Below are 72089 nucleotides of genomic sequence, written 5' to 3'. Positions count from 1 at the left end.
TCTGTGTCCATAATTCTCAGGGTGGTCAAATAAATGGCAGCGTCCTTGGGGAGACACATCAACTGCGTTAGGTGCAATATGTGGGAGCTCCTGGAGACAACGCGCCTCCCGAAAGTCCACATCTGCACCAAATGTCTGGAGTTGCAGCGTTTGAGGGCCCGGGTTAGGCAATTAGAGCTGCGTCTGGAAGATTTATTTTTAGTCAGGAAGAATGAGGCGATAATGGATAGGAACCACGGTCACGTGGAGATCCCAGAGCCTGGGGGAGGGAATGGGTGGGTTACTGTTAGGAAGGGGAAAAAGAAGAGGAATCATGGTCCAAAGACTTCCCCAGAGGTAGTCTCCCAAGATATCAGGGGTAAGGCGACAACTGGGGTAGAAAGGGCAAGAGAGGAAGACCAGAATGCCTCAGAGGGAAGGAAGGGGGCTGGTTGTGAGATAGTGTTGGGGAACGGGAGGGTTAAAGGAATTGATAGGCAGTTCTGTGGGCAAAAGCGTGACTCCAGGGTGGTAGTCTGCCTCGCTGGAGCAGGGGTACAGGATGTGTCGGAGAGGGTAGAGGGGATTTTGAAGGGCCAAGGGACCCAGGCTGACGTAATTATACACATAGGAGAGAAGGACGTAGGAAGGAAGAGCAGGGGGGATATATGTAGGCAGTTCAGGGAGTTGGGGGCCAGGCTGAAGTGCAGGGCCTCCAGGGTGGCATTCTCTGGGCTGCTGCCAGTGCCCAGTAATAGCAGGGCTAAAAATAATGAGATCCTGCAGTTGAATGCGTGGCTGAGGGATTGGTGCAGGATAGAGGGTTTTACTTCTGTAGACCATTGGGAAGTCTTTGTGAGGGAAGGACACCTGTACAAGTGGGATGGGGACCATTTAAATGGCAAGGGCACAAATATTTTAGCTGGGAGGTTAGCTGGAGTGTTTCGGCAGGGTTTAAACTAATATGGAGGGGGGGTGGGGAGGAGACAGACAGCTCAGGCACTGGGAGTGGGAGTGAGTTGGAGGTCAGGGTAAGTCTAGATGATAGGAAAATCTCCCAGGAGAAGGAGGATCTGAGTGGGCCTGTAGGTCTTCAGTGCATCTGTTTTAATGCGAGGAATGTCACGGGTAAAACGGATGAACTTAAGGCCTTAATGTTCGCGAGGAATTTAGATGTGGTGGCAGTGACGGAGACGTGGTTAAAGGAAGGGCAGGACTGGCAGCTGAATATTCCTGGGTATAAGTGTTTTAGGCGTGATAGGGGAGGGTTGAAAAGAGGTGGGGGAGTGGCGCTGTTAGTTAGGGAGCACATCACAGCGGTGCAGAGGGAGGATAATATAGAGGGGTTAGGAATTGAGTCTCTGTGGGTGGACTTGAGGATTAGGAAGGGAGCGATTACTATACTAGGGGTGTACTACAGACCGCCTGACAGCCCGCGGGCAGTGGAAGAGGCTGGGCAACACCACAGCTCAGTGACTATCACTGTTTGCTGTGCAGACACATGGATTTGGGCCAGTGTCTGTGGGAGTTTGCACATTCTCCCCGTGCTTGCGTGGGTTTTCTCCGGGTGCTCCGGTTTCCTCCCACACCCCAAAGATGTGCTATTAGGCTGATTGGCAGTAATAAATTGTCCCTAAATTAGTTTTCCCTCAATGTGGAATGCCATAAGCATAGATAAGGGTCATGGATGGAGGGGAGACTGGTAATGTTAAAATGGTGGCGCGGGCTCATTGGGCCGAAGGGCCTGTTTCCCGGGCTGTTTTTGTTCTTCGTTCTTTGATTAATGCCTAGAACTTGCAAATAGGAACATAAAGTTCAGGAACAGGAGTAGGCCATTCAACTGCTCTGCTATTCAATAAGATCATGACTGTTATGGCCGTGATCTCAATTACACTTTCCTGCTTCTCCCTATAGTGCTTGATTCCTTTGCCTGTCAAAAATCTTGAACAAGATTCAATACTGGGGTAAGCTTGAATAAATTCAATGACTTCACTGCTTTTTGAGGAACAGGATTCCACAGACCAGTGACACGATGAGAGAAAGAAAATCTCCTCACCTCCATCTTGAAAGGTAAACATTAAACTCTTAAACTGTATCCCCCAGCTTTAGTCTATATCACAAGGGGAACATAAGAACATAAGAAATAGGAGCAGGAGTAGGCCATCTAGCCCCTCGAGACTGCCCCGCCATTCAATAAGATCATGGCTGATCTGAAGTGGATCAGTTCCACTTTCCCGCTTTCTCCCCATAAACCTTAATTCCCTTGTCTGTCAAAAACCTATCTACCCGTGACTTAAATATATTTAGCGAGGTAGCCTCCACCACTTCAACAGGCAGAGAATTCCAGAGATGCACCACCCTTTGTGTGAAGAAGTTCCTCCTCAACTCCGTTCTAAACTGCACCCCCTTATCTTGAGGCTGTGCCCTCTAGTCCTGCTATCCTTTCTAAGCAGGAAGAATCTCTCTACCTCTACCCTATCTAGCCCCTTCATTATCTTGTATGTCTCTATAAGATCCCCCCTCAGCCTTCTAAACTCTAACGAGTACAGACCCAGTCTATTCAATCTCTTCTCATAAGCTAACCCCCTCATCTCCAGTATCAGCCTAGTGAACCTCCTCTGCACTCCCTCCAAGGCCAATATATCCTTTTGCAAATGTGGCTACCAAAACTGCACACAGTACTCCAGTTGCAGCCTCACCAGTACCCTGTACAGTTGTAGCTAGACCTTCTTGCTTTTATATTCTATCCCCCTCGCTATAAAGGCCAGCATCCCATTCGCCTTCTTGATCACCTGCTGCAGCTACAGACTGGGTTTTTGCGACTCATGCACAAGGACCCCCAGGTCCCTCTGCACCGTAGCATGCTGCAGCTTTTCGCCCTTTAGATAATAATCCCTCCTACTATTATTTCTACCAAAGTGGATAACCTCACACTTGCTAACACTGTACTCCATCTGCCAGGTCCTCGCCCACTCATTGAGCCTACCCAGATCTCTCTGCAGACTTTCCGTGCCTTCCACGCAATTTGCTTTTCCACTCATCTTCATGTCATCAGCAAATTTCATTACCCTGCACTCAGCCTCCTCCTCCAGATCGTCTATGTAAATAGTAAACAGTTGAGGCCCCAGCACCGATCCCTGCGGCACTCCACTAGTCACCAACTGCCAACCAGAATAACACCCATTGATACCAACTCTCTGCGTCCTATTAGACAGCCAATCCTCTATCCACGCTAACACCTTACCCTCAACTCCATGCACCCTAACCTTTTGCAGCAACCTTTTGTGAGGCACCTTATCAAACGCCTTCTGGAAATCTAAAAACACCGCATCCACTGGATCCCCACTGTCTACCGCACTAGTCACATCCTCATAGAAATCCAATAAATTCGTCAAACACGACTTTCCCTTCACGAATCCATGCTGCGTCTCCTTGATCAAACCATTCTTTTCTAGGTGTCTCGCTATTTCTTCTTTGGTGACGGATTCTAGCATTTTCCAACTACGGACATTAAACTAACCAGCCTATAATTCCCTGCCTTTTGTCTGCTACCTTTTTTAAATAGCGGCGTAACATTAGCCGTTTTCCAATCTTCTGGCACTTGCCCGGAGTGCAGCAAATTTTGATAAATAATTACTAAGGCATCCGCTATCACCTCTGCCATTTCTTTCGGAACCCTGGGATGTATTCCATCCAGTCCTGGGGACTTGTCTACCTTCAGTCCCATTAGTCTATCAAGCACTACCTCTCTAGTGACAGTAATTGCATTAAGGCCCTCATCTCCTACTATCCTTCTGTCCTTAATATTTGGCAAGCTATTTGTGTGCTCCTCCGTGAAGACCGACATAAAAAACTTAATTAAAGCCTCAGCCATTTCCTTGTTACCCACCACTAAATCTCCCTTCTTGTCCTCCAAGGGTCCAAAATTCACTCTAGCCAGTCTCCTCTTCTTTATATGTTTGTAAAAACTTTTACTATCATTTTTTTTGTGGGGTAAATTGAGATGGCCAGTACTGTCTTCAACTACAGACAATACAAAACTCGTGAGGCAGATATCTCTGTACAAAGATGTAACATTTATTCAAAACAAAAACATAACAAGCAGCTGGTCAATGTTCACCAAAAAAGTTAAGAATCTCTGAAATAAGGCGACAGAACCTCTCTGATAAATCTGACATATGCAGTCAAAAACAAATCATTAATAGTTTTTCTTCTCAATTATTCCTGCTTTACATTAGCTTAAATTCAAATCATCTTCATTACACACAAACCAATAATAATAACTGTCATGTATCCCAGTCAATTGACATTTACCTTCCCACATTATGGTATTCTATTTGTCCATTAAATCCAGACGCTACCATCTATTCTGGCTAAAACTAACTTTCCATTGCTACGTTACCTCAAAGGTCTTCCAGAAAGGTCAGTTGAATGTTCCCGTAGGTTTGTTTTTAAGTCATTGTTAAATCAGATAACCATGCATTCCTATGTCCGAATGCATTGCCAGTTGATCTGAACAATGAAAAGCCAATTCATAAATGTTTCACTTTCTGCTCTTCTATAAGGCACTGCCTGATGTCAATCTGATTACTCTAAGGCTTTTCAAAATAAACTCTTTACCTAAACCATCATGCCTCACAGTAACTTGCCTTGACTAGCTTAATTTATAACTCATCTAGTATACTTAAAATGCATTTAAATTATCAATATATGTTTTAAAATTATGATTACTTGTTTAATTCTCTTACTGCATCCACATATGTGTAAACTATTTGTCTCGTTAGCTTATCAATTTTGTTTCAAGAATCATTAAACTATTTATTAGTAGTCCTGTCAGTCCCTTATGTATTCTGTTTAAAACATTAATAACTGATTAGAAATTTCCTTCTTCAGGTATCCGCTGTATCGAGCCCCTTCAGTATCTTATATGTTGAAATAAGAGCACCTTTTATTCTTCGAAACTCCAATGGACACAGGCGTAACCTTTTCAATCTTTCCTCATATGATAAGCCTCTCATCCCAGGAATGAGTTAAGTTAACCTTCTCTGAATTACTGCTAATACAATTATATCGCTTTTCAAATAAGGAGACCAAAATGGTACACAGAATATAGATGTGCACCAGAATTCTACTACCCCGCCTGCCACAGAAATCAGAGTGGATGATAAATCTCCATTTTCCTTGGGCAGGGCTTTCCAGGCCTGGGTCAAGTGAGGCTGTAAAATCCTGCATATTATCTCCTTAAGCCTTGCACAGCTGCAGTAAAATCTCCCTATTTTTATATTCTATTCCTCCTGCAATAAACATCAATATTCCATTTGCCACCTTAATCACTTGCTCGACATTTATTTTATTCTTTTAAGATTTATGTACCAGGACTCCCAGATCCCTCTGCGTTACTGAATTCTGCAATCTCTCTCTCTATTTAAATTAATAGCATATTGCTATTAATCTTCGTGCCAAAGTGGAGATGTTCACATTTTCCCACTCTAGACAGAGTGGTCACGTGATGATGCAACTACTTAAAGGGTCGCATGACGGGAGTGCGGGAGTTTTCCCCAGAGCATGAACAGAGTACCTGTACAGCTGCTCAGACTAGCAAATAAATTATTGTTGTTCTAAGTCCTTGATCACCAGTTATTAGAACCCTGTATTTCTACATGGTTCCAGGAGTTGGCAAGTACTTCACTGCATCAACCCACTCATATCCAAAGAAAACATTGCAGACAGTTGGACAAAGTTTGAAAAGAAGCAATGTATCTACTGTTGTACTAGATTATTGGATGAAGCAAAAAATATACCAGCTTACTGCTTACTAAACTTAACGGTTCCCAAAACCAGCAAGAAATTTGAATTGCTTCTTCTTGAAATGGAAGAGGAGAAAGAGGACCTCAAAATAATCTAAAAACATTTAAAAATGTTTGCCTTCCAGTGAGGAATATATTACTTGACAGGCAGCTGTTTAACTCTACAAACCAAAGATTAGATGAATCGAGACAATTCTCAGTGGCAACATTGAACATTTTAGCACCAAAATGTGCATTTGGCACCTTACTGGTGAGTTAGTCAAAGATTGAATAGTCTGTGAAATCCACAATGATTGTGTCTATAAGCAGCTACTGCGAGAGAAAGATTTAACATTACAAACAGCCAATAGCATCTGCATGTTAAACAGAAAATCTGAAAAAGGCAACACGGAGTTCAAGTGGGAAGCAGAAGTTTTGGCAGTACAATGTACACACTACACCAACTGCAGCGGATATCACCCTCAAACAGAACAGCATGTTTCTCATATGGTAAATGCTGCATTATAGGGCAGCACAGTGACACAGTGGTTAGTACTGCTGCCTCACAGCGTCAGGGACCTGGTTCGATTCCCAGCTTAGGTATGGAGTTTGTATGTTCTCTCTGTGTGTGCGTGGGTTTTCTCTGGTGCTCTGATTTCCTCAAACACTCCAAAGATGTGCAGGTTAGGTCAATTAGCCATGCTAAATTGACCCTTAATGCCCCAAGATGTGTAGGTTAGGGAAATTAATAAGGTAAGTACTTGGCATCACGGGCAACAGGTCTGGATGAGATTTCCCCCTAGTGTTAGGGGGATTACATGCGGTTACAAGGATAAGGCTTGGGTGAGATTGTTGTCGGTGCAGGCTCAATGGGTCGAATGGCCTCCTTCTGCACTGCAGGATTCTATGGTTCTATATATGGCAAGTGGAATCATTTTGCAAAGTGCTGCAGATCGAAGCCACAGCAGCCTTCCTTTGCCACCAGCCACATTGTAGCCAAGCAGTCCTCCAGTTAGGAGCATTGGCCAGGTAAACAAACTGAAGCTCAGCCAAAGAACGCAAACCACAAAGCCTTTAACAACACTCTACTGTGAGAGACAGCAATGTAACAGAAAAGGGTGAGATCTTCACCACCCTGAACATGATTTACAAAATCTGGAGCAGAGTGTAACATATTGCTCAGCCAAATGCTACAGGTGCTAGTCCCGTATGCTGCATCGGATCCCAATACCCCAGATGCCTATGACAGACAAACCATCAGAATTAAAGATGTGGCCAGTCTTTGCTGCACACAGGGCAGCTTCAACTTTCATATAGTTAACCAGAACGTAAGGACACAGTTAGGTCTTTGGGACAGCATTACACTGGGGTTCAACACCGGGCCTCAGAAATGATAAAGTACAAAGACCTTTTCAACAGTGTCATTGGTAAGCTACCAATAGTATACCACATGAGAGTGGATGACTTGGTACTGAGTGCTTCAAGAAGAGTACCAATAGCCATGAAACAGGAAGTAAACCTCTATGACTCTATGACTCAATGACTCATTACCCCTGTCCCTCCGGAGGGCCTCGATTGCCTCCCGGCAGCTCCCTGCAAGTGGGGAGCTGTTGTAAACTTCACTGGAGTGAAACACTCTTGGTGGGGGGGAGATACGAGCGGGCCTGGAGATTTCACTCCCGGGGTCCACAAATCAGGTGCATTGGATAATGACACTGGGTGTCATAACTCCCATAAATATGGCCACAGGCTGGGTTTCAGAGTGGAACATGTGACAGTAGACATGCCTAATGCTAAGCTTTCCTGGTTGTGAAATATGGGTTCTGGCAGATCCCAGGAGATGATAAATCCCTAAACTAACTACATTCATGTCTCCAGTGGGCAGGTATAATTTTCTTTGATTCCCTTGGAATCTCCACTGGCAGCAAGGTCTTCCAACAGCAACATTGAAGTCATTGTTGGTGACATCCTGGTTTGGGGTGATACTATGTAAAAACATAAAGTAGGAGGTCGATTCTCCCAGCCCATTGCACCGTTACTGTAGTGCAGCAAGCCGGGAAACTCAAGCAGCGGCTGTGTAGCGGCCCACTGACAACCACGGCCTCCGTGAGTCTCTGGCATCTATATTTCTGGTGCCATCAGCTCCACACCAGAAGTCAATGCAGAGCCTCAAAATTTATGTAAATGTTCATTGGACTGTATTTTAAACCTGATTCGTGGACCCGGGAGTGAAATCTCCACGCCCGCTCGTATCTCCCCCCCACCAAGAGTGTTTCACTCCAGTGGAGTTTACAACAGCTCCCCACTTGCAGGGAGCTGCCGGTCTGATTGTGGTGGAGTGAAGGGAGGCAATTGAGGCCCTCCAGAGGGACAAGGGTAATGAGTCATAGAGTCATAGAGGTTTACAGCATGGAAACATGCCCTTCAGCCCAACTTGTCCATGCTGCCCTTTTATTTTTAAAATCCCTAAACTAATCCCAATTGCCTGCATTTAGCCCATATCCCTCTACCCAAGCAACTATTTAAATGCTTTTTAAAAGACAAAATTCTACCTGCCCTACTACTACCTCTGGCAGCTTGTTCCAGACAGTCACCACCCTCTGTGTGAAGAAATTGCCCCTCTGTACACTTCTGTATCTCTCCCCTCTCACCTTAAACCTATGCCCTCTAGTTTTAGACTCCCTACCTTTGGGAAAAGATTTTGACTATCTAGCTGATCTGTGCCTCTCATTATTTTTTGGACCTCTATAAGATCAACCCTCAGCCTCCTACTCTTCAGAGAAAAAAGCCCCAGTCTATCCAGCCTCTCCTTATGACTTAATCCATCAAGTCCCGGTAGCATCCTAGTAAATCTTTTCTGCACTCTTTCTAGTTTGATAATAGCCTTTCTATAATAGGGTGACCAGAATTGCACACAATATTCCAAGTGTGGCCTTACCAATGTCGTGTACAACTTCAACAAGACATTCCACCTCCTGTATTCAATGTTCTGACCAATGAAACCAAGCATGCAGAATACCTTCTTCACCACTCTGTCCACCTGTGACCCCAATTTCAAGGAGCTATGAGCATGTACACCTAGATCGCTTTGTTCTGTAACTCTCCCCAATGCCTGACAGGAGTAATGGGGGGGTGCCTTTGTCATTGCCAGCCTGGCCCCCAGCACTGCCCAATGGGAAAAGTGGCAATGCCAAGAGGGCACCTTGGCACTGCCCACCAGGCATTGGGCATTGCTAAGGAAAGAGAGTCTGTTGAGGCCAGGGCCTAATGTGAGGATTGGGTCTGTGGGGGGAGATCAGTGGGGGTGGGGGGTCCCACTTCCACTTTGTATAGGGATTTTGAGCAGAGGGAGGGAGACCAGCATTGGGGTGAAGGGGTGGGGGGAGGGGGGAGGGGGGGGGCAGTGAGGTGGGGGGGGAGTTGGGGGGGAGCCTGCCGGGGGGGGGGGGGGGGGGGCACGGTGGCGGGGGGGGGAATGGGTCAGGACTGTGGGACGGGGTCAGGGCTGCAGGTGTCGGAGAGACAGTGATGTGAGGTCATGGGGTTGGCCAGCGATCGGGAGGCCTACAGTACAGGGCTTCTGCGTATGCGCCAATCTCCACTATGACAGATTGGTACATGCGCAGTGGCCTGCTCAGCACTATGCTGCTGGCCTCTCTAGCGGGAATAGGTGCTGTCCCTGAAATTTTATCAGGATTCACACTAGGGCACTCTGTGATGTGCAAAATGTTGGAAATTGGAGTCTCAGCACTGATTCCTTTGGAACATCACTAACTACAGATCTCCATTCTGAAAAACACTCTTCCACTGCTATTCTCTATTCTCTATCACCAAGTCAGTTCTATATCCATCTAGCCAGCCCACCCGAATCCCAAGTGATTTTATGTTTTGTACCAGTCTGCCATGTGGGACCTTGTCAAATGCTTCACTGAGTCCATATAAACTACATCCACAACCGTTACATCCTCAATTACCTTTGTCGCTTCTTCAAAAGATTCAAATAAATTGGTGAATGAAGAAAATGATCCTTCCAAAAAAATTCTAAGTGCCGAATTCACGTAAAAACTGGAGTAAATCCCGTTGATTTGTTCAGCAGAATTTTCAAAATGGATCTCCCACACTCTGTGCATCCCAGACTGCCCTGGCGTGAATCATGCTGAAAATCAGTGGGCAGGGTCTATTCCTGCCAGACAGGCTGGTGGCATAGCGCTGAGCGGGCTGCTGCGCAACAACCAATCTGTCATAGCAGACACCAGCACAGCGCTGCTCAGTGGCCCCGCACTGCGCTGGCCTCCCAATTGCTGGCCGGCTCAATTGCTGGCTAGCCTCGCAATGCTGGCCCTCCAACATCACCACCCCCCACCCCATGCCTCAATTGCTGGCCTCCTGGACATGCCCAACATCCACACCACAACCAACTCCCCCCCAGTCCGCCACCACTCCTGGCCTGCTATGACCCCCCACCAGCCCCCACCCCCCCCCCCCCCCCCCCCCCCCCCCCCGCCCTCACTCCTGGCAGTCCAGATCTTCCAATCTCCCACCATCCCGATGAATCCCCCCACACCCGCCCACCCCTGGCAGGCTGACTCTGATAGGCTTCTAATGGCTCCTACTCTCCCAAGTGAGATAGGAAGGAGCTATTCACACTTCCAGGGAAGTCATTTTCAATGAGGTTCTATTTATCCTTGTGGAAATGCACCTTGAGCTTTAAATGTCTTTGCATGATTGGATACGTCTACAATCAATCCACTTGGAGCATTCCAGAAGCTTGACAAACATTGTAGTTGTAAAACATCAGATGACCTATTTTTCAGGCTCCTTGTGCCCACTTAAAAGAAAGATTATCTTATTTAGATAGGGTGGAATTTTGGCACCCTCCTGCAGTGAGGGTTGGGCCATAAAATTTAGTGAAGCATTCAAAAGATCATTGCCCTCAGGTGCATCGGGAAGTCCTGCTTGTGAGAGGGGCCCATAATCTACGATATCACGAGTGACACCTCACATGGTTGAAGAGGTCTTAGGTGTGTCTGAGGATGCAATGATGTGGGCTGTGTGGTAAAACGGTTGATTAAGTCGAAGTTATGGTACTGGTTATTGAGAAATCAGTTTGGGAGATGGAATCTTACCAGGCCATAACCATAGCACGCATGTCTTTTTAACATAGTACTCATTCAGTGCCTGCTTTCATCTTATCTCCCAACATACTTATGTGAAAGGAGCTGCTGCAAGAGCACTGCTAATCTATTTTAGTTACATTTAACAGATGTAAATGACCAATAAGAAAACAGTCTATGTTGGAGTTAATGGGACACAGCAGCCAGTGGCCCAGGGACTGAGATATTGGGCTAATTTGCTTCAACTGGGTTGACAAATAATCTGAAATAAAATCCAGAAATGAGACAGCACTTGTCAACTCCAGTGCTCCCCAGCATCACACATGCCAGTCTCCAGCCAATTTGATTCACTCCACGTGATATCAAGAAATGGTTGGAGATGCTGGATACTGTAAAGGCAATGGGCCCTGATAACATTCCAGCAAATGTACAGAAGACTTGTGCTCCAGAACTTGCTGCTCCCCTAGCCAAGCTCTTCCAGTACAGTTACAACACTGGCATCTACCCAACAACTGTGGAAAATTGCCCAGGTATGTCCTGTACACAAAAATCAGGACAAATCTAACCCAGCCAATTACTGCCCAATCAGTCTACTCTTGGTCATCAGTAAACTGATGGAAGGGGTCATCAACAGTGCCATCAAGCAGCACCTGCTCAGCAATAACCTGCTCAGTGACACCCAGTTTGGGTTTTGCCAGGATCACTCAGCTCCCGACCTTATTACAGCCTTGGCTCAAACATGGACAAAAGCTGAATTCCAGAGGCGAGGTGGGAGTGATGGCCCTTGACATCAAGGCCGCATTCAACCAAGTATGGCATCAAGGAGCCATAGCGAAACTGGAATCAGTGGGTATCAGGGGACAAACTTTCCGCTGATTTGAGTCAGACCTGGTACATAGAAAGATGGTTGTGGTTGTGGAGGGTCAGTCATCTCAGCTACACAACAGCTCTGCAGGAGTCCCTTAGGGACTCCTAAGCTCAACAATCTTCAGCTGCTTCATCAATGATCTTCCTTCGTCATAAGATCAGAAGTGGGAATGTTTGCCAATGATTGCATAATGTTCAGCACCATTAGTGACTCCTCATATACTGAAGCAGTCCGTGTTCAAATGCAACAGGATCTGGACAATATCTAGGCTTGGGCTGACAAGAGGCAAGTAACATTCGCGCCACACAAATTCCAGGCAATGACCATCACCAATAAGAGACACTCTAACCACCACCCCTTGACATTCAATGGTGTAACAGTCACTGAATCTCCACTGTCAACATCTTTAGGGTTGCCAGAAACTCAACTGGACTTGCCATGTAAACACAGTGGCTCCAAGAGCAGGTCAGAGGCTAGGAATACTGCAGTGAGTAACTCACCTCCTGACTCCCCAGAGCCCATCCACCATCTACAAGGTACAAGTCAGGAGTGTGACGGAATACTCTCCACTGGGTGCAGCACCAACAGCACTCAAGAAGCTTGACACCATCCAGGACAAAGCAGCCTACTTGATTGGCACCACATCTACAAACATTCAATTCCTCCACCACTGATGCTTAGTAACAGCAGTGTGTACTATCTACAAATTGCACTGCAGCAATTCATCAAAGCTCCTTAGTCAGTACCTTTCAAACCCACAGCCACTCCCATCTACAAAGACAAGGGCAGCAGGTAAATGGGAACACCACCACCAGCAAGTTCCCCTCAAGCCAATCACCATCCTGACTCGGAATTATATTGCTGTTCCTTCGCAGTAGCTGGGTCAAAATCCTGGAATTCTCTCCCTAACGATATTGTGGGTAACCCACAGAACATGGACTGCAGCAATTCAAGAAGACAGCTCACCACCATGTTCTCAAGGGCAACTAGGGATGGGCAATAAATGCTGGCCAGTCAATGATGTCCATGCCCCACAAACACAACTTCCTGAAATCTACTGATAAAATTCCTCATGACAGGGTACAGAATGAGGATTGAAGTGGATAGTGTCACAGTTGAACAAATAGATACCTTTGTCTATTTAGGACAATTGATATCAGAAGATAGTAGATGCGATGGTAAAGATAGAAGAAGGATAAAGATGGCCAGGGGTAGTTTTGCGAAGATGAAGATGTGTTATCAACAAGAAAACTCAAGCTTGAAACAAGGAAAAAAATCATAAGGTGTTACATTCTGTCCACTTTCCCATCTGCCTCAGGAACCTGAACAGTAAATAAATATCTGGGGAAGAAAACTGAGGCCTTTGAATATGGATTTGTGTTTAAAATTCCACATGGAGACCATAAGACAAATCAAGTCCTTGACATTGCAAGAACACCAGTAATTCTAAACATTAGACTCAAAAAGGAAAATATCAGCACTCTGACCATTTGTTCAGAGGTAAAGGTTACAGACATTTCTTCTAGTGGACACAGTGGAGGGAGGGCAGAAAGATGGGTCAAGCTAGGCACTGCACTCAGGACAGAATTTTTCTGAGGAAGGTCCTCACTGGCAGGAATCACAGAAGGTCCCCACCAACAGGGACCAGACGTAATGGCCTTGTTGATGGGCATGATGTGGGTATGCCGGCGTTGGACTGGCGTAAACACAGTAAAAAGTCTGACAACACCAGGTTTTAGTCCAACCGATTTATTTGATAGTAAACGCACAAGCTTTCGGGGTTAGTCCCTTTGTCAGGTGATTCATTCACCTGACGAAGGGACTAACCCCAAAAGCTTGTGCGTTTACTATCAAATAAATCGGTTGGACTAAAACCTGGTGTTGTCAGACTTTTTACTTGTTGGTGGGACCAGAGACCATTGAAACATTGGGTGATCAGGGACAGGGCCGGGTAATGCTATAAATTACCACTACTGACCTCGCTGGAAGAATGGGCTAGAAAAAAGGACGTTTCCTCGCCCATTGGACACTTTGAAATTTTTTGATTAAGTTCCACCTCTCAGCTTCAGCTTGGCCCAGTTTTCACCAAACTCCAAACACTCTTCTTCAGCTAAGCAGCACTCCAGTGCAAGCAAACAGTACTGAGGTTAGCTCCTTTCTATAGGAATCAAAAATAATGCTTTTGATCTGGATTCAGTTAACAAAAAAACTGAGATAAATTATTGATTTTCAGGCCGGCAAAATATTACTACTGGGATGTCACAGGATCAGAGTTGGGATCTCAGTTATTTCCAATTGATACTTCTGATTTTGATTTGATTTAATTTATGATTGTCATATGTATTGGGATTCAGTTAGAAGTATTGTTTCTTGTTCACTAAGCAGACAAAGCATACTGTTTATAGAGAAGGAAAAGAGAGTGCAGAATGTAGTGTTATAGTCAAAGCTAGGGAGTAGAGAAAGATCGACTAACTGCAAGGCAGGACCATTCAGAAGTCTGATGGCAGTAGGGAAGAAGCTGTTATTGAGGCGGTTGGTACGTAGCCTCAGACTTTTGTATCTTTTCCCAACCGGAGAAAGTGGAAGAGAGAATGTCTGGAGTGTGTGGGGTACTTAATTATGCTGGCTGCTTTGCCGAGGCAGCAGGAAGTGTGGACAGAGGCAATGAATGGGAGGCTGGTTTGCATGATGGATTGGGCTACATTCACAACCTTTTGTAGTCCCTTGCGGCTTTGGGCAGAAAAGGAGCCATAGCAAATTGTGATACAGCGAGAAAGAATGTTTTCTATGGTGCATATGTAAAAGTTGGTAATATTAAAGTTGGGCAGCACGGTGGCACAACAGTTAGCACTGCTGCCTCACAGCAGTGACCGGGGTTCAATTCTCAGCTTGGGTCAGATTCTGTGTGGAGCCTGTAGGCTCTCCCTTGTCTGGTTTTCTTCGGATGTTCCAGTTTCCCCCACAGTCCAAAGATGTACAGGTTAGGTGCGTTGGCTATGCTAAATTCACACTCGGTGTACCTGAACAGGTGCTGGAGTGTGGCAACTAAGGGATTTTCACAGTACCTTCATTGCAGTGTGAATGTTAGCCTACTTGTGACACTAATAAATAAACTTTATTAATGACATTGATGAAGGGTCAACTGTTGCAGGCAAATTTGCTGATAGTGCAAAGAAAAGTAAGGAAGCAGATGGAATATGATGCGGCAAAATGTGAGATTATCCATTTTGGTGGGAAGAACATGAAATAAAATATTGAAATAGAGAGAGCCTTCAGAAAGCTGCAGGACAGAGGGATCTGGGTTTCTGCAAGCATGAAGCTGAGTAAAATAAAGATATTGCTACAGCCAGTAACTGAATAGCAACTGGGATGTTGCCCTTTATTGTAAGGGGATTAGAGAGGATATACTGCTCAGAAACAGGCCACGTGGCACTTAATCTCCACTCAAGTCTCCTCCCATCAATTCTCATCGAAATCAACAACTGTAATCCTCTATCCTGTTCCCTCACAAATGCTGGACTGCTCCCTTTCAATGTATCTACACTGCTTACCTCAGCTCCCTGTGAATTGAGTTCCCTGTTATCCCATTGGGTAAACAAGTTTATTCTGAATTCCCAAAGGATTTCTCGATGACGGTTATCTTGATGGGTCTGGTTCAGTTCTTCCCCACAGGAGGAAACATTCTCTCAGTATTCCCTCCCTCAAAACCTTTCCGAATTTTCAAGAGTTCAGTGACGTCACACTCTTGGCCTTTATTTCAAGAGGAGAGAGTCAGCCTGTCAACCCTTTCCCACTATGTAAACCCACATTTTTCTGATATCATCCCTGTATATCTCCTCTTCACTTTCTCCGGTCAATCTATATCCATTTTGTAATACAGTGAGTAGAATTACACACTGTACTATGAGTGTACTGGAAGCAAGGTCTGATCTGGGCGGAGATGAACTTCCCTATTCTTTTATTCTCCCTCAACAAACACTTTCTAATGCTTGGTTTGTTTTTATTACTGTTTTGCCCCCTGTGGCACAACATCTATTGATTGGTGTTTTACTCAGAAGACTCTTTGTTCCTCCATCCTATCTAGACTCACACACATTCCAAGTAATGTGACCTCCGTAATCTTCCTGCCACAATGTACATAGAAACATTGATTCACAGAATCCCTACAGTCCAGAAAGAGGCCATTCAGCCCATCAAGCCTGTACCAACAACAATCACACCCAGACCCTATCGGCATATCTCCACATTATTTATCCTGCCAATTTCCCTGACACTAAGTGACAATTTAGCATGACCAGTCCACCTAACCTGCGTACCTTTGGACTGAAAGGAAACAGCAGCAACCAGAGGAATTCCACACAGACACAGGGAGAACGTACAGTTTCGGCACAGACAGTGACCTGAGGTTGGATTGAAACTGGTTCCTGGCACTGTGAGGCAGCAGTGCTAACTACTTAAGCTTCCTCAAATTGATCCACATTTGCTAATTATTTGTTCATTCTGCAAGTTTATTAATGTCCTCCTGTAATTCGCTTCAACAGTGATGAGTTACAACCTCCCATCCAACCTTGATCCCGCTCATCACCAACAGACCATCCAGGATTCTATATCAGACTATCCGGGATTCTACACCACAGACTATCCGGAATTCTGTATCACAGACTATCTGGGATGCTGTATAAGACTATCCAGGATTCTGTATCACAGGCTATCCAGGATTCTGTATCTCAGAATATCCGGGATTCTGTATCTCAGACTATCCAGAATTCTGTATCTCAGAATATCCAGGATTCTGTATCACAGACTATCTGGGTTTCTTATCTCAGACTATCACGAATTCTATATCACAGACTATCTGGGGTTCTGCTTATCAGAATAACCGGGATTCTGTATCTCAGATGATCCGGGATTCTGTACCTCAGACTATCCTGAGTTCTGTATCAGCTTCTCTGGAATTTTGCATCCCAGTCTATCTGGGATTCTGTATCAGACTATCCGGCATTCTGGGTCACAGACTATCTGGGACTGTGTATCTCAGACTATCCGGGTTTCTGTATCTCAAACTATCTGGGATTCTGTATCAGACTGTCTGTCATTCTGGATCACAGATTATCCAGGATGTTGTAAAACAGATTATCTGGGATTCTGTATCACAGACTCTGCAGAATTCCATAACACAGTTTATCCAGGATTCTGAATCAGACCATCCGGATTCTGTTTTTCAGACTATCTGAGATTCTATATCACAAACTATCAGGTTTCTGTATCTCAGACTATGCAGAATTCTGTATCAGAGTATCTGAGATTCTGTATCACAGGCTATCTGGGATTCTCTATCAGACTCTCCAGAATTCTGAATCACATACTAACCGGGATTCTGTATCTCAAACTATCCAGGATTCTATTTCAGTATATTCAACATACTGGGTCACAGACTATCCGGGATTCTGAATCACAGACTATCCGGGATTCGGTAATACACTACCCAGGATTCTGCATCAGACAATCCAGCATTCCGGATCACAAACTATCCAGGATTGTTTATCACAGACTATTCGGGAATCTATATTACATACTATCTGAGATTCTGTATCGGACTATCCGGGATTCTGCATCTCAGACTTTCCGGATTCTATTTCACAGACATCCGGGATTCTGAATCACAGATTTTCCAGGTTTCTGTATCACACACTATCCGGGATTCTGTATCAGATTATCCAGGAATTTGTATCACTTACTATCCCTGATTCTGTATCACAGTCTATCCAGGATCCTGTGTCACACACTATTCAGGATTCTGCATCTCAAACTATCCGGGATTCTGTATCACGGATTATCCAGGATTCTGTATGACAGATTATCCAGGATTCTGTATGGCAGATTGTCTGGGATTCTGTGTCGCAGACTATCCGGGATTCTGTATGGCAGATTGTCCGGGATTCTTTTGTTGAAAAGTTCTCACTGTCAAAACAACTGAGTTTTATCACAAACTTCACATTATCAAATTATGGTCTCTGCAATTACTGCCGTTTTCACAATTACAATGTATTTCTCCTTTCAATGAAGCAGAGTAACACTGTGTGACCATCACTGTCACTCCATCTCCTGAATTTACTGCCAACTGGTTTTTTTTAATCAGAGGTTGTAATCCTCGCTCTGGGATTCTGGGATCAGCAAATTCATCACTCGATTTTCTGATGCATCAGGATAACACTGCGGCGCTTTGACTCAATCCTCCCAGAGAGGCAAAGCTCCTTCATTAACAGTTCTTTGTTTGAGGTTTCTTGTGGGGAAGGCTGATTTTATTCTGGAATATTCCCATCATTGGCATAATGCCACAATCATTCATGTCACTCGAGTCCACGTGTGTCCTCTTGGCCAGTGCTTCCCCCTCACTCCTGGATTGGCCAGGTATCAGCAGATATTATATACTGATCTCCAGGGTATTGTTGTTCTATTTCGCCCAGGAGAAACATCGCACAATCGCAGATTACTTAAATGTTCTTTCAGATCTGAAGTTGTAGGGAACGCTGGCATGACTGATTGCCAATCAGGTAATGGGCAGCACATTTACTTTTCAATTGATCACAGTGGTGCAAAGGTGGATTAACTTATTGCCTATATACTAGCAAGACTGTAGTGAAGTGAGTATTCACATCAATCATAATACATAATGATTATGACCAACAAAATATAAACCATTCACAGTGGGAGCAGATTCCCTTCACTGTGTAAATGGTTGCTGTTATCGATGAGGGCGGTAGTGTTTGTCACGTAATTCTTTCTCACTCAGTGTCGTGTTAGATCAGTTTTATTTTCTACAGTAAATATAAAAATACAGGGTTGGGGAAGATCCCCACTGTAATCAGTGACAGCTACAGTAATATAACAGAAAGTTAGAGGGAGGAACAGAGAGCCACACGGTTCCTGGTGACTTCCTCTGCTCCACAGCACCTTTATACAGAGCGACTGGGAACCAGAGTTGACCCAGAGTGATGACAAGGCACAACCAGCACAGAATCAGCACAGCTTACAGCTGCCAGCTTAAGGTTAATTATATTGTTAACTATCTCTCCCACCGCACTCCCCTCATTCTTCCCAGCAAGCAGTGTGAGGATGGCAGTGATCCAAGATATCATTCCCAGGCCCAGTTTGTGAATCGTGTGTCTTTACCACAGACGCCACAAGAAGGCCATGACTCCTGAGTAACACATTCATTGTCCCCCTTCTCATGTGTGGGGTTGGCTGCAGGGATCCACTCTTCACCCTGTCCAGGGTGTGTACCAAAGAAAGAGGCAATCAGTGGAGAAACTGGTGCATACACAGTGGAGGGGCTGGTGCGCACATGGTGGTGGATCTGGTGCGTACACGGTGGAGGGGTCGGTGTGTACACGGTGGAGGGGCTGGTGCGTACACGGTGGAGGGGCTGGTGCGTACACGGTGGAGGGGCTGGTGCGTACACGGTGGAGGGGTCGTTGTGTACACAGTGGAGGGGCTGGTGCGTACACAGTGGAGGGGCTGGTGCGTACACAGTGGAGGGGCTGGTGCGTACACAGTGGAGGGGCTGGTGCGTACACAGTGGAGGGGTCATTGTATACATAGTGGAGGGGTCATTGTGTACATAGTGGAGGGGTCATTGTGTACATAGTGGAGGGGCTGGCGGGTACACAGTGGAGGGGCTGGTATGTACACAGTGGAGGGGCTGGTGTGTACACAGTGGAAGGGCTGGTGTGTACACAGTGGAGGGGCTGGGTGAGGGGGACATATCAAGAGGGTTGCTAGGTGTTAGGGGCTATGATGGGGAGTGGGGGAGGGGAGGGGTTAGAGGTCTATCATTGGTCAGTGAAATCAGCCAAATTAACTTGAGGAGAGGTTGTTGATGCATCACGTGGGCACTCTGCAGTGGCACAGAACGACAATATCCTTCGGAATAACCTAAGGCTGGAGATGCCAGTGAAACCCAGAACCTTATCCCCAGCTGATCCGTCTCTCTGTCTTGGAGGCTTCAAGAGGAGAAGTTATAACGAACAGCCAGTTTTCAGTGCACTGTTTCCCTGGGAATTCCAGGCATGGCCTTGGAACGTGGTTCGTTTAGTCATGTGGCATTCTCAGGACAGGCATCAAATGCCCAGAAATAGCCCAGTGACACTGTGGCCTCATCCTGATAGGACAGGTTGTTAGAGAAACTGGGTGGGTGGCAGAGGAAGGCCCTGTACGGAGCGGGGAGGGAGCCCCAATGTGGGGAGTGGGGGAGGGAGGAGGTCTGGGAGGGCAGAGAGGGGATCCTGAGTCTGGGCTCTAGAATGAACTGCCTCGTATTTGACACTCTGATGATGACCGGTCTTGTGGAAAGTTGCGCTGTGAATGCAGAGAGGAAATTGCCTTCTGACTGGATCTAATACGGAGTGTCTGCCTTCAGATTTCTGTACAGGCAGCAGGTAAAGATCATTCCAAAAATCTGCAAAGAAGAGAATATCACATCAACATTACCAACACGTCAACAACACCATCATATCGACAATGTCAGGCCAGAACCAAGGAGAACTCTCACACTGAGACCCTGGAGAGCTCCCACATGGAGCTCCGCATTGAGACCGAGGAGAGCTCCCACATGGAGCTCCGCACTGAGAACGAGGACAGCTCACACACTGAACTCCACACTGAGACCGAGGAGAGCTCACACATGGAGCTCCACATTGAGACTGAGCAGCTCCACACTGAGACCAAGGAGACCTCACACACAGCGCTCCACACCGAGACTGAGAAGGGAATATGGCGAGATTCACACTGAAACCAATGAGTTTTCTCATACGGAGCTCCACACTGAGACCGAGGAGGGAACACACTGAGAACAAGGAGGGAACGCACGGAGACCGAGGACAGCTCACACATAGAGCTCCATAGTGAAACTGATGAGAGAACACACTGAGACCAAGGAGAGCTCATGCACAGAGCTTCACACTGAGACCAAGGGGACCTAGTGGGATAGCTTGGTATTGGTTTTGGACAAAGCTCAGCACAACATCCAGGGCTGAAGGGCCTGTACTGTGCTGTACTGTTCTATGTTCATTCATTCACATCCAGTTTTTCTCTGTCTTACTGCTCCCCTGCAGTTCAAGTGAAACACTATTTAAAAGTCTGAAACTGAGATACTGACATGCTTGTAGAAGATTTTGCTGTTTGAGTTGCTTGTTGTACCATTGTGCATCAGGTGTTAGAGTTCTTTCTGGTTGGTGTGATTGGATTCCGGGAAGAAGACTGGATCTCCCTCCAAGGCACGTTAATGATAATAGCCACATGAGTGAATTATTTTTCAAACGTGTGGAATCTAAGAGGGTGGTGGAGGCAGGATGCCTCACATCTTTTAAAAAATACCTGGATGAATATTTGACATGCCATAACATTCAAGGCTATGGGCCAAATGCTGGGAAGTGGGATTAGGTGGGTGGCCGGGGGGAGATGTGTGTGACAGTGATTCTCCATCCTCTCAGTCTCACATTGGATGTCATTTGTGCCAGATGACCTATTTCCAGATTCCTGTAATGACTCTCTCTAGTTGGCTGATTGAAGCTGTGCAGTAGCAGCAGTGATATCTCTAATTTCTTGCTTAGCGTTGACACAGAATGTAACAGATATTGATTAGCCAGTAATTTGGGGAGTCGGGGGCAGTGTTTGTGAGCTGAATATGAGACAGGCATTCAATTGTCTAGTGCACACTATGTTGGTGTAGCACAATTTAACAATGGCCAATAGTTTTTAAATATTTTAAATATTTTTAAGGGTTTTTGATAAGAGAGGGGATTAAGGGTTATGGGGAGAGGGCGGGAATGTGGAACTGAGCCACGACCGATCAGCCATGATCTTATTGAATGGCGGGGCAGGCTCGAAGGGCTAGATGGCCTACTCCTGCTCCTATTTCTTATGTTCTTATGTTATGGACCTCACACACAGTGCTTCACACCGAGACTGAGAAGGGAACACAGTCAGCTCCACATTGACCCCGAGGAGGGAGCACACCGAGGCCGAGGAGGGAGCACACCGAGGCCGAGGAGGGAGCACACCAAGGCCGAGGAGCTCCTCACTGAGGCACTCTATCAGCTATTTTGAAATTCCTGCTGCCTTGGCTTTTTTTTCATTGAGTTCTCAGATGAAGAACTGTTCAGTTACGTGCCATCTTCCAGACTGACAGGGATTATCAGAGCCACAGGACATCAATAGAGCCTAATCTTCCTGACTATTTCAGTTCTAATTTGTTTCTGGTGTGGCTGAATGAGGAGGGAGTTTAGCAGCTGGCGAGGGGGCTGGAGGCACAGAAGTCAGACTGATCCTGAAGTGAGGGGGTGAAGCTAGGAGATAATATATATAAACAGGATTCTGGGTGGTCAGTCAGTTACTCATTCAGCACACACCCAGATCTGGCCCCAACCCAAGTCTTTGAGAATTGTTTTCGTACCTGGACACAGGCGATCCCTATTCCCACTGCTCCAATAATCCTCAGATGGGCCATGATGAAACCCTCCAGCTTGGTGATGCAGCCCCCCTGTAAAAAAAATAACAGCTCCATCATTTTCTGCTTCCCAGTTATCCTGCATCGCACAACAAGTGCTCTGATAGAGGGAGTACAGAAATTTATCTGAGTGCTTCCAGGGATTTACAGGAGCTAAAGGAACCAGAGATTAAAGTCTAATAAATAGAGGAATGGCAGGACAGTTTGGACCCGTGGAGTGTGCATCCTGTTCTATGTGTGAACTCCAGGATATTTCTCTTTTTTGGAATCACATATACAGCGAGGGGCCTCAGTTGCAGCACACTGAGCTCTGGTTGCGCAGTTGCTAGTAAGAGTTTACTGGATAACATGTTTATAAATGTGACCACCTCACAGCTTAAGGATTTAGAAGACAGATGGGGAATGGGTACCCGTCAGGCAGTCAGGAAAGACTAGGCCAGTACTGCAGGAGTCCACCAAATGTACCTCTCTTCTCTAACCAGTATTCCATTCTCAATGCCTCTGGCAAGGCAGCCAAAGCCAAATCCAAAGAGGAAGATTGGAAAGGCGATCCCAATAGGAAATTCAATAGTGACAGATGTTTATGTCCATGCAAAGACATGAATCCAGAATGATCCTTAGGTTAACACCGTTACTGAGTGGCTAAAGAGCACCCTAATGTGAATAGCCAGGGGTCATAGTCCACATAGGTACCAATGACACAGTTAGAAAAAGGGATAAGGTCCTGCAGATAGAATTTAGGGAGCTAGACAACGATTTCCTGATTACTTCCAGGACTACATGCTAGTGAGTTTAGGAACAGGAGGATAGAACAGGTGAATGTGAGGTTAAGAGGTAGTGCAGGAGATGTAGATTCCTGGGATATTGGCACTAGTTGCTTGGGAGATGATGCTTGTACAGGAGAGATGTGTTACAGCCAAATAGAGCCACAATTGTGTTCCAGCTGGGGTGGTTTGCTCATGCTGTTGGGGTGGGTTTAAACTAACTGGGCAGGGGATGAGAACCAAGAGGCAGTACCAGAGAGGAATACTGAGAACTGGGGGACGGAGAGATAATATTTTGCACCCTAGTATTCGGTGCAATCAGAGTAAGATAAAAAATGGTGAAGCGTATATGAGGGTTACTGTGTCTTTATATGACTATGTGGTTACAGGTGGTCACATAAATACATGATGCTATGGCAATATCAGAGACTTGACTAAACAACGTTAGGACTGCACCTAAATATTCCTGGATACAAGGTGTTCAGGAAAGATTGGGAAGGAAACAAAAAGGGGGGTGGGGAGCATTGATTAAGGTGAATATTACAATGTTGGAGTCAGAAGATGTCCTAGAGGGTTCAAAGGCAGAATCTATTTGTGTAGAACTAGGACCAAGTTACACAATTGCATTGCTCAGAGTAGTCTACAGACAGACAGCTAATCAGAAGGATCTAGAGGAAGAAATCTGCAAGGAAACTGAATATAGACAGGGATAGTAGTAGTATGAGGGGCAGAAAGGGGAAGAATTTCGAGTGTGTGTTCAGGAGAACTTTATACAACAGTATGTAACTGGTTAACGAGATACAGCTAGACCTGCTTCTTGGAAAAGAGGTCGGCCAAGGAGATCAGTAAGAGAAGATTTAGGGGACAGTGGTTTAGGTTAGCTTGGAAAGAGACAACCAAAAGGAAGAATAATTATTTAGGAAAGGAAAAACATTAGTGGGGTGAGAACGGAGCTGGCCCAGAGAAATTGGAATCAAAGATCAGCAGGTAAAACTGCTCATTAAGCAATCTTTTGGATGTGGTCAAAGTACATTTCTGTGCAGAGATTAGGTAAGAAGATCAAACCACAGCTCCCTGTGAGAGAGGCAGAGAGCAAAATAAAGGGTTGGAGGGTGAATCTGATAGGTTTCAGTGGAATGAGGCTGAAAATAGGAAGTTCAGAGAAGTGAAATGACTTGTGAGTAAAGAAAAAAGAGGATGGCAAGTAGACTGGCATATGAGAAAATCCAAATGATTTCCATAAGCAAATCAGTAATAAAAGAAAGAAGCTGTTTGATTGCTATCCCTTCCACAAACATTCACTCTCTCCACCACCGTACATAGCAGCAGCCATGTCTGCCATCTACAAAATTCACTACAGGAACTCACCAAGATTCCTTAGGCAGTGCCTTCCAAACCTACAATCACTGCCATCTAGAAGGACAAGGGTGGCAGACACATGGGAACACCATCACCTGGAGGTTCCCCTCCAAGTCACTCAGCATCCTGACTTGGAAATATATCGCCGTTCCTTCACTATTGCTGGGTCAAAATCCTGGAATCTCCTCCCTAACAGCAATGTGGGTATACCTACACCAGGGGAACTGCAGCGATTCAAAAAGGGAGCTCACCAGCAGCTTCTCCAGGGTAATAAGGGATGGGCAATCAATACTGCCTAGCCAACAACACCCCCATTCCAACAATAAATTTTAAAAAATTAAATAAATGATGGACTTTGAAGGGGATTTACTCATGGAGACAGGGGACATGGCCAAGGTATGAAACAAAAGCGCTGCAGCAGTTTTTACCAAGGAAGAGGATGTCACGGTGAAAGAGGAGATAGTTCAGATATTAGAAGGGTTTAAAATTGATAAGGAGGAGGTATTAGACATTGATGGTCAGACCCCTCTGCTGCATGCCCGGAGGGTCAGGGCCTCTCGGACAGTCGGGGCCTCTCTCTCTCACTCACCTCCACTTTGTAGATGTTGGATGGATGCTCCCTCTTGCCGCAGCCAACGGTGACAGTTTTGCAGCAGCTGTCAGGTACGATTCTGTCTCCAGAATGTCCGCCCTTCACCCACCGGCTCTCCTGCCAGTCCTTCGAGTTGTTACTCCCACAGCAATGGAACTGAGGATGTAAAGAGAGAAAGAAAGAGAGAGGAGGGAGAGGGGAGGTTAGTCAAGAGCTCCCGGAGTTCTTTCGCAGTAAGATTGAGACAATTAACTGCTCTGTCCTCTGCCTCCCTCTGCTCTCATAAAAAAATAAGAACATAAGAAATAGGAGCAGGAGTAGGCCATCTAGCCCCTTGAGCCTGCCCCGCCATTCAATAAGATCATGGCTGATCTGAAGTGGATCAGTTCCACTTTCCTGCTTTCTCCCTATAACCCTTAATTCCCTTGACTATCAGAAATCTATCTACCCGTGACTTAAATATATTTAGCCAGGTAGCCTCCACTACTTCAACGGGCAGAGAATTCCAGAGATTCACCACCCTTTGAGTGAAGAAGTTCCTCCTCAACTCCAATCCAAACTGCACCCCCCTTATCTTGAGGCTGTGCCCTCTAGTCCTGCTGTCCTTTCTGAGCAGGAAGAATCTCTCCACCTCTACCCTATCCATCCCTTTCATTATCTTATACATCTCTATAAGATCCCCCCTCATCCTTCTAAACTCCAACGAGTACAGACCCAGTCTATTTAATCTCTCTTCATAAGTTAACCCCCTCATCTCCGGTATAAGCCTGGTGAACCTCCTCTGCACTTCCTCCAAGGCCAATATATCCTTTCGCAAATACAGGGACCAAAACTGCACACAGTACTCCAGCTGCGGCCTCACCAGTGCCCTGTACAGCCGCAGCAAGACCTCCCTACTTTTATATTCAATCCCCCTCATTATAAAGGCCAGCATCCCATTCGCCTTCCTGACCACCTGCTGCACCTGCAGGCTGGGTTTTTGCGACTCATGCACAAGGACCCCCAGGTCCCTCTGCACCGTAGCATGCTGCAACTTTTCACCCTTTAAATAATAATCCCTCCTACTATTATTTCCACCAAAGTGAATAACCTCACATTTCCTCCCCCTTCCTCCTCACAAACCTTGGTATCACATTTGATCCTGAGATGAGCTTCTGACCCCATATTCACGTTGTATCTAAAACTACCTTCATCCACCTCTTTAACATCATTCAACTTTATCCCTGCCTTAGCTGATCCGCTGCTGAAATTCTCATCCATGATTTTGTCACCACTCAACTTGACAATTCCAATGCACTTGTGGGTGATCTTCCACATTCTACCATCTGTAACCTTGGCATCATCAAAAACTTTCCTGTTTATGTCTTAACTTGCAACAAGATATGATTCCCTAACAGCGCTGTGCTCGCTGACCTCCAGTGCCTTCCAGGCAAACAATGTCTTGATTTTAAAATTCTTATCCTTGTTTTTCAAGTTCTCCATAAGCTTGACCCTTCCCATCTCTATAATGGTCTTCAGCCCCTCAGAGATATCTGCTTTTCTCTTAATTCTGACATCTTGTGTATTACCAATTATAATTACTCATCTATTGGTGATCATGTCTCAGTTGCCCAGGCTCTGGAATTTCCTCCCTAAGCTTTTCCACCCTTACACCTCACTTTTCTCCTTTAAGAATCTGCTTGAACCCAACTTTTGACAAAGCTTCTGTTGATTTGCTCTAATGTCTCTATGTGACTTGGTGTCTTATGTTGCTTTATAATGTCGTCATGAAGCTTTTGGTTACTAGATCTCATATCCCTGTTTACAATTCAGTTCAGATTTCTGGTTTATAATAATCCCTGGAAATTTTATTACATCCAAGATACCATTGTAAACGCAAATTATTGTTATCATACCTGTTCTACCATCAAAAGCAATTTTCAAAACATCTCTAGTGGTCACTCCCCTGATGGTCACACTCCCCCCTACCCCACCCCCACGGCAGTCACACTCCTCCACCCCCCCAATGGAGGTCACACTCCGCTCCACCATGGCAGTCACTCCTCTCATGGTCACTCCCCTAGCGGTCAGCATGCTTTCCTGAGCTGATGGTCACTCACTTCTTGCTGAAGTTTGTCCACAGCCTTGGTGATTTTTGTGTCTCCTTTCACTCGATATTTCTCAATCATCGTCACCCTCAGATTAGTCTTCAGGTCATCACCAATCTGCAACAAAGAACAGACTGCAGGAGTAACAGAGTGAAGGACAGTGCGAGGTAGTGAGCAACTGAGGACACAAGGGGGGCACGAGGCACGGAGGGGGGCCAGGAGACTGGCCGCCAAGCGACGGGGGGGTGGGCTGAGGGACGGAGGGGGTGTTCAAGGGATGGGGGGGTTCGAGGGACGGGGGGAGGGGTTCGAGGGAAGGAGGGGTGCCAAAGGACGGAGGAGAGGCCGAGGGATGGAGGAGGAGGCCAAGGCACGGAGGGGGGGGCCGAGGGACAGAGGGGCGGAGCCAAGGGATGGTGGGTGGGCTGAGGTCCGGAAGGGGTGTGAGGGATGGAATGGGGGCAAGGGCAAGGGACGGAGGGGGCGAGGGATGGACGGAGGGGGCGAGGGAGTGAAGGGACAGATGGGGTGAAGGAGTGACTGATGGAGGGGAGCAACGGAGGAGAGGATGGAAGGGGCAAGGGAGAGACAGATGGGGTGACAGAGGGAAGGGATGTGGGAGAGAGGGACAGGGCAAGGGGCTGTCAAGTGACACTGACCTGCTATTCCCAGATCTGATATTCCAACCAATATTTTGTAAATTGAGTTTGTGTCTTTTCACACCCTGTTTGTGAACAAAACTCCCACTCACCTGATGAAAGGACAGCACTCCGAAAGCTTGTGGCTTGTGCTACCAAACAAACCTGCTGGACTTTAACCTGGTGTCCTGAGACTTCTTACTGTGCTGTCACTGGGTGTCAGTGTGGGACACAGATACCTGCTGTACCCAGATCTGACACTGGGTGTCAGTGTGGGACACAGGTGCCTGCTGTACCCAGGTCTGACACTGGGTGTCAGTGTGGGACACAGGTGCCTGCTGTACCCAGGTCTGACACTGGGTGTCAGTGTGGGACACAGGTGCCTGCTGTACCCAGGTCTGACACTGGGTGTCAGTGTGGGACACAGGTGCCTGCTGTACCCAGGTCTGACACTGGGTGTCAGTGTGGGACACAGGTGCCTGCTGTACCCAGGTCTGACACTGGGTGTCAGTGTGGGACACAGGTGCCTGCTGTACCCAGGTCTGACACTGGGTGTCAGTGTGGGACACAGGTGCCTGCTGTACCCAGGTCTGACACTGGGTGTCAGTGTGGGACACAGGTGCCTGCTGTACCCAGGTCTGACACTGGGTGTCAGTGTGGGACACAGGTGCCTGCTGTACCCAGGCCTGACACTGGGTGTCAGTGTGGGACACAGATACCTGCTGTACCCAGGTCTGACACTGGGTGTCAGTGTGGGACACAGGTGCCTGCTGTACCCAGGTCTGACACTAGGTGTCAGTGTGGGACACAGGTGCCTGCTGTACCCAGGCCTGACACTGGGTGTCAGTGTGGGACACAGATGCCTGCTGTACCCAGGTCTGACACTGGGTGTCAGTGTGGGACACAGGTGCCTGCTGTACCCAGGTCTGACACTGGGTGTCAGTGTGGGACACAGGTGCCTGCTGTACCCAGGTCTGACACTGGGTGTCAGTGTGGGACACAGGTGCCTGCTGTACCCAGGTCTGACACTGGGTGTCAGTGTGGGACACAGATGCCTGCAGTACCCAGGTCTGACACTGGGTGTCAGTGTGGGACACACATACCTGCTGTACCCAAGTCTGTAAAAAGTCTGACAACACCAGGTTTTAGTCCAACCGATTTATTTGATAGTAAACTCACAAACTATCAAATAAATCGGTTGGACTAAAACCTGGTGTTGTCAGACTTTTTACTGTGTTTACCCCAGTCCAACGCCGGCACATCCACATCGTACCCAAGTCTGACACTGGGTGTCAGTGTGGGACAGTGTACTGGCAGTTCACAGAGCCTGGGCTCTGATACTGTGAACTTTGTTCTCCATCTTCACCTCATTTCCGTCCTTCAATTTTATCTATTTTAATATATTTCATTGTTTCACTTTTCAACCTTTTAAAAATCTTGCTTTTTTATCTTTCTTCCCCCCATGGTCTCCCCTCCCCCAACTCCACTAGGACATCTGTGACATGTCTCAAGTTGTCCTTTGAAACTCTGCTTAATTTTGTTCTGCCATTTCCAAATTCTGATCTCATAACAGATGTTACCAGCACCATTCTTAGCCACAATCACCTCTATTACATTCCCTGTGTCTCTTTGTCTATGATGTGGATGTGCTGGCGTTGGACTGGCGTAAACGCAGTAAAAAGTCTGACAACACCAGGTTTTAGTCCAACCGATTTATTTATTGCTGCAGCTGTATAGGGCATTGGTGAGGCCGCAGCTGGAGTACTGTGTGCAGTTTTGGGCGCCGCACCTGCGCAAGGATATTTTGGCCCTGGAGGGAGTGCAGAGGAGGTTTACTAGGCTGATACCGGAGTTGAGGGGGTTGAACTATGAGGAGAGGCTGAATAAACTAGGCTTGTACTCGTTAGAGTTTAGAAGAATGAGGGGAGATCTCATTGAGACGTATAAGATGATGAATGGGATGGATAGGATAGAGGTGGAGAGACTCTTCCCGCTCAAAAAAGACAGTAGGACTAGGGGGCACAGCCTCAAGATAAAGGGGGGGCGGTTTAGAACGGAGTTGAGGAGGAACTTCTTCACTCAAAGGGTGGTGAATCTCTGGAATTCTCTGCCCGTTGAAGTGGTGGAGGCTGCCTCGCTAAATATTTTTAAGAAGCGGGTTGATGGGTTCTTGATAAGAGAGGGGATTAAGGGTTATGGGGAGAGGGCGGGAAAGTGGAACTGAGCTACAACAGATCAGCCATGATCTTATTGAATGGCGGGGCAGGCTCGAAGGGCTAGATGGCCTACTCCTGCTCCTATTTCTTATGTTCTTATGTTCTTATTTGATAATAGACTCACAAGCTTTCGGGGTTAGTCCCTTCGTCAGGTGAATGGAGAGTTCTGGCCTCAGACAGAGCATATAAAGCACAGACAGTTTAGAGATTACTGATTAGAATGCGAATCCTTACACCTAACCTGCTGTTCAAGACCTGAAGTGGCTGACAATGTGAGTGGAAGGAGCACTGATCACAGGTTAAAGAGATGTGTATTGTCTCCAGACAGTACAGTAAGTGAGGTTTTGCAAACCCAGGCAAGTCATGGGGGTTACAGATAGTGCGACATGAACCCAAGATCCCTGTTGAGACCGTCCTCATGTGTGTGGAACTTGGCTATCAGTCTCTGTTCAGCGACTCTGCGCTGTCGTGTGTCGTGAAGGCCGCCATGGAGAACGCTTACCCGAAGGTCAGAGGCTGAATGCCCGTGACCACTGAAGTGTTCGCCAACAGGAAGGGAACAGTCTTGCCTGGTGATTGTCGAGCGATGTTCTTTCATCCGTTGTCGTAGCGTCTGCATGGTCTCCCCAATGTACTTGGGTTCATGTTGCACTATCTGTAACCCCTGTGACTTGCCTGGGTTTGCAAAACCTCACTTACTGTACTGTCTGGAGACAATACACATCTCTTTAACCTGTGATCAGTGCTCCTTCCACTCACATTATCAGCCACTTCAGGTCTTGAACAGCAGGTTAGGTGTAAGGATTCGCATTCTAATCAGTAATCTCTAAACTGTCTGTGCTTTATATGCTCTGTCTGAGGCCAGAACTCTCCATTCACCTGACGAAGGGGCTAACCTCGAAAGCTTGTGAGTATATTATCAAATAAATCGGTTGGACTAAAACCTGGTGTTGTCAGACTTTTTACTCTCTTTGTCTATGACATCTTCTGATTCTCTCTCCAACTTTCACAGCCTACCACCCCCCTCCCCCCTCCCCCACCCTATAGATTAAATTATAAATTCCAGTATAAGGGTCACCCAGATTGAAACGTTGGCTCTATTCTCTCTCCACAGATGCAGTTAGACCTGCTGGGATTTCTTGCTGCATTTTGAAACTGTTTGTCCACTGCACTCAGGTTTTTAAAATTTTTTTAATAGAGGTACAGATGACCAGATTTCTATCAGAGATGAGAAAGATTTAGGTCGAAGTGAGTGATCATTACCAGAGCTCTCACACTGGTTGCCTCGTTTCTGGAACTCACTCAGCAAGGGGTGTATAATGGGGGGTCCACAAAGCAGCAATCGCTGGTTCAAAAGATGGTCAGTCTGAGACATTAACTCTGCTTCTGCCCCTGTAGATGTTGCATGAACTGCTGAGCATTTTCAGCACTTTCTGTTATCCTTCAACAACGTCGCCCTTCACAGAATGGCCAATAAGTCCCCTGGACCTGATGGCTGCATCCTAAGACTGTAAAGGAGGTAGCTACAGAAATAGGGGGTAGACTGGTGGTAATCTTTCAAGAATCCTTAAATTCTGGAGAAGTTCCAGAGATTTAGAAAACTGCCAATAAAGCGCCCTTATTGAAAAAGGGAGACAAGAATAGGTAACTGTAGGCCAGTTAGCTTAATTTCAGTCATTGGGAAAATTTTAGATTGCATAAAAAGGATGTAATAGCAGGACATTTAGAAATACATAAAATAATCAAGCAGAGTCAGCCTGGCTTTGTGAAGGGGAAATTATGTCTGACAAATTCATTAGAATTCTTGCAGCTGGTAATGGAACAGGATAGATAAAGGGGAACCAGGAGATGCAATATACTTGGATTTCCAAAAAGCATTTGATAAAGTACTGAACAAAAAAAAACTTAATAAGAATCCATGATGTTGGGAGTAGTATATTAACATGGATAGAGGACTGGCTAGCCACATCATAGCTTACATAAGACAGAGAGTTAGAACAAGAAGAGTATTTTGAAGATGACAACCTGTAACTACTGGAATGCCACAGGGATCAGTGCTGGGGCTACAATTATTTACAATATATGTTTAAAACTATACAAGGTAGTAGTTCTTATGAGGTGAGATTGAATAGATTGCGTTTAGAAGAATGAAAGGCAACCTTACCGAGATGTATAGGATTCTCAGGGCCTTGACAAGTCAGATACTGAGGGGATGTTTCCTCTTGTGAAGTGTCTCAGGGTAAGGGGTCACCCATTTAAGACAGAGATGAGGAGGAATATCTTCTCAAGGAGGGTGCTGAATCTGTGGAATTCTTTACCTCAGAGAGCTGTAGAAGCTGTATTGATAAGTGTGTTTAAGGCTGAGATAGACAAGTATCTAATCAGGAAGGGCATTAAGGGTTAAGGGGATGAGACGGGAAAGTGGAGTTGAGGGTTATATCAGATCAGTCATGATCTCACTGAATGGCGGAGCAGACTCGATGGACCAAATGGCCTACTTCTGCTCCTGTATCTAATGATGTTATCAAGACAGAGGACATGATTGAACTTTTAAATGAGGGTTTTGTTTTCACAAGAGGAGAGAATTCTGTCACTAGGGGGAACATTGTATCTGATAAAAATTAAATACACTTCAAAGTGTAATGGTGAGAGAAACCCACATATAAAGAAACTCACAGGATCTCACAACTGACCAGCATCTTCTCTTAGAGGATATAGGTGTCTCTGACTGTCCAGTTTATTGCCCATCCCTAAGTGCCTTTCAGAAGGTGGTGATGGGCTGCCTTCTTCCACAACTGCAGTCTCTAAGGTGTAGGTACACCCTTGGTGCTGTTAGGGAGGGAATTCCAGGATTTTGACCCAGCGACTGCGAAGGAACAGCGATATATTTCCAAGTCAGGACAGTGAGTGCTCGGAAGGGAATGTACACATGATGATGTTCACACATATCTGTTGCCCTTTGTCCTTCTAGATGGAAGTGGTCATGGGTTTGGGTGAATTGTGCAGTGCATCTTGTAGATAGTACACACTACTGCTACTGAGCATCGGTGGTGGAGGGAATGGATGTTTGTAGGTGTGGTGCCAATCAAGCGGGCTGCTATGTCCTGAATGGTGTGAAGCTTCACGAGTGTGGTTGAGATGCACCCATCCAGGCAAGTGGGGAGTATTCCATCACATTCCTGACTTGTGCCTTGTAGATGGTGGGCAGGCTGTGGGGAGTCAGGAAGTGAGTTACTCACTGCAGGATTCCTAGCCTTTGACCTGCTCTTGTAGCCACAGTATTTATCATGGTTATTCCAGTTCAGCTTTTGGTCAATGGTAACCCTGAAGATGGTGAAAGTGAGGGATTCAATAATGGCAATGCCATTAAATGTCAATGTTATCAGAGGAGCTGTGAATGATATGAACCTTATGCAGTCATAGAATCCTACAGTGCAGAAGGAGGCCATTCAGCCTGTCGCATCTGCACCGACCACAATCCCACCCAGGCCCTATCTCTGTAATCCCATGTATTTACCCTAGCTATTCCTCCTGACACTAAGGGGCAATTTAGCATGGCTAATCCACCTAACCCGCACATTTTTGGACTGTGGGAGGAAACCAGAGCAACCAGAGAAAACTCATGCAGACATGGCAAGAATATCCTAACTCCACACAGACACCCAAGTCAGGAATTGAATCCTGGTCCCTGGTGCTGTGAGATAGCAGTGCTAAACCAGTGTGCCAACGTGCCACCCCACTGTCAGCTTAGTTTTCTCAACTGTAATATTTCCTCAAACTGACTTTCCAGTTTGACCCGCATCTTGTGGGTGTAATGCCAGTGAAACTGTCTGTTTGTCATCATTACAACTGCAAACGTGACAGCAGCTTCAGAGCCCATATGTATACAATTGAATGCAGAAATCCAGAAGTTGCTATCAGTGATTCTCTGAAGTCCCTGCAGACAGCAATGTTTAAAAATAACTGTGAAGATGAAAAACCTCTATTTTTAATACTGAATATCACTGCTAACCCATTCATCTGAGAAAGTTATTCTCTGTTAATGAGGTATAAATGGGTATTTTAGTGATATGATAAACTATTGAATATTCCCTCTGACCAGAGAGAACTAATATATTTGTATAAGTGTTTCCATTATAATTCTATAATTTTTAATCTCGAGTTTGATATTTCAGTTATTGTGTGTCCCAATTTCTTTCTTACCCCCTTTATCCTTGATTTTTTTATACATTGTAATCAATCATCAGCGAACATCCCCTTCCACAGTCTGAAAGGTGTGCTGGTTAGGCACTTTGCCCATGCTAAATTCTCCCTCAGTGTACCCGAACAGGCGTCAAAGTGTGGCAACTAGGGGATTGTCACAGTAACTTCATTGCAGTGTTAATGTAAGCCTACTTGTGACACTAATAAACAAACTTTAAAAAAAACTTCTGGTCTGATGATGAAGGGAAGGTTACTGATAAAGCAGCTGAAAATGGTTGCAAAGGGCTCAGTGCCTTCAGCTGTTTCTTGGTATGATGTGAAGCGAATTGAATTGGCTGAAGACTGACATCTGCTTTGGATCTCCACAGGAGGTCAAAATGGCTTATCCACGGATCAGTAGCGAATATCCCCATTTCTGACCTTATGATGGAGGGAAGGTCATTGATGAAGCAGCTGAAGTTGACTGGGCCAAGGACACTACCCTGAGGAACTCCTGCAGTGATGTCCTGGAGCTGACATGATTGACCTCCAATCATCACAACCATCTTCCCTTGTGTTAGCTATGACTCCAACCAGCAGAGAGTTTTCCCTTGATTCCCATTAACTCCTGTTTTGCTAGGGCTCCTTCATGCCACACTTGGTCAAATACTGCTAAGGGCAGTCTCTGTCACTTCTCTCTACCTGGTGTCCTTATTCATACGAGATTGTTAAACATGCTTTATCCCATTATATCACTCGAAGAGGAGAGTGGCTCCAAGAAGTACCTCAGCTGGTACAGGGTGGTCCACATTGTTGCTACTACAAAGCACCGTGCTCTAGAAAACTCAACTGCTCTCAGTATCCTCAGTTCTGTCCCCACTTCTGGAGTTCATGTTTGAACCATGGCTGAAATCAGTCTTGGAGCTGTAGAACACAGGAAGAGACTCTTCAGCCAGGTCAAGAGCAAGGTGACACTGCATGAACCCAAACTGGGCATCACTGAGCAGGTTATTGCTGAGCAGGTGCTGCTTGGTAGCACTGTTGCTGACCCCTTCCATCAATTTACTGATGATCAAGAGTAGACTGATTGGGCAGTAATTGGCCGGGTTAGATTTGTCCTGATTTTTGTGTACAGGACATACCTGGGCAATTTTCCACATTTGTTGGGTAGATGCCAGTGTTGTAACTGTTCTGGAAGAGCTTGGCTAGGGGAGCAGCAAGTTCTGGAGCACAAGTCTTCAATATTATTAAAACATAGAACAGTACAGCACAGTACAGGCCCTTTGGTGCTCGATGTTGTGCCAAGGTTTGTCCAAACCCAAGATCAAGCTATCCCACTCCCTATCATTCTGGTGTGTTCCATGTGCCTATCCAATAACCAATTGAAAGTTCCTATAGTGTCCAACTCCACTATCACAGCAGGCAGTGCATTCCACACCCCAACCACTCCCTGAGTAAAGAACCTACCTCGGACATCCCTCCTATATCTCCCACCATGAACCTTATAGTTATGTCCCCTAGCAACAGCTACATCCACCCGAGCAAATAGTCTCTGAACGTCTACTCTATCTATCCTCTTCATCATCTTATAAACCTCTATTAAGTCACCTCTCACCCTCCTCCACTCTAAAGAGAAAAGCCCCAGCTCCCTCACCCTTTCCTCATAAGACCTACCCTCCAAACCAGGCAGCATCCTGGTAAATCTCCTCTGCACTCTCTCCAGACCAGAACTGAACACAATATTCCAAATGTGGTCTCACCAACATCCGGTATAGTTGCAGCATAACCCCACGCTCTTAAACTCAAACCCCCTGTTATTAACACTAACACACTATAAGACTTCTTCACGGCTCTATCCATTCGAGTGGCAACCTTCAGAGATCTGTGGATATGAACCCCAAAATCTCTCTGTTCCTCCACATTCCTCAGAACCCTGCCGCATTCAAATTTGTCCTACCAAAACGAATCACCTCGTATTTAAACTCCACCTGCCACTTTTTGGCCCAGCTCTGCATCCTATCAATGTCTCTTTGCAGCCTACAAGAGCCCTCCACCTCATCCACTACCCCACCAATCTTGGTGTCATCAGCAAATTTACTGACCTACCCTTCAGTTCCCTCTTCCAAGTCACTGATAAAAATCACAAATAACAGAGGACCCAGCACTGATCTCTGTGGTAGACCGCTGGTCTCCAGTCTGAAAATTTTCCATCCACCACCACCTATGGTCTTCTATGAGATAGCCAGTTACTTATTCAATTGGTCAAATTTCTCCCTATCCCACAATTCCTTACTTTCATGAGCCTACCATGGGGAACCTTATCAAATGCCTTACTAAAACCCATGCATATGACATCAACTGCTCTACCTTCATCTACACACTTAGTTACCTCCTCAAAGAATTCAATTAAATTTGTGAGGCAAGACTTACCCTTCACGAATCCATGCTGACTATCTCAGATTAAGCTGCATTTTTCCAAATAGTCATAAATCCTATCTCTCAGGACCCTTTCCATTAACTTAACGATCACCGAAGTAAGACTAACTGGCCTGTAATTACCAGGGTCATTCCTATTTCCTTTCTTGAAGACAGGAACAACATTCACCACTCTCCAGTCCTCTGGACAGTGAGGACCCAAAAATCAAAGCTAAAGGCTCCGCAATCTCATCCCTTGCCTCCCAAAGTATCTTACGATGTATCCCATCATCCCATCTGGCCCAGGGAATTTATCAATCCTCAGATTTTTCAAAATTGCTAATATATCTTCCCCCAGAATATGCTCCAATTATCCGGAACCCCTCTCTCCTGCACCATCCCTGCAGCCACATGTTAATCTGCACTCTCTCCCTGTTCCTCAGCTCATTAGCACATGGCACCGGCAACAAACCAGAGATGACAACATGCTGGCTCTCAGCTTCCATCCTAGCTCCCTAAATTCCTGTTTTAAATCCCCGTCCCTTCTCCTACCTATGTTGTTGGTACCAATGTTTACCTCAACTTGCAACTGATCCCCCTTCCCCTTAAGAATCCTGAAAACACGGTCCGAGACATCACGGACCCTGGCACCCAGGAGGCAACATACCATCCGTGAGTCTCTTTTGCTGTCGCAGAACCTCCTATCTGTCCTTCTAACCATCGCGTTCCCAATAACTATTGCTCTCCTGCTCTTCCCCCTTCCCTTCTGAGGCACAGGGATGGATTCAGTGCTGGAGATCCGGTCACTTTGACTTACCATTGGTAAGTCGTCCCCCTCAACAATATCCAACATGGTATACATGTTGCTGAGCGGAACGACCATAGGGGATCCCTCCACTGGCTGCTTCCTCCCAGCCCCTCTCACCGTCACCCATCTATCCACATTCTTCGGTGTATTTAAATCCCTGAAGCTTTTATCTATGATCACATTTGCCTCCTGAATGATCCAAAGTCCATCCAGCTCCAGCTCCAGTTCCCTAACGCAGTTTATGAGGAGCTGGAGATGGGTGCACTTCCCAGAAGTGAAATCAGCAGGGACACTGACGGCATCCCTCACCTCAAATATCCTGCAGGAGGAACATTGCACTGCCTTTCCTGCCATTCCCTCTAGATAACTTGCTGATAAAAAGAAAGATCTTCCTGATATTCCCTCATCCCTGTTAGGTTAGAGGAAGAAATGAAAATAAAAGAAAGAAGAAAGCTTACCTGCCCTCACTCCAAGTCTTTTTAGGTTCGAAGAGGGGAGAGGGAGGGAGACTCTACAAGTGTAATGCTCAGGTTTCCTCCCCGTTCAAATTTATTGTGCAAAAAATAACTTCCCAGGTCTCACTGGGGCCTACTTCCAGATTTACACTTCCAACTGCCTAAGAAAAAACTCCAAAAAAAGTTAAAAATCCCTCTTACCTACTAGCTCTCCTCACTTGAATCACCTCTCTGGCTGCTCCTCTGGAACAATGAGGTCAAAACCTCAAAAGGTTTTAAACAGAAAACAAAACTTCCCAGGTCTCACTGGGGCCTACTTCCGGTTTTACGCTTCCGGCTGCCTTATTGCCAGAATATTATCAAGGCCAATAGTTTTTACAGTGCTTTGAGGTGTGCTCTGAGTGACCTGAACTTGGTGTGGATTCAGTATTAACATTCAAGAAAATAATTCATATTATTGAAAACAAAATATAGTGGTATTGGGAAAATCCAGAGGATTGGGACAAAGCTAGCACAAGTAGGATGGGCCAAATGGCCTTCTGTATCATTGTATTAGTTGAAGTGGTTCGATGGGCAGGCCCCTAGCAGTCAGTGAACTGGCAAGTACGTAGTGTAATACATTTTATCCAATGAGAGTGTATAAATCTCTGCATTATGAACGAGACATGCCAAAGGCAATGTATAGTCGCAGCCTGGAATACATCAGCAATACCTTCAGACACTGAAGACACAACTCTTCAAATTTAACAACACCAAGAAAAACACTGTCCTCAAAGTGAGGCTGTCAGTGACCCGCATAGCAAGGCCCAACATGTTGCTCAGAGATTTCCCAATAGAAGATTACCTGCTGATAGTAGATATAGGCCAAGATGCCAGCTAGGACCTCCAGCACAAAGATAAAAAGCAGCAATGCAAAATACTGTAATAAAACACAGATTCCAGTTAGCCCCAAATCCAAACATTACTCCCCTGCAGAGAAAGAGAGAGAGGCAGAGAGAGAGAGAGAGAGAGAGAGGCAGAGAGAGAGAGAGAGAGAGAGAGAGGCAGGCAGAGAGAGAGAGGCAGGCAGAGAGAGAGAGAGAGGCAGAGGCAGAGAGAGAGAGAGAGGCAGAGGCAGAGAGAGAGAGAGAGGCAGAGAGAGGCAGGCAGAGAGAGAGAGAGGCAGGCAGAGAGAGAGAGAGGCAGGCAGAGAGAGAGAGGCAGGCAGAGAGAGAGAGAGAGGCAGAGGCAGAGAGAGAGAGAGAGGCAGAGGCAGAGAGAGAGAGAGAGGCAGAGAGAGGCAGGCAGAGAGAGAGAGAGGCAGGCAGAGAGAGAGAGAGGCAGGCAGAGAGAGAGAGGCAGGCAGACAGAGAGAGAGAGGCAGAGGCAGAGAGAGAGAGAGAGGCAGAGGCAGAGAGAGAGAGGCAGAGGCAGAGAGAGAGAGAGAGGCAGAGGCAGAGAGAGAGAGAGAGGCAGAGAGAGGCAGGCAGAGAGAGAGAGAGGCAGGCAGAGAGAGAGAGAGGCAGGCAGAGAGAGAGAGAGGCAGGCAGAGAGAGAGAGAGGCAGGCAGAGAGAGAGAGAGGCAGGCAGAGAGAGAGAGAGGCAGGCAGAGAGAGAGAGAGGCAGGCAGAGAGAGAGAGAGGCAGGCAGAGAGAGAGAGGCAGGCAGACAGAGAGAGAGGCAGGCAGACAGAGAGAGAGGCAGGCAGACAGAGAGAGAGGCAGGCAGACAGAGAGAGAGGCAGGCAGACAGAGAGAGAGGCAGGCAGACAGAGAGAGAGGCAGGCAGACAGAGAGAGAGGCAGGCAGACAGAGAGAGAGGCAGGCAGACAGAGAGAGAGGCAGGCAGACAGAGAGAGAGGCAGGCAGACAGAGAGAGAGGCAGGCAGACAGAGAGAGAGGCAGGCAGACAGAGAGAGAGGCAGGCAGACAGAGAGAGAGGCAGGCAGAGAGAGAGAGAGGCAGGCAGAGAGAGAGAGAGGCAGGCAGAGAGAGAGAGAGAGAGGCAGGCAGAGAGAGAGAGGCAGGCAGAGAGAGAGAGAGAGGCAGAGAGAGAGAGAGAGGCAGAGAGAGAGAGAGAGGCAGAGGCAGAGAGAGAGAGAGAGGCAGAGAGAGGCAGGCAGAGAGAGAGAGGCAGGCAGAGAGAGAGAGAGGCAGGCAGAGAGAGAGAGAGGCAGGCAGAGAGAGAGAGAGGCAGGCAGAGAGAGAGAGAGGCAGGCAGAGAGAGAGAGAGGCAGGCAGAGAGAGAGAGAGGCAGGCAGAGAGAGAGAGAGGCAGGCAGAGAGAGAGAGAGGCAGGCAGAGAGAGAGAGAGGCAGGCAGAGAGAGAGAGAGGCAGGCAGAGAGAGAGAGAGGCAGGCAGAGAGAGAGAGAGGCAGGCAGAGAGAGAGAGAGGCAGGCAGAGAGAGAGAGGCAGGCAGAGAGAGAGAGGCAGGCAGAGAGAGAGAGGCAGGCAGAGAGAGAGGCAGAGAGAGAGAGAGAGAGGCAGAGAGAGAGAGAGAGAGGCAGGCAGAGAGAGAGAGGCAGGCAGAGAGAGAGAGAGGCAGAGAGAGAGAGAGAGAGGCAGAGAGAGAGAGAGAGAGGCAGAGAGAGAGAGAGAGAGAGGCAGAGAGAGAGAGAGAGAGAGAGGCAGAGAGAGAGAGAGAGGCAGAGAGAGAGAGGCAGGCAGAGAGAGAGAGGCAGGCAGAGAGAGAGAGGCAGGCAGAGAGAGAGAGGCAGGCAGAGGCAGAGAGAGAGAGAGAGGCAGAGAGAGGCAGGCAGAGAGAGAGAGGCAGGCAGAGAGAGAGGCAGGCAGAGAGAGAGAGAGGCAGGCAGAGAGAGAGAGAGGCAGGCAGAGAGAGAGAGAGGCAGGCAGAGAGAGAGAGAGGCAGGCAGAGAGAGAGAGGCAGGCAGAGAGAGAGAGGCAGAGAGAGAGAGAGAGAGGCAGAGAGAGAGAGAGAGAGGCAGGCAGAGAGAGAGAGGCAGGCAGAGAGAGAGAGAGAGGCAGAGAGAGAGAGAGGCAGAGAGAGAGAGAGAGAGGCAGAGAGAGAGAGAGAGGCAGAGAGAGAGAGAGAGAGGCAGAGAGAGAGAGAGGCAGGCAGAGAGAGAGAGAGGCAGACAGAGAGAGAGAGAGGCAGACAGAGAGAGAGGCAGAGAGAGAGAGAGGCAGAGAGAGGCAGGCAGAGAGAGAGAGGCAGGCAGAGAGAGAGAGGCAGGCAGAGAGAGAGAGGCAGGCAGAGAGAGAGAGGCAGGCAGAGAGAGAGAGGCAGGCAGAGAGAGAGGCAGGCAGAGAGAGAGAGGCAGGCAGAGAGAGAGAGGCAGGCAGAGAGAGAGCGAGGCAGGCAGAGAGAGAGCGAGGCAGGCAGAGAGAGCGAGGCAGGCAGAGAGAGCGAGGCAGGCAGAGAGAGAGAGGCAGGCAGAGAGAGAGAGGCAGGCAGAGAGAGAGAGGCAGGCAGAGAGAGAGAGGCAGGCAGAGAGAGAGAGGCAGGCAGAGAGAGAGAGGCAGGCAGAGAGAGAGAGGCAGGCAGAGAGAGAGAGAGGCAGAGAGAGGGAGGCAGAGAGAGAGAGGCAGGCAGAGAGAGAGAGAGGCAGAGAGAGAGAGAGAGAGGCAGAGAGAGAGAGAGAGGCAGAGAGAGAGAGAGAGAGAGGCAGAGAGAGAGAGAGAGGCAGAGAGAGAGGCAGGCAGAGAGAGAGAGGCAGGCAGAGAGAGAGAGGCAGGCAGAGAGAGAGAGGCAGGCAGAGAGAGAGAGGCAGGCAGAGAGAGAGAGAGGCAGGCAGAGAGAGAGGCAGGCAGAGAGAGAGAGAGGCAGGCAGAGAGAGAGAGAGGCAGGCAGAGAGAGAGAGAGGCAGGCAGAGAGAGAGAGAGGCAGGCAGAGAGAGAGAGAGGCAGGCAGAGAGAGAGAGAGGCAGACAGAGAGAGAGGCAGAGAGAGAGAGGCAGGCAGAGAGAGAGAGAGAGAGGCAGGCAGAGAGAGAGAGAGAGAGGCAGGCAGAGAGAGAGGCAGAGAGAGAGGCAGAGAGAGAGAGAGAGGCAGAGAGAGAGGCAGAGAGAGAGAGAGAGAGGCAGAGAGAGCGAGAGAGAGGCAGAGAGAGCGAGAGAGAGGCAGGCAGAGAGAGAGAGGCAGGCAGAGAGAGAGAGGCAGGCAGAGAGAGAGAGGCAGGCAGAGAGAGAAAGACCGACAGGCAGACAGAGAGAGCGAGACACAGACAGACAGAGAGACCAACAGAGATACAGACAGACGGACTAAGCAAACCCACTAAAACATCAGATCCAGACAAGGAATGGGTAAAATTATTTAAGGGTTTGGAAGTGTTATCTGGGATTATACTTCTCAGAATATGTGCTCAGTTGCTGTTGTGATTTCCTGGCAGTGAGGAATAAATCCCAAACTTAAGAATTTAATGTTATGCTCCATGGACAAAGGATACCGGGAGTGGAATCAGCAAGTCAAAGTTAGAGAAGGGTTTGATATTTAGGTGCCGCCCTTTCTGTAACATTCCCTCTCGAAGCTGCAGACAATCAGAACAATAAGCTGCAGAAAAAAATGCTGCCGTTACTACAGCAACCGTTACCAGCTGCCTTCAGTTCTGGGATGAACCGTCACAACCCCGAGCCTGTATCAGCTTTCCCAATCTCTGCCTGGACAGAGGGAGGTCCCGTCAGACCCCAGCAGATCCAGATATCAGTCACCACTGACACAAACACTGAAACCAAACATGGAGATGGAAACACCACAACAGAGTCACTCACACACTCTCCTACCAACCACTCTCCCAGCGTCTGAGTCACCCATCAGGAATCTGGCATTCTGTATCAGCCCCTGTCTCTGAACACAAAACCAGCCCCCTCGTCTCCTGTACACAGGCTGTGAACACAAAGAAAACCTGGTGTTGTCAGACGTCTTACTGTGTGAACATAAACCCAGCCTCCTGTACACATGCCTGAACATAAACCCAGCCCCCTCGTCTCCTGTACACTGGCCCTGAACACAAACCCAGCCCCCCGGCTCCTGTACACAGGCCCTGAACACAAACCCAGCCCCCAGAATCCTGTACACATGCCTGAACATAAACCCAGCCCCCTCGTCTCCTGTACACAGGCCCTGAACACAAACCCAGCCCCCAGAATCCTGTACACAGGCCTGAACATAAACCCAGCCCCCTCGTCTCCTGTACACTGGCCCTGAATACAAACCCTGCCCCCAGAATCCTGTACACAGGCTGTGAGCACAAACCTAGCCCCCAGTCTCCTGTACACACACCCTGAACACAAACCCAGCCTCCAGTCTCCTGTACACACACACACATTCAGTCTCCTGTCATTTGCTGATGATTTTCTTTTACTGTGTAATTCCCTCAATGTTAAATCTATTTGGGGATTGGCAGGGGGCTGCAACAGGGCAATCCCATGGCCTTTCTGCACAATGTCTGGCACTGATGTTGACCTCCAACATGGCCTCACCCACTGCCACAAGTAACCAGTGTATGGCACTGCCATCAGCTCCTCACAGTGCTGCTCTCAGTCCACTAACTCAACCATTGCAAACTGTGAAGTATGAATGTTGAGAGATTGTTTCTACTGCTCGGCAAATCTAAAACACAGGGAACACAGTTCCCAGATAAAGGGCCAATCATTTTAGGCCGAGATGAGGAGAAATATCTTCACTGAAAGGGCTGTGAATGTTTGGGATTCTGTATCCCAGAGAGATATGGATTTTCCATTGTTTATATACTTAAGGCTGGGATAGATAGAGTTTGGTTTTATGGGAACTCGGGGATATGGGAGGGGCAAAGACAGCCATTGAATGGTGGAGCAGCTCCGAAGGGCTGAATGGCCTGCTGCTGCTATTTGTGGTGCTCTTATTACTCAGGTCACCTGATTATTCTGTCAAACTCTTAACACATCACAACGGTTTCAATATTTCCAAACCAAACACAAAGGGAGCTGAATTAAACAAACCTAACACACTACAATCTGATATTAACTTTTGGCATATTCAAATAAAACTGGGTGTATTCTGAGGGGGGATTTGGACCTGCAGCCACTGGAGAAATCAACCATTAGTTTCAAGCTGTCAGGTCTGGATTGAAGAGGACATACCTTAGGACTGGCAAGTCCCAGCCTGCCTAATGTTAGGGCAGCCGAAATGCTGAGTCTGATTTCCTTCTCAGACAAGCCTGTCTGACTCAACACACACAAATATTTAGAGTGATAGCGTTAGCTCACAAACCGCAATTACCTAGAATTGTTCTTAGCAACAGGTCAACAATCTTCCACAAGTGTCTGCACTGCAGCACTCACACTGCTGTGGTGACATAACATCTGCTGCACTAACATTCCCCACAGCACTACCCTGTGAGAGCCAACTGACACTAATCTTTGCCCAAACTGATGCCGGTGCTCTGGCTCAGGGGAGATTAGAGGTGCCAGCTGAGGCAGTGTTCTCTGATGGACAGTTAGGATTTCATTGAGTTCCATCGAGTCTATAGCTCAGCAACGGGCCATGTGACAACCTCATCAACCTTCTCTTACCCTACTTCATCCAATACCAATATTCCTTTATTTTCTTGTGCATTTACCCAGCTTCTCCTTACATATATCCTCACTATTCTGCTCAGTTCTTCATGAGGTAGAGTGATTTTCATCAGTCCCTGGATAGAGAGTTTTCTCCTGAATTCTCTGAAGAATCTATCCACCTGTGCTCAGGTCATTACCAGGCTACCCTTTTGCCTTCTCTTTTCTCGTGTGAAGAGTTTGGACCTTTTGTGTGTTTACCACACCACCCACCCTCCATGAGTTTGACTACCATCCACAGGAGGGCCCCCAACCAACAGTCTCCTGCCTTGGTGACCTGAGCTTTCCCTGTCAGAGAACATAAGAAATAGGAGCAGGAGTAGGCCATCTATCCCTTCGAGCCTGCCCCGCCATTCAACAAGATCATGGCTGATCTAAAGTGGCTCAGTTCCGCTTTCTGCCCATAACCCTTAATTCCCTTGCCTACCAAAAACCTATCTGCCCGTGACTTAAATATATTTAGCGAGGTAGCCTCCACCACTTCAACGGGCAGAGAATTCCAGAGATTCACCACCCTTTGAGTGAAGAAGTTCCTCCTCAACTCCGTTCTAAACTGACCCCCCCCCCCACCCTTTATCTTGAGGCTGTGCCCTCTAGTCCTGCTGTCCTTTCTGAGTGGGAAGAATCTCTCTACCTCAGTCCAATGCAGGAGCCTGTGGACATGGAGTAGTGTTTAAAAATGTCACTGACCATCCTGAGATTGGCTGCAGCCTTCCTTCAGGTTGTAGAGCAAACTAGAGTCCAAGTTGGGCAATTCAACCACATAAAATTTAAAGTTTATTTATTAGTCACAAGTAGACTTACATTAACGCTGCAATAAACTTACTGTGAAATTCCCTAGGACCTAGGGCATTACTCTGTGTTAGCTTGGCTCTGGTCCCCACATGACAGGCATGGGATCCAGCTAAATGGATACAAAATTGGCTTGATGACAGAAGCCAGAGGGTGGTCATCAAGGGTTGTTTTTCAATCTGGAGACCTGTGACCATTGGTGTGCCTCAGGGATCGGTGCTGGGTCTACTATTATTTGTCATTTATATTAATAATTTGGATGAGAGTTTAGGAGGTATGGTTAGTAAGTTTGCAGATGAAACCAAGATTGGTGGCATAGTGGACAGTGAAGACAGTGTTACCTAGGATTGCAATGGGATCTTGATCAATTGGGCCAGTGGGCCGACACATGACAGAGAGAGTTTAATTTAGATAAATGCAAGGTGATGCATTTTGTTAGATTGAACCAGGGCAGGACTTGCTCAGTTAATGATAGGATGGTGGGGAGAGTTACAGAACAAAGAGATCTAGGGGTACATGTTCATAGCTCCTTGAAAGTGGAGTCACGGGTGGACAGAGTGGTGAAGAAGGCATTCAGCATGCTTGGTTTCATCGGTCAGAACACTGAATACAGGAGTTGGGACATCTTGTTGAAGTTGTACAAGATATTGGTAAGGCTTTACTTGGAATACCGTGTACAGTTCTGGTCACCCTATTATAGAAAGGATATTATTAAACTAGAAAGAATGCAAAAGAGATTTACTAAGATACTACTGGGACTTGATGGTAAGTGTTATAAGGAGGCTGGATAGACTGGGACATTTTTCTCTGCAGCATAGAAGGCTGAGGGGTGATCTTATAGAGGTCTATAAAATAATGAGGGGCATAGCTCAGCTAGATAGTCAATATCTTTTCCCAAAGAGTCTAAAACTAGAGGACATAGGTTTAAGGTGAGAGAGGAGAGATACAAGAGGGTCCAGAGGGGTAATGTTTTCACATAGAGGGTGGTGAGTGTCTGGAACAAGCTGCCAAAGGTAATAGTAGAGGCAGGCACAATTTTGTCTTTTAAAAAACATTTAGACAGTTACATGGGTACGATGGGTACAGACGGATATGGGCCAAATATGGGTAATTGGGACTAGTTTAGTGGCTTAAAAATCAAAAGCGGTATGGACAAGTCGGGCCAAAGGGCCTGTTTCCATGCTGTAAATCTCTATGAACCTAAGCTATGACTTATTTCCCAGTGCTGTGAAAATGGCACTCCCTGCTCTGCCAGCCTGTGCCAGAGCCCTCAGGTAAGTAGTGTCGTCTCTCCATCCCTTAATCGTTTGGATCTAACACTCAGACATTATTCAGAGCTCCCTCGCCTGTCAGAACACATTTATTCTTCGAGGTTTATTTCTCGCTAACTAACTCACTGTCTCCACATGACTTTTCTGGTCCTCACTCAGATGAAAAATAAAACCTGCCTCTTAGTCGAGCTGAAATGCCATAATGGCTTCTAAATTTGAAAATAAAGTGAGACATTTGCTATCAGAAGGTTGTACAGAATCCTTTAGCCTGTATAGTTGGGGGTTTATATGGAGGGGTAACCAGCCAGAATCTGCTCGGTGGGACATGTCAAGAGGGCAGTAGAAAACAACAGGCCAAAGGGCCTGAGCTTTAGTCAGTGTCTCAAACAGCTGAGAATGCAGACTTCTCAACTGCCAGAGTGCCTAACATGGAGAAACCAGAACAATTACAGCCCAAAGTTAATCTATTTTTATAAATACTGTTTCTATCTGAAAGTCAGTGACGTTGGCATCACCCACACATGCCAGACTCTGTTAAGTAGAGAGTGAGCACATGGCCATATCCCCATCACCCTGGAACTAACAGCTCTAAGTCTGTGACTAAACTTGAGCTAATGCAGTTCTTAGCTCCACCCAGTAACAGCTATTAAAGACTGTTCCATTAATCATTAGCTCACAATCTTTCCACCTCAAGCTCTCTATGTCGTCACTTCTCCCTATTTAACCCTTCAGTGACTCACGATATCCCTGTCATTCCGCACACCACTCCTTTTCGGGGAAGCTTGGCTGGCTGAGTTCAAGTCATCATCTGAGCCTGCAACACACATAGAACATCTGCACTGACAATGACATGCACACCTCACACACACATAAATACATACACACACACACAAATACAAATATACATACATACACAAACAAATACACATATACACCCATAAATATACATACACACACACGCACACGCACACATCAGCATACAGAGTAAACTGAGGTGCCAATCTTTCAGGATAGGGTCTGTAAAATGAAGGTATAATCTGCTGGACATTGCTACGAGTGACTTAAGGCAGGAGAGAAATCAGACCTGCTTTTCTGATTTTCATTGACTAATTATGACAATATTGGCAATGGGAAAATGGTCTGAACGGGCAGGTTTGAAGTCTTCAGGAATATACCAATCAGAACTGAGTGAGCAGTAGCGCAAGGCACATGGTGGAGTCTGAATGGATGGTGTTAGCCTGGATAACCAGGCCAAGTCTGACAGAAATCACTTCACCCCCCGAACTGAGCATGTCCTAGCTTATTCACGCTTCCTATTTCTTAACTGTTTAAATTATTTATTTAAATGATGAGTAAGACTGCAAGATGTAGCAGTTCAGAGGGAAATGTGTGGTCTTGTATATGAATCACAAAAATCATTCAGGTATAGCAAATGATTGGGAAGGCAAACAGAACATTGGCCTTTATCACAAATGTACAGCACATTGGAGAGAATACTGTGGCCCCTGGACCTAAAGAGGGATAGACCTGCATTAGAATCAGTTCTGAGGAGGCACACTAGGCTGATTCCTGAGATGAAGGGATCTTTTATCATGAAGGAAGGTTGAGGAGGGTGGGCCTGTACTCCTTGGAGTTTAGAAGAAGAAAGGTGATCTTATTGAGTCATGAAGATTCTGAACAGGGAGCTGGTGAGAGATGTCTCTATCCAAGGGGGAATCTATACTTGGGACACAGTTTAAAAATAAGGGATTATTCATTTAAGATGCAAGCGAGGAGGAATTTGTTCTCTGAGAACTGTTCGTTTCTGGCATTCTCTGCCCAGAGAGAAATGGAGGATGAATATATTTAGAGCTGAGATTGACAGATTTGTGATTGACAAGGGGGACAAAGGACAGGGACACACAGACTAACAGAGATTAAAAATCACTAATGCTCTGTACCACTCGCAGTAAATTCCTCCTCTCTTTAAAGGTCGCACAGCAGCCAAGGATACCAGTCAGCATGACAATGACCCCAGCAACCACCAGGATGTAGGCCGCAGCAGCGTAGGTGCTGGAGGACAGCAGGCTGATATAGTCACTCTTCTCAACCAGGGTCCAAATACCAACTGCCATCACCACACCACCTGCCAACTGGAACAGAGAAGAGAAAGTTGGTAACGCTGTGGAATGTGGGGGCATCAATACTGCAGGAAGGCAGGGAGAGCAAAGCACAGCTGTAATACTGCAGGGTTAGATACAGAGTAAAGCTCCCTCTAAACTGTCCCATCAGACACTCACAGGTATAATACAGGGTGAGATACAAAGTAAAATTCCCTCTACATCATCCTTATCAAACACACATGGGGTTGCCTTTTTTGCTCATCAATAAATTTAAACCCTTACCATCCAGTATTGTCACTGGACTAGTAATCCAGAGATCCAGGATATTACTATGGGGACCCAGTTTCAAATCCCATCATGACAGTGCGTGAAATTTGAATTCAATAAAAAAAAAGTCTGGTCTGGAATTATGAAGTCCAATGATGACCATTGCCAATTGCAAAATCTCATCTGATTTACTAATGTCAATGAATGCTGGCCCAACCAGCGATGTCCACATCCCCTCAAAGAATACAAAAAAATTCAACCAGTCATCCTGTACCAACACACTGCATCAACGCACTATCACTCCCCAGCTAAGGACATCTACCCTTACTCCCAGCTACTGCCACCAACATGTATACGAGCCCTGTTAGTCTCCTCCCCCAATACTGGGTAAGAGTACCTTGCTTCCAACAACTTGCGCCTCTGACACTAGTTACAAGAGGCTTGTCGACATCCCTTCTTCAACTCACTCAGAGTATTAGTCCCAATAGCAGCCTCATTGAACAACACTGGATACTAGTGCTCCATTGGCACACCCGCCCCCGACGCTGGCTACCAGTGCCCCATTGACACACCTCTCCCCGACACTAGCTGCCACTGTGCCATTGACAGACCTCCTTCCCGACACTGGACACCACTGCGCCATTCGCAGAGCAAATCTCCCAAAACATGGTGCAAGTCCCCTCCCATCTCCCTCCTACACAAATCTACCAAGCAGCCACATCCTTACCCAGAAGAAGAAGTTGAAGATGAAGAGCAGGTATTTAAGGCAGATGGTGCCGCAGGTATCACGTTTTTCAATGTATTCACCCATTGTCCAATCTGAGGAAAGGAAGAAAGGCATAAAATCAGCAGTCAAACCTTCGATCATAGTGATCCCCCTTCTGTACAATATTGTATACAGCACTGACAGAACCACAGTCCCATCTGTACAGTATTACATAGAGCACTGACACAACCATTCACACAGTCTCCTGTCTATACAATATTACATACAGCACTGACAGAACCGTTCACACAGTCCCCTGTCTATACAATATTATATACAGCACTGACAGAACCGTTCACACAGTCCTCTGTCTATATATTATATACAGCACTGACAGAACCGTTCACACAGTCCTCTGTCTATATATTATATACAGCACTGACAGAACCATTCACACAGTCCCCTGTCTATATATTATATACAGCACTGACAGAACCATTCACACAGTCCCCTGTCTATATATTATATACAGCACTGACAGAACCATTCACACAGTCCTCTGTCTATACAATATTATATACAGCACTGACAGAGCCATTCACACAGTCCCCTGTCTATACAATATTATATACAGCACTGACAGAACCATTCACACAGTCCCCTGTCTATACAATATTATATACAGCACTGACAGAACCATTCACACAGTCCCCTGTCTATACAATATTATATACAGCACTGACAGAACCATTCACACAGTCCCCTGTCTATACAATATTATATACAGCACTGACAGAACCATTCACACAGTCCCCTGTCTGTACAATATTATATACAGCACTGACAGAACCATTCACACAGTCCCCTGTCTATACAATATTATATACAGCACTGACAGAACCATTCACACAGTCCCCTGTCTATACAATATTATATACAGCTCTGACAGAGCCATTCACACAGTCTCCTGTCTATACAATATGATATATAGCACTGACAGAACCATTCACACAGTCCCCTGTCTATATATTATATACAGCACTGACAGAACCATTCACACAGTCCCGTCTATACAATATTATATACAGCACTGACAGAACCATTCACACAGTCTCCTGTCTATACAATATTATACATAGCACTGACAGAACCATTCACACAGTCCCCTGTCTATATATTATATACAGCACTGACAGAACCATTCACACAGTCCCCTGTCTATGCAATATTATATACAGCACTGACAGAACCACAGTCCCCTGTCTATATATTATATACAGCACTGACAGAGCCATTCACACAGTCCCCTGTCTATACAATATTATATACAGCACTGACAGAACCATTCACAGTCCCCCATCTATACAATATTATATACAGCACTGACAGAACCATTCACACAGTCCTCTGTCTATACAATATTATATACAGCACTGACAAAACCATTCACACAGTCCCCTGTCTATATGTTATATACAGCACTGACAGAACCATTCACACAGTCCTCTGTCTATACAATATTATATACAGCACTGACAGAACCACAGTTCCCCATCTATACAATATTATATACAGCACTGACAAAACCATTCACACTTCCCCTGTCTATATATTATATACAGCACTGACAGAACCATTCACAGTTCCCCTGTCTATACAATATTATATACAGCACTGACAGAACCATTCACACAGTCCTCTGTCTATACAATACTATATACAGCACTGAGAGAACCGTTCACAGAGTCCCCTGTCTATATATTATATACAGCACTGACAGAACCATTCACAGTTCCCCATCTATACAATATTATATACAGCACTGACAGAACCATTCACACAGTCCCCTGTCTATATATTATATACAGCACTGACAGAACCATTCACACAGTCTCCTGTCTATACCATATTATATACAGCACTGACAGAACCATTCACAGTTCCCCTGTCTATACAATATTATATACAGCACTGACAGAACCACAGTCCCCTGTCTATATATTATGTACAGCACTGACAGAACCTTTCACACAGTCCCCTGTCTATATATTATATACAGCACTGACAGAACCATTCACAGTCCCCCATCTATACAATATTATATACAGCACTGACAGAACCATTCACACAGTCCTCTGTCTATACAATATTATATACAGCACTGACAGAACCATTCACACAGTCCCCTGTCTATACAATATTATATACAGCACTGACAGAACCATTCACACAGTCCCCTTGTCTATATATTATATACAGCACTGACAGAACCATTCACAGAGTCCCCTGTCTATATATTATATACAGCACTGACAGAACCATTCACACAGTCCTCTGTCTATATACATAATATACAGCACTGACAGAACCATTCACAGTTCCCCTGTCTATACAATATTATATACAGCACTGACAGAACCATTCACAGTTCCCCATCTATACAATATTATATACAGCACTGACAGAACCATTCACACAGTCCCCTGTCTATACAATATTATATACAGCACTGACAGAACCATTCACACAGTCCCCTGTCTATATATTATATACAGCACTGACAGAACCATTCACACAGTCCCCTGTCTATACAATATTATATACAGCACTGACAGAACCACAGTCCCCTGTCTATATATTATATACAGCACTGACAGAACCATTCACACAGTCCTCTGTCTATACAATATTATATACAGCACTGACAGAAGCGTTCACACAGTCCCCTGTCTATATATTGTATACAGCACTGACAGAACCACAGTGCCCCATCTATACAATATTATATACAGCACTGACAGAACCACAGTTCCCCATCTATACAATATTATATACAGCACTGACAGAACCATTCACACAGTCCCCTGTCTATACAATATTATATACAGCACTGACAGAACCATTCACACAGTCCCCTGTCTATACAATATTACATACAGCACTGACAGAACCATTCACAGTTCCCCTGTCTATATATTATATACAGCACTGACAGAACCATTCACACAGTCCTCTGTCTATATACATAATATACAGCACTGACAGAACCATTCACAGTTCCCCTGTCTATACAATATTATATACAGCACTGACAGAACCATTCACAGTTCCCCATCTATACAATATTATATACAGCACTGACAGAACCATTCACACAGTCCCCTGTCTATACAATATTATATACAGCACTGACAGAACCATTCACACAGTCCCCTGTCTATATATTATATACAGCACTGACAGAACCACTCACAGTTCCCCTGTCTATACAATATTATATACAGCACTGACAGAACCATTCACACAGTCCTCTGTCTATATAGTATATACAGCACTGACAGAACCATTCACACAGTCCTCTGTCTATACAATATTATATACAGCACTGACAGAACCATTCACACAGTCCTCTGTCTATATAGTATATACAGCACTGACAGAACCATTCACACAGTCCTCTGTCTACACAATATTATATACACCACAGACAGAACCGTTCACAGAGTCCCCTGTCTATATATTATATACAGCACTGACAGAACCATTCACAGTTCCCCTGTCTATACAATATTATATACAGCACTGACAGAACCATTCACACAGTCCCCTGTCTATATATTATATACAGCACTGACAGAACCACTCACAGTTCCCCTGTCTATACAATATTATATACAGCACTGACAGAACCATTCACACAGTCCTCTGTCTATATAGTATATACAGCACTGACAGAACCATTCACACAGTCCTCTGTCTATACAATATTATATACAGCACTGACAGAACCATTCACACAGTCCTCTGTCTATATAGTATATACAGCACTGACAGAACCATTCACACAGTCCTCTGTCTACACAATATTATATACACCACAGACAGAACCGTTCACAGAGTCCCCTGTCTATATATTATATACAGCACTGACAGAACCATTCACAGTTCCCCTGTCTATACAATATTATATACAGCACTGACAGAACCATTCACACAGTCCTCTGTCTACACAATATTATATACACCACAGACAGAACCGTTCACAGAGTCCCCTGTCTATATATTATATACAGCACTGACAGAACCATTCACAGTTCCCCATCTATACAATATTATATACAGCACTGACAGAACCATTCACACAGTCCCCAGTTTATACAATATTATATATAGCACTGACAGAACCATTCACACTGTCCCCCATCTATACAATATTATATGCAGCACTGACAGAGCCATTCACACAGTCCCCTGTCTATACAATATTATATACAGCACTGACAGAACCATTCACACAGTCTCCTGTCTGTACAATATTATATACAGCACTGACAGAACCATTCACACAGTCTCCTGTCTGTACAATATTATATACAGCACTGACAGAACCATTCACAGTCCCTCATCTATACAATATTATATTCAATGATGAGGATGAGAATAAGGTCATGGAAAGGTTTCGAGGTCACAGCAGTGTATTGGCAGGCGGGAGGGTGGTTTGAAGTGTGTATACTTTAATGTGAGGAGCATACGTAATAAGGTGGATGAACTTGCAGCCTGGATTGGTACCTGGGACTTTGATGTTGTGGCCATTTCAGAGACATGGATAGAGCAAGGACAGGAACGGTTGTTGCAGGTTCCAGGGTTCAGATGTTTCAGTCAGAGCAGTGAAGGTGGTAGAAGATGGGGAGGCGTGGCATTGTTAGTCAAGGACTCTATTAGGGTGGCAGAAAGGACGTTTGATGTGGACCTGTCTATTGAGGTAGTATGGGCTGAGATTAGAAACAAGAAAGGAGAGGTCACCCTGCTGGGAGTTTTTTTACAGGCCTCCAAAAAGTTCCAGAGATGTAGAGGAAAGGATTGCAAGGATGATCCTGGATAGGAGCAAAAGTAACAGGGTAGTTGTTATGAGGGACTTTAACTTTACAAACATCGATTGGAAAAGCTATAGTTCAAGCATGTTAGAGGGGTCAGTTTTTGTCCAATGTGTGCAGGAAGGTTTCCTGACACAGTTTGTACATAGGCCAACAAGAGGTGAGGCCACATTGGATTTGGTACTGGGTAATGAACCAGACCAGGTATCTGGTCCAAGTCAAATTGGAGGTAGGTGAGCACTTTGGTGATAGGGACCCCAATTCGGTTACGTTTATCTTAGTGATGGAAAGGGATCGGTATATACCAAAGGGCAGAAGCTATAGCTAGGGGAAAGGTAATTATGAGGCTATTAGGCAAGATTTAGGATACATAGGTTGGAGTAGGAAACTGCAGGGGCTGGGAACAACTGAAATGTGGAGCTTATTCAAGGAGCAGCTACTGCGAGTCCTTGATAAATATGTACCTGTCAGGCAGGGAGGAAGTGGTCAAGCGAAGGAACTGTGGTTTACTAAGGAAGATGAATCTCTGGTGAAGAGGAGGGAGGTTTATGTAAAGATGAGACGTGAAGGCTCAGTTAGGGCACTGGAGAGTTACAAGTTAGCCAGGAAGGAGCTAAAGAGAGAGTTAAGAAGAGCTAGAGGAGGACATGAGAAGATTTTGGCAGGTAGGATCAAGGAAAATCCTAAAGCTTTCTATAGGTATGTCAAGAATAAAAGATTGGTTAGGGCAAGATTAGGGCCAGTCAGAGACATAGAACATAACAGCGCAGAACAGGCCCTTCGGCCCACGATGTTGCGCCGACCAGTTAACAAAAAACAATGACCCACTAATCTAAACCAATCCCTTTTCGTCCATAAACCTATCCACGGATCTCTTAAACGCCCCCAAACTAGGCGCATTTACAACTGCAGCAGGCAGGGCAATCCAATCCCTCACCACCCTCTGGGTAAAGAACCTACCCCTGACATCCATCCTATAACTACCCCCCCTTAATTTAAAGCCATGCCCCCTCGTGCTAGCTTTCTCCATCCGAGGAAAAAGGCTATCACTATCCACCCTATCTAAACCTCTAATCATCTTATATGTTTCAATAAGATCCCCTCTTAGCCGCCTTCTTTCTAGCGAAAACAACCCCAAATCCCTCAGTCTCTCCTCATAGGACCTCCCCTCCATACCAGGCAACATCCTGGTAAACCTCCTCTGCACCCTCTCCAAAGCCTCCACATCCTTCCTGTAATGTGGGGACCAGAACTGCACACAATACTCCAAGTGCGGCCGCACCAGAGTTGTGTACAGTTGCAACATGATGCTGCGACTCCTAAATTCAATCCCCCTACCAATAAACGCCAAGACACCGTATGCCTTCTTAACAACCTTATCTACTTGATTCCCAACTTTCAGGGATCTATGTACACATACACCTAGATCCCTCTGTTCATCCACACTATTCAAAGTCCTCCCGTTAGCCCTATACTCAACACATCTGTTATTCCTACCAAAGTGAATCACCTCACACTTCTCCGCATTAACCTCCATCCGCCACCTCTCGGCCCAGCTCTGCAACCTGTCTAAGTCTCCCTGCAAACTATGACACCCTTCCTCACAATCTACCACACCTCCGACTTTGGTGTCATCAGCAAATTTACTAATCCACCCAACTATACCCTCATCCAGATCATTAATAAAAATTACAAACAGCAGTGGCCCCAAAACAGATCCCTGAGGCACACCACTCGTAACCGAACTCCATGACGAATATTTACCATCAACCACCACCCTCTGTCTCCTATCTGCTAGCCAATTCCTGATCCAATTTCCTAGACTACCCTCAATCCCATACACCTGCATTTTCTGCAGAAGCCTACCATGGTGAACCTTATCAAACGCCTTACTAAAATCCATATATACCACGTCAACTGCCTTACCCCCATCCACCTCTTTGGTCACTTTCTCAAAAAACTCAATAAGGTTAGTAAGGCATGACCTACCCGCTACAAAACCATGCTGACTATCTCCAATCAATTCATGACTCTCCAAATAACTATAAATCCTATCCCTAATAATTTTTTCTAAAACCTTGCCCACAACAGAAGTAAGACTCACCGGTCTATAATTCCCAGGGAAGTCTCTGTTCCCCTTCTTAAACAATGGGACAACATTCACTATCCTCCAATCTTCCGGTACTATACCAGAGACCAACGACGACCTGAAGATCAGAGCCAGAGGCTCTGCAATCACCTCTCTTGCCTCCCAGAGAATCCTAGGGTAAATCCCATCCGGACCAGGGGACTTATCTATTTTCAAACCCTCTAGAATATCCAGCATATCCCCCTTATCAACTGCAATACTGTCTATTTTACACCCCTTACCCTTACCAAAGAGGTAGATAAGGGTAAGGGACAGTAGTGGGAAGTTGTGTGTGGAGCCTGGAGAGATAGGAGAGGCACTAAATGAATATTTTTTGTCAGTATTCACGCAGGAAAAGGTCAATGTAGTTGAGGAGAATACTGAGATACAGGCTTTTAGACTAGACAGGATTAAGGTACATAAGGAGGAGGTGTTAGCAATTCTTGAGAGTATGAAAATAGATAAGTCCCCTGGGCCGGATGGGATTTATCCTAGGATTCTCTGGGAGGCTAGGAAGGAGATTGCAGAGCCTTTGGCTTTGATCTTCATGTCATCGTTGGCTATAGGTATTGCGCCAGAAGACTGGAGGATAGCAAATGTTGTCCCCTTGTTCAAGAAGGGGAGTAGAGACCATGTTGGAAATTATAGACCGGTGAGCCTTATTTCTGTTGTGGGCAAAGTTTTGGAAAGAATTATAAGAGATAGGATTTATAATCATCTAGAGAGAAATAAATTGATTAGAGATAGTCAACATGGTTTTGTGAAGGGTGGGTCATGCCTCACAAACCTTATCGAGTTCTTTGAGAAGGTGACCAAAGAGGTAGATAAGGGTAAGGCAGTTGATGTGGTGAATATGGATTTTAGCAAAGCGTTTGATAAGGTTCCCCATGGTAGGCTATTGCAGAAAATGCAGATGCATGGGATTGAGGGTGATTTAGCGGTTTGGATCAGGAATTGGCTAGCTGATAGAAGACAGAGGGTGGTGGTTGATGGGAAATATTCAACCTGGAGTCCAGTTACTAGTGGTGTGCATCAGGGATCTGTTTTGGGGCCACTGATGTTTGTCATTTTTATAAATGACCTAGATGAAGGTGTAGAAGGATGGATTAATAAATTTGCTGATGACACCAAAGTTGGAGGAGTTGTAGACAGTGAGGATGGATGTTACACTTTGCAGAGGGACATAGATAAGCTGCAGAGCTGGGCTGAGAGGTGGCAAATGGAATTTAATGTGGAGAAGTGTGAGGTGATTCACTTTGGTAAGAGTAACAGGAATACAGAGTATAGGGCTAATGGAAGGACGCTGGGTAGTGTCGACAAGCAGAGAGATCTCGGTGTACATGTGCATAGCTCCCTGAAAGTTGGCACCCAGGTTGATAAGGTTGTTAAGAAGGTGTACGGTGTGTTAGCTTTTATTGGTAGAGGGATTGAATTTTGGAGCCATGAGATCATGTTGCAACTGTACAAAACTCTGCTGCGGCCGCACTTGGAGTATAGCGTACAGTTCTGGTTGCCGCATTATAAGAAAGATGTGGAGGCATTGGAAAGGATGCAGAAGAGGTTTACCAGGATGTTGCCTGGTATGGTGGGAAGGTCTTATGAGGAAAGGCTGAGGGACTTGAGGTTATTTTCGTTAGAGAGAAGAAGCTTAAGAGCTGACCTAATTGAGGCATACAAGATGATCAGAGGGTTAGATAGGGTGGAAAGTGAGAGCCTTTTCCCTCGGATGGTGATGGCTAACACGAGGGGACATAGCTTTAAATTAAGGGGGGGTAACTATAGAACGGATATCAGAGGTAGGTTCTTTACTCAGAGGGTAGTAAGGGCATGGAACGCCCTGCCTGCAGCAGTTGTGGACTCACCAACTTTAAGGGCGTTCAAATGGTCAGTGGATAGGCATATAGATAACATTGGAATAGTTTAGGTTAGAGGACCATTTGATTCATTCCACTGGTCGGCGCAACATCAAGGGCCGAAGGGCCTGTACTGCGCTGTAATGTTCTATGTTCTATATACAGCACTGACAGAACATTCACGCAGTCCCCTGTCTATACAATATTATATACAACACTGACAGAACCATTCACACAGTCCCCTGTCTACACAATATTATATACAACACTGACATAACTATTCACATAGTCCCCTGTCTATACAATATTATATACAGCACTAACAGAACCATTGACATCTAAACCACACATTACCAACATCTAATTACACAGACTGTACCCCGTACAGGAACAGGAGGATCCTACAATTCACTCCGTACAGGATCAAGCTGAGCAATTCTAGAATCACCAGATCAGATCTAAGCTCTGCAGTCCAGCATATCCAGCTGTGAATGGTGGGGGACAATTAAACGACTCACTGGAGGAGGAGGCTCCACAAATAACCCCATCCTCAATGACAGAGGAGCCCAGCACATCAGTGCAAAGATAAGGCTGAAATATTTGCAACAATCTTCAGCCAGAAGTACCAAGTGGATGACCCATCTTGGCCTCCTCCTGAGGTTCCCAGCATCACAGATGTAGTCTTCAATCAGTTTGATTTGCTCCATGTGATAACAAGAGACAGCTGAAGTTACTAGATACAGCAAAGCGTATTGACTCTAACAATATTCCAGCGATGCTAATAAAAGTTTGTACTCCAGAACTTGCTGCGCTCCTAGCCAAGCTGTTCCAGTCCAGTTACAGCAATGGCATCTACCCCATTAATGTGGAAAATTGCCCAGGTATGTCCTGTACGAAAGAAACAGGACAAATACCAACTTGGCCAATTACTGCCCTGTCAATCTATTCTCACTCTTCAGTAAATTGATGGAAGGGATCATTGACTGGGCTATCGAGTAGCACCAGCTCAGCAATAACCTGCTCAGTGACACCCAGTTTTGCTGGGTCACTCAGCTTCTGACCCCATTACAGCCTTGGTTCAAACGTGAACAAAAGAGCTGAATTCCAGAAGTGAGAGTGAGAATGACAGTCCGCATTTGACTGAGTATCACATCAATGGGCACCAGCAGAACTGGAATAAATAAGCATCAGAACTCTCTGCTGTTTGGAGTCATAGCTGGCACAAAGGAAGATGGTTGTGATGATTGGAGGTCAATCATCTCAGTTCCCAGGCATTTCTGGAAGAGTTTCTCAGGTTAATATCCTAGGCCCAACCATCTTCAGCTGCTTCATCAATGACCTTCCTTCCATCGTAAGATCAGAAATGGAATGTTCAATATCATTTGTAGTCCTTGTCCACACACAACCAGACCTAAACTAGCCAGGCTTGGTTTGACAAGTGGCAAATAATATTCATGCAGACAACAACCATCTCCAACAGGAGAGGATCTAACGATCTCTCCCTGACATTAAACGGCATTACCATCGCTGAATTTCCCACTATCAACAACTTCCTGGGGATTACCATTGATCAGAAACTGAACTGGACTAGCCACATAAATACTGTGGCTACCAAAGCAGGTCAAAGCAAAGTATTCCTGCAGCAATTAGCTCACTTCCGGGCTCCCCCAAAGCCTATCCACCTTCTACAAGCACAAGTCAGAGATGTGATGGAACACTCTCCACTTGCCTGGACGGATACAGCTCCAACAACACTCAAAAAGCTTGACACCATCCAGGACAAAGCGGCTGCTTGGCTGATATTCCACCTACAAACATCCACTTCCCCCACTACTGACAAACATCTGCAAGATGCACTGCAGAAACTCCCAAGAAGTTTAGGCAGCACCTTCCAAACCCATGATTGCTACCATCTAGAAGGACAAGAGCAGTAGATACCTGGGAACATCACCACCTGGATGTTTCCCTCCAAGTCACTCACCATCCTGACTTGGAAATATTTCGCTGTTCCTTCACTGTCAGGTGTTTAAGAGGTGGAATTTATCAAACTGCTGTAAGAAGTAGAAAGTACTTTCCATTTTGAGGTTTATCGCTAGCCTTTTCCACAAAGTGTTTATCCATTAGCAGCATGGTGAAGGATTCACTTCAGCCCCACCCACATTCCAAACATTACTCACTTGCCTTAAAGGGATTGTATTTCCTGAGAAGTTAGAAAGGATGTTCAGCTTCCCAAATTAGACACACCCTTCATACCAGTAGCAGCTGCTGTCTCACTGAATCAGGAATTACATCTGCTGCTTAATATGCAGCTTTCAGTCTGAATGCAAAGCTCTGATCAGCCCTCACTTCCTTTCAATGAACAGAGTTTAGGCTGAGAGATGATACTTGTCAGTTGCTATTTCTCCTTGAACAACGCTGTTCCTGGTGAATGTTTGTAGATGAGGTGCCAATCAAGTGGCTGCTTTATCCTGGATGGTGTTGAGCTTCTTGAGTGTTGTTGGAATTGCACCCATCCAGGCAAGTGGAGAGTATTCCATCACACTCCTGACTTGTACTGTTGGATGTGAAAGCTGTTCTGGGGCGGTTTACACTGGCTGATCAGTCAGTTTCCTCTCCATTCCCCATAATGTAAAGGTTGATCTGGTGTCAGGTTGACAATCCGGATGCAGCTCATGAGTAATTCTCAGTGTTGTTGCATTTGTGACCTTAATCTCGCATAGTGTGTACATTGGAACTTTAACCTTTGGTAAAGCAGTTAGGCAATAAAGAGTGAGTGTTTACTGCACTGGCTACTGAACAGTAGTAAATGCTCAGTAACATCATACATCTGAAATATAACCACAGCAATTGAGAATTTTATATAGGGGAAATGCATGGATTTATTGTAGAGCAGCAAGTCCATTCTGGTAGATTCCAAAATGGACCCCCTCTATTCCTTGCAGCAATCCTAGGGTTGGTTACAGTGGAAGGCTGGGGTTCAATTCCTCAGTCAGTTAAAGGTTTACTGGAGTAAGTGCAGAACGGTAGCCCCTGACCCGCTCTCTGGCTACTGAATAGACAGTGCAACTTGTTACAATGTGAGCAGACAACGCTGATGCGCACACAACTGAGAACCATCCACAGGAGCTGCTAAACAATCAGAAACACTGTCCCTAGAGTAGGACCTGAACATCACCAATCGACATGTCTGAGGCCCAATGTCCTCCTGGTCTGTCGGTACACACCAGTGTTTGTGTCAATACTGCAGATGTTCCTGCAGTGGACTATATAGGCTACTGCACTGATGGGATTGCAACCTACCTAGTGCTTGAGGCTATTTATTCAGTGAAGAACCAGGTATTTAAATGGATCTACCACTCAATACCATCTCTTTTATAAAGCTGCAAAGTTGGCTGGTTCCAATACTGACTGTATCTGTCATGCATTTTCAGTATTCTATGAGATTCAGTTTTCATTAACTACAAATAATTCCATCACCTTTCTATGATTCATGACATTGAAATCCAGTTGTTGTTAACCAATGTATGCAAATGTGAGATTATACACTTGGACAAAAAATTATAAGGACTATTTTCTAAATAATGAATAGCTAGTAGCAATGGAGAGTAGCACAGGCAGGAAACAAATTCAAACTGTTCCAGAGCCTTAAGCTAGATTATGAGAGTCATGTGTAGGTGGAAATATTTGCAAAAGGCTTCCTTAGATTATTAGTAGTTTAAATGTTTTCATTGTTACATGATTCCTGAGGTCGACCATTACTGGATGATGGATAAACAACTCTGGAGGATACATGGGGCATGAAGGGGGAAGGGGGCTAGAGTCAGCATGTAGGGGGCATGGGGTGGGGTGGAGTGGGGGGGGATTATAGCTGGAGGCCCTAACAACTTTAAAAATAATTGGGATAAAGTCCCAGGGAATAGACAGACAGGGAACCACACAAGCAAGGATTGTATTCTCTGGAATTTAGTAAGTTACACGCTGATTTGATCCAGGCTTGCAAGATATTAATGGAAACAGATTAGAGAGAAACTATTTCTGATGACTGGGCAACTTCAGACTGGAGGATATAGGTCACTAAATTTGAATTATACCTTTTGAGAGTAAAATTTGGAAAAGTTAATACACAAAAAGTTTGAAAAAGTTTAGAACGTTTGTCTGTAAATGGTAATTGCTGCTAGATCAATTGATAATAACAGAACTGATTTCTGATAGAGTGGGACAGAGGTTGAGCTGATGGAGTTAAATCACAGATCAACCATGATCTCATCAAATGAGGGGCTGAATGGTCTCCTCCTGTTCCCATGATCCACTTATCAACTGGGTTAAGAGAAAGGCTAAGACCTCTATGGAGTCACACCATTGGCTGAAGGAGGAAGCAGACTTGGTTTGCTAATCTCTCCTTTACTTCTGCACATTCTTATCAAATTCATTCAGAGATATACACACTTTCCTCGCTGGTTATTTATTGAATGGTTCAGGACAGAAGATGGCTGTTATGTTGTGATATTGTCACTGGATGAGTAATCCAGAGACCCAGGATAATGCTCTGGGAACCCAAGTTCAAATCCCATCAGGGCAGACGGTGAAATTTGAATTCAATAAAAACCTGGAATTAAAATTCTAATGTTGACCATGAATCCATTGTCGTAAAAACCCATGTGGTTCATTAATGTCCTTTTGGGAAGGAAGTCTGCCGTCCTTACCTGGTCTGGCCTACAGGTGACTCCAGATCCACAGCAATGTGACTGACTCTTAAATGCCCTCAGGGATGGGCAATAAGTGCTGGGCCGCATCCCTTGAACAATTAAAAGAACACATAGGACAGGACTATAGTATCTCCTCCTCCTTGTACACTCTGCCACATCTAAGTCCCACACACAGTTAAAACATTAAAGATTTTCAAATGCTCTATCTCACCCCCTCAAATACCAGCAGCAACCCTTCACCAGTTGTCCATTTACTCTGCCCACACTTTCAAGACAAAGGATCTGCTATCAGGGTGCAGACACATTGAAAGGTCACATGACAGTGTGCTACCCCCAGCGATGATAGGACTATGCCCACTACAAGGGAGGGGCACAGGACAACATCAGGCTCATTACTGATGCCTGGTCTACTTGGTAGTCTCCAACTCAGCCTTGAGCTCAGCAGTGGGCACACAGCCAAAGTACAGCTGGTTACACGTGGCCCGTGAACCCCAGTACCAGTCACCAACAAACAACACAAGAAATCATTTCACAACAAAGGAAAACAGTCAGCGGCTTGAACATGGAGGCTGTGGAACTGAGCGGAGCGGACTCCAAGAAACAATTAGAAAAGTTATAGCACAGAAAGCCACCATTCAGCCCATCATTGCCTGCCCCACTATTACCTGTAGGCAGCCAGTCTCTGTCTTGTTGCACTGCACCCTTTAATATTATTCTTCAAGGTTTTCTCTGACACTTTCTTAAATGAACTCATTTTTATTGAGTGATATTTAGTCTTGAGATTCTCATTGTGCTAAGATATTTCCCTAATCTTAAACATCCAATAAGATTAGAACCCAGGGAAAATATCTCTTGCTCTTTTACCTACCTGAACTTTTCCTAGTTTTAGACATTTTTATCAGATGTTCCTTAATCTTTCTGTTCCAGTCAATATAGTGAGACCAATAACTCTAGAAATTATAAAAGTGATCCCTATATATATCATTCCTATACAGAGAACAAAAGAATTTGCTTTTATTATTTTAGCATCAGGATGTGGATGTCACTGGCAAGGCCAGCATTTATTGCCCATCCTTTGTTACATTTCAGGTGATGAGCTGCCTTCTTAAACTGCTACAGCCCCTGAGATCTAGGTACACCCACAGTTAGGGAGGGAGTTTGAGGATTTTGACCTAGTAACAGTGAAAGAATGGCAATATATTTCATAAGAACATAAGAACATAAGAAATAGGAGCAGGAGTAGGCCATCTGGCCCTTCGAGCCTGCCCCGCCATTCAATAAGATCATGGCTGATCTGTCGTGGCTCAGTTCCACATTCCCGCCCTCTCCCCATAACCCTTAATCCCCTCTCTTATCAGAAACCCATCAACCCGCTTCTTGAAAATATTTAGCGAGGCAGCCTCCACCACTTCAATGGGTAGAGAATTCCAGAGATTCACCACCCTTTGAGTGAAGAAGTTCCTCCTCAACTCCGTTCTAAAACGCCCCCCCTTTATCTTGAGGCTGTGCCCCCTAGTCCTACTGTCTTTTTTCAGTGGGAAGAGTCTCTCCACCTCTATCCTATCCATCCCATTCATCATCTTATACGTCTCAATGAGATCTCCCCTCATTCTTCTAAACTCCAACGAGTACAAGCCTAGTTTATTCAGCATCTCCTCACAGTTCAACCCCCTCAACTCTGGTATCAGCCTAGTAAACCTCCTCTGCACTCCTGGTGAGTAGTTTGGAGGGGAACCTCTAGGTGTTCCCAGGTATTTGCTGCTCTTGTCCTTCTAGATGGTAGCGGTTGTGGGTTTGCTGCCCAAGTAACCTTGATGAGTTTCTGCTGTGCATCTAGATGGTGCACATGCCTGCCATTGTTCATCAGTGGTGGAGGGAGTGAATGTTTGTGGAAGGGGTTCCAATTAAGTGGCTGCTTTGTCCTGGATGGTGTCAAGCTTCTCCAGTGTTGTTGGAGCTGCAGCCATCCAGGCAGTTGGGGAGTATTCCATCACCCTCTTGATGTGTGCCTTGTTGAAGGAGGGATCTTAACACAAACCCCCAGGATGTGCTACTAACTATATTTTGATCATCTGAGTAAAATTGTTTAGCTTCACACCACCAGCTTTACCACAAAGTGCTTTGGTGGCACTTTATTCGCAGTGCAGTCCTCACTGTTTATCATGAAGGTGTTGATGCTGACCTAATGGATGGTAGACATAAACATTAATTAAGATAGTGGTAGCAGTTACAATGAGACTCATATCACTGAGGTAATCAGAATGTAATGATCTGTGAACCATAGATTGAAATCACACAAAGGGCCAGCAAGCAGGCTATGAACATCATGCTTTAAATAGCTGAGAACACGGCAAATCCTTACTGAGCTGAACAGAACAACTGAGTTTGCTCTGGGTTCTCCGATTTCCTCCCAGAGTCCGAATGATGCACTGTCCATGCTAAATTCGCCCTCAGTGTACGCAAACAGGCTCAGGACTGTGGTGACTAGGGGATTTTCACAGTGACTTCATTGCAGCGTAAATGTAAGCCCATTTGTGACACTAGTAAATAAACTATAAACTGTGAATGTGGTGTGGGGCTGATGATCATATCTGTTGCATCAGACACTTGACCACTGTCTCATGGCCCAGGAACATCGTCAAGATTGGCAGACCTTTGTTGATAGTCCTTTCAAACACAGAGCTTTCTAAGCACTAGCAGGTCCACTCTACTGGTGTGAGGCCTACTACAGTTATCCAGCTCATCGCTTTCCTCTTCTTTTGAACATGGCTATGAATTTTGGATAGAGTGAAGTAGATCATTAGGATGACAGCACTAGCGGACCTTGTACGAGCCAAGCAGCCTTCCTGACAAACTGTTAGGTGTACGATTGTCTAGCAATCCTGTTTCCAGAGAACAACCCTGGTTGGTGCCTCTGCTAATCCATCACTGGTCTATCTCAAGTGTTTTACACTAGGCTTTGTGTCAGCAGCTTTAAGCATTAACCCCTTTAACGAAGAATTCTTTATCATTGTTCCCTATCTTTCAATCTCCCTTCCTGCAAACTTCCCTGAAGAATATGGAGATATATAGTGTGTGAGAACTGCTGTCCCCTCTTCACTCCCCACCCCGACACTCCTAACCCACATTCTTTCTTTCATTAGTTTCTTGTTCATCAATGTGCTGCTCATTTCTTTTGCCAGTACCTTTCCTATTTAACACAATTCGACCTCTCAGCTTCTTTGTTTCTCCTCCATGGACTTCATTCCAGAAGTTTCCATTATTACATTCTTGTCTTTATTACATTCTAATGTCTCCCACAATGCTGGGAGTTAGGATTCATCTTGCTGCTGTCTCAGCTGACAAAGCTCCAACCTGGGACAGTCACTCTCTTCCCCAAGAGCCCCTCACAGCCACACCATCAGCTTGACAGGCTCGGAGAGAGATTGGCAGAATACTGTCTGCTCGGCAGGCTAGACTCCTTGAGATAGGCCCGAGAGCTCTTGACCAAACAAAATCCCCTCCCTCCCTCCTCCACTCCCCATCAGACTGGGAATGAGGACACTGGAGCAGCAGCTGCATTGTGGATGTTCTCTTTGGCCTTGGTGGTTGCCACTAGCAACACAAACAAAACAGTTAAACAGTGTGACCCTAGACACACACACACACACACACACACTTTTCATTTCTCAACAGCATTTACTGTTGAGAAAGGCATGGATGTTAGGAAAGTTGGGGAAATAACTAGTGCTGTCATGAGGAGTTTATATATAACAGAAAATGAGGTGCTGGAATTCTTAAAGTGCATCAAGGCAGATAAATCCGCGGCACCTGATGAAGTGTATCCCAGGACATTGGGGGAGGCTACAGATGAAACTGCAGGTCCCCTAGCAGAGGTATTTGAATCATAGACAGCCACAGGTAGAGTGCCTAAACAGAGGAGGGTAGCAAATGTTATGCCTATGTTTAAGAAGGGCTGCAAGGAAAAGCCTGGAACTACAGGCCAGTGAGCCTAACGTCTGTAGTGCACAAACTGTTAGAAGATATTCTGAGAGACAGGATCTATAGGCATTTGGAGAGGCAAGGACTGATATGGGGCAGTCAGCATGGCTTTGTGAGTGGAAAATCATCGGATAAAGTTGATTAAGTTTCTTGAAGGGGTAACCAAGAAGGCAGTGCAGCTGATGTTGTCTACATGGACTTTAGCAAGGCCTTTGACAAGGTATGCATGGTAGATTGTTGCATAAGGTTAAATTTCACGGGATCCAGGCTAAACTAGCCAATTGGATACAAAATTGGTTTGACAACAGAAGACAGAGGGTGGTTGTAGAGGGTTCTTTTTCAAACTGGAGGCCTATGACCAGTGGTATGCCTCAGGGATCAGTGCTGAATCCACATTAGAATGAGTGGGAAATTAATGATTTGGATAAGAACTTAGGAGGCATGGTTAGTAAGTTTGCAAATGACATCAAGATTGGTGGCATAGTGGACAGTGAAGAAGGTTACTTCAGATTGCAACAGGATTTTGATCAATTGGGTTAGTGGGCTAATAAATGGCAGATGGAGTTTAATTTAGATAAATGTGAGGTGATGCATTTTGGTAGATTGAATAGGTCCTGCCCTGATTCAGTTAATGGTAGGGCATTGGGGAGAGTTTTAGAACAAAGATATCTCAGAGTATAGATTCATAGCTCCTTGAAAGTGGAGTCACAGGTGGACAGAGTGGTGAAGAAGGCATTCAGCATGCTTGGTTTCATTGGTCAGAACATTGAATACAGGAGTTGGGACAATTTGTTTAAGTTGTACAAGACATTGGTAAGGTTACACTTGGAATACTGTGTGCAATTCTGGTCACCCTACTATAGAAAGGAAAGGATTATAAGAAAAGATTTACTAGGATGCTACCAGGACTTGATGGTTTGAATTATAAGGAGTGGCTGAATAGACTGGGATTTTTTTCCCTGGAGAGTAGGAGGCTTAGGGATGATCTTATAGAGGTCTATAAAATAGGGGCATAGATCAGCTAGATAGTCAATATCTTTTCACAAAGGCAGGGGAATCTAAAACTAGAGGGCATAAGTTTAAGGTGAGGGGAAAGATACAAAAGTATCCACAGGGGCAATTTTTTTCATTCAGAGGGCGGTGAGTGTCTGGAATGTGCTGCCAGAGATAGTAGTACAGGTGGGTACAATTTTGTCTTTTAAAAATCATTTAGATAGTTACATGGGTAAGATGGGATAGAGAGATATGGGCCAAATGCAGGCAACTGGGACTAGCTTAGTGGTAAAAACTGTGTAGCATGGACCAGTTGAGCCAAAGGGCCTGTTTGCATGCTGTAAATCTCTATGACACAGGCAGACAGACACGCACACACAGACACACACACATTTGGTTGAGTGGAGATGAAGCTGGTCTAACAGGTCCACTGCTGACACTGGGCACTTGGATAGGCCAGGAAATTCAGCCTTTGCCCAACACACCATGATAAATGCTTTGGGAAGTTTATCTCAGGGATGACTGGGCTAAAGAAGTATTCCAGAAATCACATGTCATTGTTTCAACAGAGCCCAGCTGAGGAGCAAATCAAACAGTCCTCAGGCTATGTCTCGACATTACATCACTTCAGTTATCACAGGCAATGCACACACTGCAAAACTATACTGCGTGATTACAGTGTGGGCAGAGCAGGGATCAGCCAGCTCCAGGCAAGGAGACTGCTCACAATGTCTCTGAATGTAGCAGTGAAAATAGATTGGGAATAGGACCCCAGTCTCCCTGTCCAGCTGCAGCTAAGGAGTGGGCATGGGATGGGGAATGAGCAGAAATGGTATGGGGAATGAGTGGGAATGGTATGGGAAAGTAATCTGTTGGTCACGTGAAATGTTTTGTCACAGTTTCCAGCCCTACTCTCCATATTTGCAAATGGCAATGATCTAGACTGATTGCCCTATGCAGACAACGTCACTTTAGATGTCTTTGCTGAGAAGCAAAGGGGGAAAATCAAAAGCCATTCCGAGCATTCCTCTCCTCCATGAGGAAGAGTAGGAGGGTCAGATAGAGGAGAGTGGTTGTCTCAGTGTGGGTGTGCCTCATTCCTCGTCCATAGCATTAAACACAAAGTCCCTCACAGTCTGTGTTGCATGGACTGGTCAACCGCTGCCCCCTCAAACTCCAACCTCGACAGGAGCTGATTCTGCACTTTGTAATGTGCTGTGGTAGTGACTCTGAATGGTACAAACCAGCCAAACACATATTATCCAGTCAGAACAAATACAATGATCTGCTGAATGGGACAGTACAGTGGGACAGAGTGCCTGCGAAGATTTATAACATGCAACATTTACTGCACCCTCTCTTCACTAATTTAGTCATTTCACAGAGTCACTCAGCAGAACCTAGCTATAGAATTGTAACTCAAATGATTCAAGCTGAATTATAACACACCGTTTGTTTCTCTGCATGTCTAATGGCTGTAGCATTCCCATCCCCTCCCCACACACGATTATGTAGTTTTGTATTAGCCGACTGCAGAAACACTGGGTCTAATTTTAACCCACTAGGTCTTTCTATTTTGGTTCTCCCCAGTCAGACAAGATGGTGATGTTCGTGTCTGACATCAATCGCAAGAGGCACACTGACTGTGACCTTACAACCTGGATGTGGTCCCAGCTCAGCAATGTATCTATATCACGTTTTCATTTAGATTTGTGTTTCATGGTACTCTGATTGGTCAGTGGTAGTCACATGGCCAGGAACAAATCAAATTCAACAAAAATTCCACAATAAAACTCTGAACTTTCACACCAAAAATAAACTTTTGAAAAGGAAAAATAACTTTCCCTTCAGTTGTTGTGCTTTTAATGCTGTTTGCCCACAGGCCTCAGATACATTGGAACTTAACTCATATCAAGCACCTCATCCACTGAGGTCAACACCATTTTATTGGACATTGCTCATGAGCAACATCAAAGGAGAGCAACAAGTATTTCAAAAACTTCAAGAGACAGTCTAATTCTGAAGACCTCACTGTAAATTCGACAAATCGAATAACGTGTCACCTAGTTTCACATCACCAATTAATAGTATCTAAAGATGGGCTTCCAAGTAAAAGTGGCGCATAACAGAACTTAAAACACTCAATCCAACCGCACAACTACATTGGGTGCAAAGTTCCCTCTACACTGTTCCATCAAACTCTCCCAGGACAGGTATAGCGTGGCATTAGATACAGAGTAAACCCCCTCTATATATGTACACCGTGCCACTCCATGTGGTACAGTGATTAACACAGATCCAGGTACCTGGATTTAATTCCTGGCTTGGGTCACTGTTTGTGTGGAGTTTGCATGTTCTCCCCCTGTCTGCGTGTTTCCTCCGGAAGCTCTAGTTTCTTCCCACAGTCCAAATATGTGCAGGTTAGGTGTTTTGGCCATGCTAAATTGCCTCTGCATAGGCTGGAGTATTAGCGGGGCAAATATGTGGGGTTACAGGGATAGGACTTATGTGAGATTGTTGTCAGTGCAGAGCTGATGGGCCAAATGACCTCTGGCACTGTCGGGACTCTATGACAGGTACAGCACAGGGTTAGATACAGAATAAAGCTCCCTTTACACTATCTCATCAAACACTCCCAGAACAGGTATAGCACGGCTTTAGATACAGAATAAACTTGGGCTGAGAAAAGTCTCTTTGATCTTATTCTTGAAGGCAGCTTCAAGATTGGACCATCAATACACTCATCAGCTGGGGTTCATTGCTCTAGCAGATATTAGTTTATCATTTTTAATATAAAATGACAATGAGCAGGTACTTTAATTCTGTTTGAGGTACAGTGTGTAAAATAGGCCCATGCAAAGTCCCATTGTTTCCAGCTTCCCACTTGTTCCTGTATCACACATTAAACAAATACATTGAGCTGAGGCACAGTGTTTGCTGCACGTACACAGAAAACCCAGCACACAGGCACAAACATCTCTTCAAAAATAAGCTACTCCATCAGTTTGTTTACATGTAACTCTGACCCAAAGACCCAGAATAACTGCACTGACAGCTGCTGTCCCAAAATAGTCAATAATGGGAAATAGACAAGAGGCACTGGCAGGATCCCGCACTCCCTACACATTGGCAGGATCCCACACCCAGACACTGGCAGGATCCCACACCCAGACACTGGCAGGATCCCACACCCAGAGACTGGCAGGATCCCACACCCAGTTACAAGTGGACAGACGGACTTTCGCTGTGTTTATAAAGCGGGATCCCAACACAAATGGCTGCGCTTTCCCTAAGCTGTGGGTGTGACCGTGGATAGCTTGGTTCCCAGAGCCGCGGACACTCACCCTCCCCAGTCTTTTACCCCGGGACCACAGCCAATAGTCCCGGCTGCAGTCCTGCCCCTCTTACCCGATGCTCCGCTCTCTGCTCTGGCCGCTCTCACTCGCTCCGGGACTGCTCTGAAACTGACTCGGGGGAAAGTGGGTAAAATGACAAAGAAAAAGCAAACCCGCCCTCAGTGAATCAAACTCCTCCCCAGAGTAAGGAACAAGGCATTGCTCGGTGTAGTGCCGACCCCCGAGACACCTAGTGGACACAGACACAGAGAGAGCGAGGAGCTAGTATCGTAAATTAGCAAACTCCAGGCTGGAACTGCAATTAAATCCCATTCATTAATAAATCCGCAATTACAAAAAATACTCTCAGTGAGCATGAAACTACCAGTTATCAGAAAAACTCCTCACTAATGCCCCTTAAAAGGAAACGTGCCGTCCTTACCTGCCCTGGTCTACATGTAACTCCAGGTCCACATCAATGTGGCTCAGACTGAAATGGTCTCACGAGCCACTCAATTGTATATAAATTTACAGAAAAGTTAGTAAGGAATCAAACTAGTCAGAGCACCCAGCATCCACCTAGGCACCAGAAACAACAACAATTAATCCAGCCATGTCCACCCTGCAAAGTTCTCCTATTAACATCTTAATCATCTTAGCGCCGTAGCACAGTGGTTAGCATCTTAACACGGTAGCACAGTGGTTAGCACTGCTGCCTCACAGCTCCAGGGACCTGGGTTTGATTCCCAGCTTGGGTCACTGTCTGTGTGGAGTTTGCACAT

The 72089-nt window shown here is 45.7% G+C and overlaps 1 protein-coding gene across 1 annotated transcript; it reads right to left on the bottom strand.

Moving 5' to 3' along the window:
- Positions 1-18542: 18542 nt before the first annotated feature.
- Positions 18543-71511, bottom strand: LOC145343963 (CD151 antigen-like). Its single transcript, XM_080190541.1, has 8 exons — positions 71381-71511; positions 49459-49550; positions 48303-48494; positions 38615-38689; positions 27069-27173; positions 24967-25125; positions 22201-22287; positions 18543-20205 (listed from the first exon to the last, which is right to left on the bottom strand). Exons 2-8 carry the CDS (start codon positions 49540-49542, stop codon positions 20143-20145), a joined length of 765 nt encoding a protein of 254 aa, XP_080046667.1. The 5' UTR covers positions 49543-49550; positions 71381-71511; the 3' UTR covers positions 18543-20142.
- Positions 71512-72089: the final 578 nt, after the last annotated feature.

Source organism: Carcharhinus amblyrhynchos, chromosome 6 (genome assembly GCF_965287045.1).
Source record: "Carcharhinus amblyrhynchos chromosome 6, sCarAmb.v2.hapA, whole genome shotgun sequence".
Taxonomy (NCBI): Eukaryota; Metazoa; Chordata; class Chondrichthyes; order Carcharhiniformes; family Carcharhinidae; genus Carcharhinus; species Carcharhinus amblyrhynchos.
The sequence above is the reverse complement of the archived record's forward strand: the minus strand, read 5'-3'. Positions and strand labels throughout refer to the sequence as shown.

Excerpts from the sequence above, each read along its gene's own strand:
- LOC145343963 (XM_080190541.1), bottom strand. The coding sequence starts at position 49,542 with ATGGGTGAATACATTGAAAAACGTGATACCTGCGGCACCATCTGCCTT. Across the intron at positions 48,495-49,458 it reads TCTTCAACTTCTTCTTCTGG|TTGGCAGGTGGTGTGGTGAT; the intron begins GTAAGGATGTGG and ends TCTCTGTTCCAG. Across the intron at positions 25,126-27,068 it reads TGGACAAACTTCAGCAAGAA|TTCCATTGCTGTGGGAGTAA; the intron begins GTGAGTGACCAT and ends TTACATCCTCAG.